Below are 71,277 nucleotides of genomic sequence, written 5' to 3'. Positions count from 1 at the left end.
TTACTATATATAAAAAATCATTTGCCTTTTGGTCTTACAATTACCTATTGTTTCAGTTCTAGTTGTTCAATTCCAACTAAAATAGTACATAATGATAGCATTTAACATACATTTTCTTGCTGGTTTGGTAATGAATCAAACATCTTTCTAAATTTCTTTTCATATTTTAAATACATTAACCAGGCATTTTACTTTATTTATTTAATTTTTTTTAACTTTTTCAGTGTACATTTAAAGGAATTATACACTTAGGTGAATATTTTGTGATTATGATTTTTAAATTATAATTCTTCTTGTGCTGTGTGTATATTCTATTTCAGTTTTTTTTTTTTGCTTCAAAATTTCCATAGGAAATACTGACTGTTCAGGGACGTGGTACCTCCGTGCCTCACAGTAACCATAGCAATAACTGTCCTAAAAATAAAGAGTACCTTTGTCAACACAGATGGAATCATCTTACAAAGGAAGAATCAGGTTCACAAGCAATGGTATCACCTGGACCTGAGAACCCCACTGATAGTAACATAATATGATAGCATGAGGCTTTAATACAGATATTGAGACCTAATATTAGAAATTATGTCCAGACAAGACTTTCTGGTGAAGCATAACTAGAAACCAAAATGATATCCGTATATACTAAATAATTTTCAATGGGGAAACATATTAGACTAAAACCCAGACTCCTAACAATATGGAGATTTCACTCAAGGTATTAATTCCTTAATTTGTTTCCTATAAATGAGATCACAAAGGACCTGTGGTGTTGACTTAAGAACAGATTCCAGATTGAAAAGCAATTATATCAAATCATACCAAGTACATTAGAACTGAGCTAGGTCTAAACATCATAATGCATGAATAAGTTTCCTCTATTCGCTAATGTGTTAGTGATGCAAATACTAACTTTCAAAGGTCAAGACCAATTTATGCAAAGGGCAGCCCATGACTTTATATCTCTTGCACACAATAAACATTTCTTCCATTACACTCATCATTTTTGTTGCTATGTTTGGTTAAAATTATAAGAAACAACCCCTGCCTGCAAATAATGTGCTATGCTTGCCCAGCCTTCCTGCACTGGAATTGCAACTGGAACAGAGGTAGTCCATTCAAAACTTTTCCTTGAGTTCTGTTCATCAATTTATCAAATATTTATTGGTACTTAGGACACACTGATGAACAAAACTAATTTCTCTCCCTTGATACTTACATTCCTGTACTAGATTGTTATTTTTTTTCCTGCTACCAACTAATAGAGGAGAATGTAACTATCTGGGAAGCATCAGAGACATCTCCACTCACAAAGTATTTTAATAACCAATTATTTTTTCCCACCACATAAGTATGAAATTGTAGTTTGAAGCAGGAATGTTTGATTATCATTATCCTTCTCCTCTTTTCTCCCTTCTGCCTCCCCCCACTCCTCTTTTCTCTCTCCTCTCTTCCTCTTCTTGTTCTTCCTTCTCTAGGCTCTTGCTATGTAGCCCTGGAACTTTCTCTTCCTACCTCAGCCTCCCAAGTATTAGGATTAAGGTATGCACCATCATGTACAGTTCTAAAGTTTGACTTGTCTTGGTGTTTGGTAGTACCCATGTTTGAACTCTGGTCCTTATACTTGCGTGGCAGGCAGTCTATCACTTGAGCCATGCCTTTAACCCTTCTTTGCTTATTTATATAACAGACATTCACAGTTATGCCTCACCCATCATGGATTTATCTCCCTGCCTATGCCTTGCACATATCTGAGATGACAAGCAGATACATCATACCTAGCTTTTATTTGTTGAGAGGCAGTGTAGTGAAATTTTTGCCCAGGCTAGCCTTGAACCACAATCCTCCTGATCTCTTTCTCCAACTAGCTACAACTACAAATGTTAACCATCACATCTAGCTTGTGTTTTTTTTTGTTTTTGTTTTTGTTTTTTCTTTTTTGGTCATCCCTAGGGCTTGAACTCTGGGCCTGGGAGCTGTCTGTGAGCTCTTCAGCTCAAGGCTAGTGCTCTACCACTTGAGCCACAGCGCCACTTCTGGTTTTCTGGTAGTTAGTAAGTGGTAAGAGTTTCATGGACTTTCCTGCCCCAGTTATCTTTGAACCATGATCCTCAGATCTCAGCTTCCTGAGTAGCTAGGATTACAGATGCGAGCCATCAGTGCCCGGTTTTTTCTTTTCTTTTCTTTTTGAAGGCAATCTTGCTGTATAGCCCAGGCTGGCCCCAAACTCCTGATCCTGCTGTGTTAGTCTCCCAAGCACTGGTGTATAAAACTATGCCCAACCCAAGTTTGATTCAGGATAATAATTTCTTCCTATAGATAACAGTTCACTCCTATAATAATTCCCTCCTATGAATCTTACAGAACTTTGTACCTTGCCCATTTTTATAGCTCAAATGTTTTTATATTTGTCTTCTTAGATTATAAATTATTATAATCCTTCAAGTGAGTAGAAATTTAAATTCTTGAATACATCTACACTATTGTTTTTCACAGTGATTTCTGAAGACAAAAATCCATAAATATTTCCTTATTGAGCTGGAAATACTTGGGTAATTTATCTTGTTCAATTTAAGTCAGCTTTAGCAGGAACTGCAATTTGTCTTGTGTCTTTTACTTGACCATCCAAAATCAACACTTTAAAAATGAAAAGAGTACCTGTTGGGGGTGGGGGGGAAACCAGCCATCATATTTTTGAAAGTATCATAATGAATGTCTCTTGTCCATCTCTTGCAAATCAACCTTCACGTGTGTGTGTGTGTGTGTGTGTGTGTGTGCGCGCGCGCACGTGTGCACGTACCAGTCCTGGGTCTTGAACTTAGGGCCTGGGCACTGTCCTGGAGCTGCTTATTTTTTCCCCCTTGCTCAAAGCTAGCACTCTACCAATTAAGCCTCAGCTCTCTACTTCCGGCTTCTAGGTGGTTAATTGGAGATAAAAATCTCACACACTTTTCTATCCAAGCTGGCTTCAAACCTCAATTCTCAGATCTCAGCCTCCTGAGTAACTAGGATTACAGGCATGAGCAACTGGCACCTGGAAAGCCTTCACTTTTAAATCAGAAATCTCCACGTGTTTTTCCTGAGACAGTGTTGAAGTTGTTTGATCTCCTTTGTAGCCCAAGCTGTCCTTGAGCTCTTGATCTTGCTGCTTTTACTTCCCACGCTCTGGGATTGCAGACGTGTGCCACCATGTCCTGCACAAACATCTCCACCTGGTTTAAACTAGATAATCTCATCCAATGTATGCATTCATCTCTTTGCCTTTTTACCCATCTAGAAATTGTTTACCATGCTTACTTCACATATTACATCATTCTTTTTCCCCATCCACTATCCTTTAAGGTCAATCAGTTATTCTGAGTAAAATCAGTAACAGACATATATGTAATGTATAATTTTGACAAGTGATGAAAATGACAAGATGGTTTGCACATAGAGCTTAGCTGGAAAGTGTAGTGGGTTTGTACTATAGACTGGGTCTTGTGAAAGGTGGTCTGAGTACACTAAGGATGGAGTTGAACTGCGTTCTCTTCTGTGCTCACGGTGCTGTCGTCTCAGGCCACAGGAGATACCAAGTCATCCGCTTGCTAACCCAGGAATCATGTGATCCTGAGTCTTCATTGGTTAAGTTGGAGGGTATTTCCAAGTATTACATTCCTTTTCAATCCCTGACTGACTTACTGGATCCTAATTCCTGCCACTGCTGTAAAAAGTCTCATCTCTTCAAGCCCTCACCATGATGCCTATAATTTATGATTTATCTCATTTTACTTTGCTTGACCTCCTCTTGCCTCTATCTAGATCATGAACTCCTTGAGATTAAGGCTGTACATTGTCATCTTTCTCATTCATTCCTTGCCACCCTACCATAGGTCCAGATGCTCACCAAAATAAAAATGGTAAAGAGCCAGTCCTTGAATGAAAAAACCAAGAGAGGGCTGGGAATATGGCCTAGTGGTAAAGTACTTGCCACGTGTGTGTGAAGCCCTGGGTTTGATTCCTCAGCACCACATAAACAGAAAAAGCCAGAAGTGGTGCTGTGGCTCAAGTGGTAGAATGCTAGCCTGGAGCAAAAAGAAGCCAGGGCCAGTGCTCAGGCCCTGAGTCCAAGCCCCAGGACTGGCAAAAAAAAAAAAAAAATGAGAAAGTGTGAGGCTCTGAGTTCAAAGTACCAGCCACTAAGACTAGTAGGATTATTTGCTGACAGCGGTAGAAGGGGACAACTCAAAAGATAAAACATTTTGTGGTAATACAAAAGATTTCCAAAAATACTTTATTCAACTTTATTTGTACACAGATGCCTTAATATTACTGTTAACAGTAGTATAAAATATTGATCAATATTTATTAAGGCAAGAATATCATAATTTCTTATTAAGTCATATTTCATGAGAGTAATATTCCAATTTAGGACCTAGAATTAGAAAACAAATTCAATTAAAATACTCAGCTTTCAACTTGATGAAATTGTCATTGCAATCAGGTAGATAGATCTCAGCATGGTTTAGTTTGGCCATGTGATTAAAATTTTTTAAGTTGTTTGTGGCCATTTTCACAGGAAAACTGATAGAAAAGAAAGTCTGGGGCAGAGGATACTTACCAAATAATGTTGAGCCAAAGCCAGAAAATCCTGTCCAAATGGATTGTACAAGTCAGATTGCACAAGAATGTGAAAATGGATTAGAACATGCAATCAGCAAGCCAGGCAAACATAGAAAGGAAATGGAACAATCCTGAACAGCCAATGGGAGGCCTCTGAGGAAAGCTGGTGATAGCTGCTATTTCCTGATGCTGTATTGTAGATGTTGTGACTTGTCTGATTTATGTAAGGTACTGACCTGTAATGGAGTAGACATTAAATATTATGTATTGGCAAAAATCTAAGTTCAGTCCGTTTCTGGCCAAAGAGAAAGTTATGGGATAAAATGATGGGAGAGGGCCATACCTGAAAGAAACATCACTAGATTTTTTTAAATGTACTGTGTGTGCGTGCGCGGGCGCGTGTGTGCGCGCCTCAGGGCCTCATGTTCTACACAGTCTGCTTGCTCATATCTGGTGCTCTACCACGTGATCCATGCTCTCAGTCTAGCAGTTTGCTTGCTATTGGAGATGGGATTTTCTAGATTTTCTGCCCTAGATACCTTTGAACCTCTCAGTCCTCCAGGTTTCAGCCTCCGAAGTACCTAGGATTACAGGTATAAGCCACCAGTGCCAGGCTTTTTCTTTTAATTTTTGTTGTTTAGTTATTATGTTTTATTTTGTTTTGTTTTCGAGACAGGGTCTCACTATGCAGCAAAGGCTGTCCTTGTACTTGAAATCCTCCTCCTACCCCAGCCGCCCAAGCGCTAGGATTACAGATGTGTACCATCAGACCCAGCATACATCATTGGTGTTAAGTAACTTGATTACTGAGGTTATTAGTGCAATTTAATTCATGTTTCCAGTACTGGGAGCTTGTAGAGCTTCTTTGATCTGTGGATTTACAGTCTTGTCTAATTCAGAATTTTTGTTTGTTTTTTATTAGTCATGGGGCTTGAACTCTGGGCCTGGGCACTGTCCCTGAGTTCTTCAGCTCAAGGCTAGTGCTCTACCACTTGAGCCACAGCACCACTTCCTGGAAATTTTTTTAAATTTATTTGTTTATTAATTGAACACAAATTTTTTGACAAGGTGTTGTGCAAAAAGGGTACAGTTACATAGTAGGGCAGTGTGTACATTTCTTGTGATATCTTACGTCCTGTTTTTCTATCTCTTCTCTAGGTCAGGTAGACATATATACAATATACAATGTATCAAGAACATATACAGGGGCTGGGGATATAGCCTAGTGGCAAGAGTGCCTGCCTCCGATACACGAGGCCCTAGGTTCGATTCCCCAGCACCACATATACAGAAAACGGCCAGAAGCGGCGCTGTGGCTCAAGTGGCAGAGTGCTAGCCTTGAGCGGGAAGAAGCCAGGGACAGTGCTCAGGCCCTGAGTCGAAGGCCCAGGACTGGCCAAAAAAAAAAAAAAAAAAGAACATATACAGTAGCCACATGGCCACCCCCAAGAAAGTTCGCCTAGGGCTTTAAGTGTAATCTCGATATTAGACCATATGTCGACAGTAGTCTTACATGAATGTACATACCTAGCTTTTGAGCTATTGTATTCCCCTGAGAGGTCAATTTTTGACCTTTATATGTTGAGTAATTGTTTGGTTTTAGTTACATACTGTTGGGTCGCTGCCCCAATCCTGTGGGGAATACTATTTGACAAGCAGTTTTTGGTTTCACAGACTTGGACTCTACTGTCTCTCTGTCTCCCTTTGTTAACAGTCATATATCAGGGAGATCATGCCCCTTTGTTTTCTGTGTTCTAGGCTTGTCTCGCTCAACATTATTTGTTCGAGTTCTGATCATTTCCCTGTGAATAACAATATTTCACCATTCCTAATCGCTATGTAGTATTCCATTGTGTATAAGTACCATATTTTTTCAATCAATTCGTCTGTGGAGGGGCATCTGCGTTGTTTCCATATTTTGGCTATTGTGAATTGTGCCGCGATAAACATGGAAGTACAAATGTCTTTTTGATATCTTGGGGTTTCCTGTTTAGGATAGATGCCTAGGAGTGGTATGGCTGGGTCATAGGGTAGGTCTATATTGAGCTTTTTGAGAAACCTCCATATTGTTCTTCAAAGTGGTTGTACTAATTTGCGCTCCCACCAACAATGGAGAAGGGTTCCTCTTTCCCCGCACCCCCTCCAGCATTTGTTGTTGCCTGAGTTCAGAGTATAGGCCATTCTAACTGGGGTGAGGTGGTATCTCAGGGTTGTTTTTATTTGCATTTCCTTTACTACCAGGGATGTTGGCATTTCCTCATGTGTTTCTTGGCCATTTTTATATCTTCTCTTGTGAAGTCTCTCTTTAGCTCCTTTGCCCATTTCCTAATAGGTTTATTGGGCTTGGAGGGGCTTAGTTTTTTGAGTTCTCTGTAGATGACAGATATCAGGCCTTTGTCTGTTGCTGTGCTGGTAAATATCCTTTCCCATATCGTTGGCTGTCTTTCTATTTTGGTGGCTATGTCCTTAGCTGTGCAAAAACTTTTTAATTTGTAGTAGTCCCATTTGTTGAGTCTTTCCCCTATTTGTTGTGCCCCTGGGACTCTATTCAGGAAGTTCCTTCCTGTGCCTATAAGTTCTAGCGTCTTTCCTATTCTGTCCTTCAGTAGTTTCAAGGATTCAGGTCTGATGTTGAGGTCCTTGATCCATTTTGAGTTGATCTTGGTGCATGGTGATAGGCTTGGGTCTACTTTGAGTTTTCTGAATATGGCTGCCCAGTTCTCCCAGCACCAGTAGTTGAAGAGGCTATGTTTATTCCATTGTATGTCTTTAGCTCCTTTGTCGAATATCAGTTGGATGTAAGAGTGCGGTTTTATTTCTGGGTCTTCAATTCTAATCCATTGGTCTTCCGATCTGTTTTTATACCAATACCATGCTGTTTTTGTTATGATGGCCTTGTAGTAGAGCTTGAAGTCTGGTATTGTGATACCTCCTGCACTGCTTTTTTTGCCTAGATTTGCTTTGGCTATTCTAGGTTTTTTGCTGTTCCATATGAATTTATGGATTGTTTTCTCTATTTCAGTGAAGAATGTGGCTGGGATTTTGATAGGGATTGCATTGAATTTGTATAACAATTTGGGCAATATGGCCATTTTCACTACATTGATTCTGCCTACCCATGAGCATGGGAGATATTTCCATCTCCTTGTGTCTTCTTTGATTTCCCTTATTACATTTTTATAATTTTCATTAAATAGGTCCGTCATGTCCGTGGTTAGGTTGATCCCTAGGTACTTTATTCTTTTTTTGGCTACTGTAAATGGAATTGTTTCCATAATTTCCTTTTCTGTTTGTATATTGCTGGTGCACAGAAAAGCTGCTGACTTTTGTGGATTGACTTTGTATCCTGCTACTCTGCCAAATTGGTTTATTAGGTGTAGGAGTTTGGGGACTGAGTTTTTTGGGTCCTTCAGATATAAGATCATGTCATCTGAGAATAGGGATAACTTGATTTCTTCCTTGCCGATGTGGATCCCTTTGATGTCCTCCTCTTGCCTTATTGCTATGGCTAGGGATTCCAGCACTATGTTGAAAAGAAGTGGGGAGAGTGGGCATCCTTGTCTTGTTCCTAAGTTTAGGGGGAATGATTTAAGTTTCTCTCCATTTAATATGATATTAGCAGTTGGTCTGTTGTATATGGCTTTTATTGTATTGAGGAATGTTCCATCTATTCCTGTTCTCTTCAAAGCTTTTAATAGGTATGGATGTTGTATTTTGTCAAAGGCTTTTTGGGCATCGACTGAGATAACAATGTAATTCTTAATTTTAGATCTGTTTATGTGGTGAATTACGTTGATTGATTTACGGATGTTGAACCATCCTTGTGACTGTGGGATGAAGCCTACTTGGTCATGATGTATGATTTTCTTGATCAGTTTCTGGATCCTGTTAGCTAATATTTTATTGAGGAGCTTTGCATCTGTGTTCATTAGTGATATTGGTCTGTAGTTCTCTTTTTTTGTTGGGTCTTTGCCTGGTTTGGGAATGAGTATGATATTGGCTTCATAGAATGAGTTTGGGATTTCTCCCTCTGTTTCTATTTCGCGGATGAGTTTGAGGAGTATTGGTATTAGCTCATCACTAAAGGTTTTATTTGTAGAATTCGTTGGTGAATCCATCTGGGCCTGGGCTTTTCTTTGTTGGGAGGTTCTTGATTACCTCCTGTATCTCACTGTAAGTTATTGGTTTATTTAGTTGATTTATTTCTTCTTGGTTCAGTTTGGGCAGTTTGTACTTCTCTAAGAATTGATCTATTTCTGTAAAATTATTGTTTTTTTACTGAGTAGACGTTTTGGATTGTTTGAATATGATTGTTTGAATATCATGTGTACTTGTAATTTTTCCGGTGGAGTCCTTGATTTTTTGTATATGAGTCTCTTCTTTTCTTTTTTTTTTCCAAGTCTTGCAAGGGGTCTGTCAATTTTTAGTCTTTTTTATTTGTTGAATGGTCTTTCTATTTTCAATCAGATTTATCTCTTCTTTAATCTTTGTGATCTCTCCCCTCCTAGTCGTTTTAGATTCTGTCATTTCTTGTTTCTCCAGTTGTTTTAGTTTCATCGTGAGGGTATTCACCTGTTCTGCTACCATTCTTTTAATGTAAGTGCTGAGGGCAATGATCTTGCCTCTCAATACTGCCTTAGCTGTGTCCCATAGGTTTCTTTGTGATGTGTTTTCATTGTCATTGTGGCTTATGAATTCTTTGATTTCATCTTTAATTTGGTCTGTGGCCCAAGTGTTGGATAGCAGTGTGGGGTTTAGCCTCCAAGAGTGTGTATAGCCTCTGTGGTATCCTTTGTTGTTGAGGGTTACCTTTAATCCACTGTGATCAGATATAATACATGGGATGACGTCAATACTTTTGTATTTGCTGAGGTTCTTTGTGTGGGCTATGACGTGGTCTATTTTGGAATATGATCCATGGGCTGCTGAAAAGAAGGTGTATTGGGTCTCTGTAGGGTGGAAGATTCTATATAGGTCTGTCAGATCCATTTGGGAAATGGTGTTACTTAGGTCCTCAGCTCCCTTGCTAATCCTCTGGGTGTTGGATCTGTCTCTTGGACAGAGTGGGGTATTAAGGTCACCCACTATGATTGTGTTTGTGTCTATCTTGTTCTGTAATTCTGTGAGAATTTGCTTGACATATGTAGGGCCTCTTTTGTTCGGTGAGTATACATTTATCACCGTGATGTCTTGATTCTGGATTTTTCCTTGTATTAATATGTAGTGTCCTTCTTTGTCTTTTTGAGTTGATTTTAATGAAAAGTCCAGCTTGTCTGAGATCAAGATGGCTATACCTGCCGTTTTGGTAAGTGCATTTGCTTGGTAGATCTTGCTCCAGCCTTTCACTCGAAGCCTGTTTTTGTCCCTTGTTGTAAGGTGGGTATCTTGTAGATAGCAGATGTCAACTTTTTGTTTGCGAATCCATTCTGCCAGTCTGCTCCTCTTTATCGGAGAGTTTAAACCATTTATATTTAAAGAGATCAAGGATAAGGGTGTTTTTTCTCCTTCCATTCTCTTGGTGGGCTGTTTTTTCCTCTTTTTTTTTTTTCTTGTCTTTAGTGAGCTGCTCTTTCTGTTGGACTTTGGCTATTGTAGTTTCTTTCTGATTCTGTCTGTGTGTCTTGTACGATCTCTGTTGGGTGGGGCTCCCCTCTTAGAATTTGCTGTAGGGCTGGTTTTTTATTCACATACTCCTTTAGCTCCTCTTTGGTGTGGAAAGATCTGGTTTTCCCTTCGAATGTGAACTCCAATTTCGCTGGATATTTGATCCGAGGTTGCATATTGTTAGCCTGAAGTACTTGGATGATGTTCTTCTACTCACTTCGTGCTTGGTAAGTTTGTGTGGATAAGTCAGCTGTTATTCGAATCCTCTTCCCATTGTAGAAAATTTCTTTCTTCGCTTTGGCTGAATTCAGAATTTTGCTCTTTAATCTTGAGGTCTAAAGTCTTGAATATTATGTGCCTTGGGGTGGCTTTTCTGGGGTCTGGCCTGCCAGGTGTCCTATAGGCTTCGGTTACCTGGATGGGGTCCCCTGTGAGATTGGGGAAGTTTTCTGCAATAACTTTATTGAGAACATGTTTAAGCCCTCTGCTCTGGTATTCGGCTCCTTCTTCTATTCCAATTATGCGCAGATTATATCTCTTGTCTTTGTCCATTAGTTCCTGGATTAGTCTGCCCTGAAGCTTCACCGTTTTTTGGAGTGTGGTCATTTTCTGGTTGTTGTCGGCTGCTTCATCGTCCAGGCGAGAGATTCTGGATTCCATATGGTCCACTCTTTGTGTTATGGTTTCAATTGCGGAGTTTATGTATGTCAGAGAGCTATTTATGATTGTCAGATCAGCTCTGATTGTGGAAATTTCTTCCTTCAAAGAGTTGTATTTTAAATCTATTTTTTCATGCATTTCAATTCTCAGGATGTTAAGATTTTCTTTAAAGAAGGCTTGCATTGTATCCATTTTTGCTTCCATTTCTTTTTTGGCTTCTTGGGTGTCCTTCAAGATTTCCGCTCTAAACTCCTGGAATTGTTTTCTGATTTCATTTCTGACACTTTCCATCATTCCTGTTAACATGGCCTCATTTGCTTTTTTAATCTCCATCTCCTCTTCAGTCATGCTGCTTTTTGGAGCTGGCGAGTTGGCTTGGTCTTTGATGAACTGTGTTATGTTTCTTTGTGATTTGCCCATCTGGAAATCTGTGGCTGGCTTCTCAGGTTTGGTTTGTAGCTCTACCCTCCCTCCTGTGTAGGCGCGTCTACCGGAGCAGGTGCTGCCGCTGTGGCTCCGCCCACCAGTGCGGGGTACGCCTACCAGAGCGGGCGCTGTCGCCAGGGCCCCGCCCTCCTGTGCACTGTGCACCCGCTACAACAGGCGTTGGAGCTGTGGCCCCGTCCACTTTCGCCGTGTACGCCTCCCAGAGCGAGCCCCGGGTTGTTGGGTTGTGTTTGTGCCCTCCCGCGAGTCCGTTGGTGGGGGGGGGCGGTATGTGTGGGGCCCAATGGGATTGACTGCCCGGGCGTGGGTTAGCACCCTCAGACCTCACTTCCGCTGCGAGGGGGGGAACGAGATCAGTCCCAGGTGTCCCTGCTGTGCTGGTATTGTCCACCAGCGCCTGTGATTTTAGTTGTAAGAGTCCGTGAGGTCCAGGCGCCTCAGGTGGGGCTTGCACTGCTGGCTGTCCCCCGGCCCCTGTTGGGAAGGGGGCAGGGCCGGTTCTGCCAGTTCAGGAACCTGTGTGGCCTTGGGGCTGCTCTGCCCTTCCCCTGCTAAACTGACTTCTCAGCGCCTGATGGGAGCTTCCTGCCTGATTTGGGGGTTCTTTGTTCCCTCGGGGTGGAGAGGGGGAGGGAGGGAGATCTAGCTTCTTTGTAGGGCTTGGGTCTCTGATAGCTGGTCTCCCGTTGGGTGAGGGGGTAATGGGGGACTCACTGATCCTGGATTGTGTGTGTGTCCCGTGCAGCCATTGGTCATTCAGGGGGTGGCGAAGTGTCGTGGTGGCTTCGGAAATTTTTAATTATTATTGCTTCAAGTATCTTCTTTCTGTATTACTTGAGTCCTCCAGGAGCCTCAATCCTATGTAGATTAGACTGCTTGAAGTTATATTACAGCTTCCCTAATATTATTTTATTCTTTCCACCTGTTTCTGAGTTTCATTATGAATGATTTCATTGTTCTGTCTTTAGGTTCACTAATATTTTCCTCAGTATCAAATCTGTTTTGAACTTTGTGCAATATATATTTTAAGATCTCACACACTATAATTTGCTTTTTAAATGTTTATGTCTTTTTATATCTTTGCTATCTTAATATGCTCAAAGTTTCCACTATTTTACTGTCTGTATATAATGTGGTTACAATATTGGTTTCAATAATCCTGTCTACTAATTCTACTCTCTCATTCTCTTCTACTGTCTCATTCTCTTGGTTGTTACCTATGAGTCATATTTTCCTGATTCTTTGTACATTTTTAAAAATAAATATTATACATGGTAACTATCCATTGTTACATGCAGGATATGTTTGTATGCTTATGAATATTTTTGAGCCTTGCTCCAAGATGTAACTAAATCAGTTATGAACAGTGTAATCTTTTTTCTATTCCTTTTCTCCCCAGATTTTATGACAGTGCTTCCCCATGTAGCTCAGGCTGGCCTGGAATTCATGTTCCTCCTGCCCCAGCCTCTCAAATATGGTGATTACAGGCATGCTTCACCACACAAAATTGTTTTGACACTTTTAAACTTTGCTAGACGGGGCTTAGCTTTTTGTCTAAGGCTAATTTTCCCCACTATCAAATGACCCCTGAATGTCAAGATTTTTCCACTCTGCCTAGTACTAATGAACTTGAACTTATTCTATCTCAGTGAGAGCCTTGAGAAATGGTTCCTCTTCTCCCAGCAGGTGGTTGCTCTTTTAGTCATAGGCACTGATTAGTGTACAGCAGAACATGTGAGCCTGATTCAGCATATTCCTACAGCTGGCACCCTAGGTAGCTCTCTGTCCTTGGTACTTTGCCCTGAAAACTAGCTATTTGGCCTCCCTGGACTCAGTGTCTGCAAAGGAAGGAGGCCGCCAGGCTCTGTCTAAACTCTTCCTCACTTTTCATGACCTGAAAACTTTCCCAATTGAAAAACCAGTAAGCTCAGATAATCAAGGAGCTCACCCCTCTCAGGGATCATTATCTTGCACTGTCTGATGTTCAGTGTCTGAAAAATGTTCACACATTTTGTGGATCGGGTGGTATAGTTTCTCAGGCAGGAGGCTAGTTCAGTCTCAGGTACCCCAGCTTGCCAGCATAGACAGTGAAAATAGTATCAACAGAGAAACAGCATGAGTTCAAGCTCCATACCCTGAGATTTGCATGGTATCACATTTGCAAAGAATGAGGACATCCCAGAAACTCTATTCACCACATTTATTCAACTAGTGTTTAAGGGATAGTGGGCTTAGCAAGTGGTTGAGCACTTGCCTCACTTGCCTTAGCAAGTGGTTGAGCTCATGCAAAGCTATGAGCTCAAGAAAGGAAGTGTGTGGAGAGGCACAGGACAACAAACAGTAAGAAGGCAGGCAGGCAGGCAAGCAAGGAGGGAGGGAGGGAGGGAGGGAAAGAGGGAGGGAGGGAGGGAAGGAGGAAGGGAGGGAGGAAGGGAGGAATTCACAAAGGAAAAAAGTATTTTAAAAATGAAACAACCAGGGGCTGGGGATATGGCCTAGTGGCAAGAGAGCTTGCCTCGTATACATGAGGCCGTGGGTTCGATTCCCCAGCACCACATATACAGAAAATGGCCAGAAGTGGCGCTGTGGCTCAAGTGGCAGAGTGCTAGCCTTGAGCAAAAAGGAAGCCAGGGACAGTGCTCAGGCCCTGAGTCCAAGGCCCAGGACTGGCAAAAAAAAAAAAAAAAAAAAAAAAAAATGAAACAACCACCTCAGCGGAGATGGCTAGCTGTCAATACAGATCTGGCCCCTTTCCATATTATGGAGCTGTTCTTAGGAAGTGGTTGCTAAACTAGACTGTTTACACACACACACACACACACACACACACACACACACACACACACCCCTGACCTCACAGCATGGCCCAATGGCTATGTTTTTACTGTCCTTTTTGTCCTTTTTTTTTTTTTTTTGCCAGTACCTGGGTACTGTCTTTGAGCTCCTTTTTACTCAAGGCTAGTGCTGTACCACTTGAGCCACAGCCGCTCTTCCAGCTTTTTCTGTAATTAATTGGAGATAAGAATTACATAGACTTTCCTGCCCAGGCTGTCTTTGAACTGCAATCCTCAGATCTCAGCCTCCTAAGTAGCTAGGGTTATAGGCACGAGCCACCAATGCACGGCTTTCAAAAGACATAGTTGTGGGGTTTTTTAATTTATTATTATTATTATTTTTTTTTTTTTTTTGCCAGTCCTGGGGCTTGGACTCAGGGCCTGAGCACTGTGCCTGGCTTCTTTTTGCTCAAGGCTAGCACTCTGCCACTTGAGCCACAGCACCACTTCTGGCCATTTTCTGTATATGTGGTGCTGGGGAATCGAACCCAGGGCCTCATGTATACGAGGCAAGCTCTCTTGCCACTAGGCCATATCCCCAGCCCGTATTATTATTATTATTTGCAGTCTTGGGGATTGGACTCAGGGCCTGAGCACTGTCCCTGGCTTCTTTTGCATAAGCCTAGCACTCTACCACTTGAGCCACAGCATCACTTCCGTGTTCGGTTTATATGCTACTAAGGAATCAAACCCAGAGCTTCCTGCATGCTAGGCAAGCACTCTACCACTCAGCCACATTCCCAGCCCCCAAAATGCATAGTTTTCATCAACGGAATGTGTGTGGAAGTAAGGTGTCATTTCTAAGACAAGGCTTTCTAAGAAAGGCAGGTATGCCTTTTTCATACTCTTTCCCCTTCTAATGACTGAATGCTGAATGGTGAAGCCAGAGCATGAAGTCTCCCATTGAGAAAACCACTGCCTGGGGGAAAGCTGCATGCTAGAGACACCTGCACTGAATAGCTACGTGAGGACACAATGAACTTACGGTTGTCAAGCTCCCACAATTTAAGGGGTTGCCTTGTTAAAGCAGTGCTTCCAAAGGAATATAGAGAACTTCTGCATGTCAAGCACTGTTCTAAGTCCTGAATGTACAAAGAGAAGCAAAGAGTCATGGTCACTGCCCTTGTGAATCCTAAAAATTGCTCAAAGAGAATACAAAAATAAGCAAGTGAAGATATATATACTCACACCTTACAGAACATCTCCTTGATCAATGTCTTCTCAGTAGATCACATCTTAGTTTTTAAAAACTTCAAGAGCTGGGTACAGGTACTCATGACAATAATTTTAGCTACTCAGGTGAAAACTGTGAGGATCACAGTTTGAGGTCAGTAAAAGTTAGTAGGACTCAAGCTCAAAAAGCAAGCCAGACAGGGGCTGGGGATATAGCCTAGCGGCAAGAGTGCCTGCCTCGGATACACGAGGCCCTAGGTTCAATTCCCCAGCACCACATATACAGAAAATGGCCAGAAGCGGCGCTGTGGCTCAAGTGGCAGAGTGCTAGCCTTGAGCGGGAAGAAGCCAGGGACAGTGCTCAGGCCCTGAGTCCAAGGCCCAGGACTGGCCAAAAAAAAAAAAAAAAAGCAAGCCAGACATGGTGGTAGATTCTATGATCTTAGTTATTAGGATTTTGCTCCAAGGCCAACCTTGGCAAAAACATGAGACCTTATTTGAAAAATAACTAAAGCAAAAAAGGACTGGGAGTATAGTTCAAGTGAATTCAAGCCTCCATACTGAAAAATAAAAATTAAACTTTGGAAAATATATTTCTCTTGATATAGTATTTTGTGCTAATTTTTGCCTGTTTATATTTCTCCAAAACCTTCTAAAACATCAACATAAAAAATTGAAATAGAAGGATATATTTGGAAAATCTTGCAATACATAATTTTTAGCCCACAAACTAGAATGACTTTTAGCCTACAAAAAGGAGCATTTAAATGTGCCTTAAAAGGTACTATAAAATTAATTCTGTTTACTTTTAAAATCCTTGAGGTCTATTATTTTTATCACAAATGCTAACAAGTTCCTTGGCTGACTTCTTAGATTATTAGGAGCTGAGAATTAGAAAAACAACTTCCAGAGCTGGATTAGAAACAAGATGTGGCAGCTGGTTGTAAATGGTGCAAAGGAATATGATAAAAATGACAGAAAGCATTTGGAGTCATCAAATGTCTGGGCATCTCTGCGTCATGGACAAGAGCAAGAACAGATGTTCCCAGTCACAGCCTGAGTCAGATATAGGCTAAAGGGTGTTCTATGCATGCTGTTTCAAGAGGAAGAAAAAGATTTCGTGTATTTTAGAAAGCTTTTTGTGCAAAATGATTCAAATGCTAAAAATGGTTTAATCTGGAGGAATCACTTAAATGACGTCATTGAATAACTGGAAAAATACTGCCTTCAATCATTGCTAACACATAGTAACACAAAATTCTGCAGTAAAATCAGCATGTGACTTTAAAATGTTATTTATAAGTGAAAGACAAGAACAAAAGGTAGACTTCAGGCTGGAATCATTGGGGAAGAACTGGAAACAAATGCTGAACCCCACTTGAACAAGAAACAGGGTTGTGAGAGTAAAAGGAATTGGTCTTAACAAGAGAATTCTTAATGTTGAGAGTCTTAAACATGCAGCAGAACAAATCACAATTTTTGAGACCATTTCAGACTTTGCTGGATTAGAGAATCTGTTTAGAAAATGTGCCTTGTGTATTTACCTTGAGTCTAGGTGCACTCAGTTTAGTTCTTATGTCTGTCCAATAGCCATTTATTGAGCACCTACAATGGTGTCAGGCACTATTCTAAAACATTGAAGAGCAAAACTGGCTGCTCTCAAAGAGGTTGTAGAGTGCAGACTACTAAAAAATAGTAGAAAAACACTAAAATGTATATACTTGTTAATCATATGTAAGTAAATAAATGTTTCTTATTTAAACTTAACAACAACCATATTATGCCATTATTCAAAGTAATAGAGATTTGATAACAGTAAACAGTTCACTGTTGCAGAAAAACAATAGATTTGATTGTTTATGTGTGTTTGTTTTGTGTGATGCTGGTGTTTGAACTCAGGGCCTTATGATTTCATTTGGCTTTATACACTCAAGATTAGCACTCAACCATTTGAGCCACAACTCTACTTCCAGATTTTTGCTGAGCAAGTAGAACTAAGAGTCTTATGGATTTTTCCTGTCCAGATTGTCTTCAAACCTGATAATCAGATTTCAGCCTCTTGAGTAGCTAGGATTACAGGTGAGAATCACCAGCACCTAACAAAACATGGGATTGGAAGCCAGAGATCTCAATCCACATTTTAACTCCGGGACTTTGTATGAAAAAAAATGCCCCAGTGATTTAATTTCTTGGAGCCTCATTTTTCTTATCTGAAAATAGAGAGAATGAATTCTGTTTGTGTGAAAAATAAATGGGATGTTATGAGAGAAGGTCAAGGCAATGGATAGTTGGGCATTCCTTGCTACCCTTGGAGGGTAATGATTGTATTTTGGGAAGGGTTCATACCCATTAAAGGTAGGAGGAAAAAGGTATTCAAAAAATAAAAGGACAGGTGCTGGGAATATGGCCTAGTGGTAAAGTGCTCGTCTTGTATACATGAAGCCCTGGGTTCGATTCTTCAGCATCACATATATAGAAAAATCCGGAAGAGGCACTGTGGCTCAAGTGGCAGAGTGCTAGCCTTGAGTAAAAAGAAGCCAGGGACAGTGCTCAGGCCCTGAGTTCAAGCCCCAGGAATGGCAAAAAAACAAAACAAAACAAAAATAAAGGGATAATAGGTAAATTACTAAAAGTCACAGATGAGTGGGGATTCTAGTACAGACTGTTTATCAGATAGTGCTGTATAGCTATGTTAAATTTAATGAAAGTAATCTGTGTTGTCATAATCCACCTGGGTTGATAGAGTACCATACACAGATCAGGTGGCTTCCAAAGAACAGAAGTATATTTATTGCAATTTTGCAACTGGGAAGTGTAAGATCAAGATACTAGCAAATCGAGTACCTGGTGAGGGCCTGCATTTTGACTCATCTTTGGCACTGCGGTCTCACATGGCAGAGAGGGAGAGAGTTCTCTGAGGTCTTTTCTGGGGGCACTAATACCTTCCATGAGAACAACATGCTCGTAGCCTACTCACCCCCTTTAAATATGATTACATTTATATTTCAACAGATGAATTCTAGAGGAGTACAGCACTCAGTCCATCACTGCAGGTGTGACAGTAGCATTGTGACCATGTAGGAGAATGTCACTGACTTTGGGTGACACACATTGAAGAATGTAGGGGTAAAGTGTGGTGGTTTTAGTGATTTAGCAAATGGTGTGTACATGTACGTACGTGGGAGTGTGGGTGCTGTGGGGGGATAGAGACAGAAATAAATATAGGTAAATAATAATACTTGGTGTCTTGAGGTGAAAGAAACATATAACATGTATATAATTCTGCTTTTCAGTTTGGGAATGTTTTAAAACAAAAAGCTATAAATATGAGGCCTAGGGGTGTGGCTAGAGTATTTGCATAGCAAGCATAAGGCCCTGAGTTCAAACCCCAGTACCATCAAAAAAAAAAGTTGGAAAAATACTACAGTACAGTGGTCATGTTTCTGTAATTGTGACAAATACCAGAGGAAATCAATGTATAGGGAAGGAAGGTTCAATTTGGTTCTTGTAACAGGATTTTTAAATTTTATTTGCTTTTTTGCATTTATCATTATTGTTTTTTGTTGGTTTTTTTTTTTGCCAGTCCTGGGCCTTGGACTCAGGGCCTGAGCACTGTCCCTGGCTTCTTCCCGCTCAAGGCTAGCACTCTGTCACCTGAGCCACAGTGCCCCTTCTGGCTGTTTTCCATATATGTGGTGCTAGGGAATCGAACCGAGAGCTTCATGTGTAGGAGGCAAGCACTCTTGCCACTAGGCCATATTCCCAGCCCACATTTATCATTATTGTTATTAATCTTGTTATATTTTTTGAGGCAAAGTCTCATTAGGTAGCCCAGGTTGATCTTGATTCTCAATCCTCCTTCCTCAGCTAAGATTATAGGCATGTACTACCATACCCAAATACTGGGGAAAAAGTTGGGTAAGGGTATCATAGAGACTTAGTGCAACTTCTAAGCTCTGAGTATGGGAACTTTGTCTTTCATCTCATTATATTTTATATAGATTATGATATGATATATACGTTACCAGGTATATAGTATTGAATTGATTTAGTGCCTACCACATGCCCATTTTAGTCTGCAGATTAACTGTGTTTGTGCAGTAATTTGTGAGGTGAAGACTATTACTCTTATTATCTGTCCACAGGTAACAAAACTGAAGGATAGAACTGGCCTCAGGTCACATAGCTAATGAAAGACAGGCCCAGCATTCAAATCCAAAACTGGTTCCAGTGTCCTAACCTTAGGCAATAGTGCCAAGCATAGATTTGGAAATGACTTAGCTAATTACTATATAGGAATGTGTGATGATATACATATAGAATTGATTTCTCCTATGGAAACCTAGAATATTAGCATTGTTTGTTTTATTCTTCTCAAGAGTCTAGTTCCAGTGTGTCAAAGCTTTGTGTGGCACGGTATGTGACTAGCCAAGAGGAGACTTGAGCTCTTCTCTGTGCTTAATCCTTCTCCACTTCTCAAATCACTGTGATACAAGGAAAAACTCTGGGCAAAGGTTTGGGGCCTGGGGTCTTGTCCTGGTTCTGCCATTAGGTAGAAATGAACCTTCCTATCCCATTAACTGCTCTTCATCTATGTTCTTCATCTATGTTCATCTTCATCTTCATCTATGTTCTTCATCTACAAAATTGAGTTGTCATTAGCTAGAGAGGCAGAATGAATACTTGGATTAGATCAACTCTGAATCTTTGCTGTAAACTGAAATCATATGAGGATCTTCAAAAATCTTCTAACCCCTGAGATTCCATGTCTGAGATTCTGATTGAATTAGTCTGGGATAGTATGGCCTTTAAGGTTTAAAAAACTTCCCAGGGAAGGACCTGAAGTTAAGGTTAATAGTGACTGGAGTGGATAACAATGTGAATAACTGCTGGTTCTTTGTTCAGTGTGTGGGGGGAAAGAGAGAGACCAGAGACAGAGACAGAGACAGAGACAGAGACAGACAGAGGAAGAAGGATGAGGAGGAGAAAGAGGAGGAGGAGGAGGAGAAGGAGGAGGAGGAGGAGGAGGAGGAGGAGGAGGAGGAGGAGGAGGAGGAGGAGGAGGAGGAAGAGGAGGAGGAGGAGGAAGAGGAGGAGGAGGAGGAGTAGGAGGAGGAGGAAGAGGAGGAGGAGGAGGAAGAGGAGGAGGAGGAGGAGTAGGAGGAGGGGGAGGGAGGGAAAGAAAGAAGGAGGGAGAGAGAGAGTGCCTTGAGTGGTTCTGCCCTGGGCTGAGGGAACAGAACTGCTTGCTTCAGCCCTGAGTTTTGAAGGGCTATGATCTAAATTTCAGGCTGTGCAACGCCCCCCCCCCCCCAAAGTGGGGTAAGTGAATGATTAGAGATGGGAGAGTCTGTGAGGCCAAGAGGACGAAGCCACACAGAGACTCTCTATCTAGAACTCTGTGCATTTAACACCTGAAGTTCTAGAATCCAGTAACCTACCAGGGGCTGCTCCTCATCCATCACTCAAGGGCAAACTCAAGGGCAAGTTTCCAGCACTAAGCCCAGTGTTAAGGAGTGGCAGTTTCTAGAGGGATGTGGACAGTGACTTGCACAATATCATGTACCAGATACAGTCATTGTCTCAGGGCCACTGGGGACAGGGATAGGAATGGTATGGGGAAAGGGCTTTAAATGCTGGCCTTACTTGTCTGGCAAGTAGGAAGGCAATGCAGGCTCACAGTGTGGGCCAGAGAAAGCCCTCAGACAAAGAAACACACCTGCTAGGCTAGAAATCATGCTGGTATGGAGGACGGGGGTAATGCACGATGAACCTGGGTTAAATCCACTGTGATGAGTTCACTAACAGCCATGAAGGACTTCTACTCTCGATATCTGGGTGAGAGATGGTGATGGAGGTGCGAGGCCTGGATTTCTAGAAGAGTGGTACTGATCTGTAAGAAATGTTTCCTAGGTATATGAAAAAAAGTTAATTATATGTATACAATAATGAGCCTTATATAAATGCAAGGTATTCCACTAAATTAATTCTCAATTTGGCTATTATTCTCATTTTTAATTTTTTCTCTATTATGAACTTATAGGAATCATAGATTATATGCATTCATATTGGTGATATGTTTTAATTTTTTTTTGCCAGTTCTAGGGCTTGAACTCAGGGTCTGGGCTTTGTCCCTGAGCCTCTCTGTGCTCAAGGCTAGTGCCCCACCACTTGAGCCACACTGGTGATATGTTTTGATGTTTTGTGTGTTTTTTTTTTTTTTTTGTTTTTTTTTGGCCAGTCCTGGGCCTTGGACTCAGGGCCTGAGCACTGTCCCTGGCTTCTTCCCGCTCAAGGCTAGCACTCTGCCACTTGAACCACAGCGCCGCTTCTGGCCGTTTTCTGTATATGTGGTGCTGGGGAATCGAACCTAGGGCCTCGTGTATCCGAGGCAGGCACTCTTGCCACTAGGCTATATCCCCAGCCCCTTGTGTGTTTTTTTGTTTTTTTACAATTCTCACTTTGCTCTAGCAAAGTTTGACAACTATAAACTTTTGTTCCAATTCCTGTTTCATAAAATCCAGTAGTTTAGAAACAGCTGCTTACAGATAACACAGGATTTCAGAAAGATCAACTGACATGATTATCCAGGAATAGCCAGTACTGTGTCGCTAGTAGAAAGTGGAAATGGAGGCATCTGGATTTCTAGCAAGGCCAATTCTTTGCTTAGCAACATGCACCAGGCTTTTCCAAGAGATTCCTCTTAAGAGTTAGGCATATACTAAAATTGGAACAATACAGAGATTAGCATGGCCCCTGCGCAAGGATGACACACAAATTCGTGAAGTGTTCATATTTTTTAAAAAAAGATGTAAACAAACAAACAAACAAAAAAAGAGCTAGACAATCTGGCTTTGAACCCTAACTCTGCCCGGTATTACTAGTGTGTGACTTGAAGCTCTGGTTACTTGATATTTTGTCCTTTTGAACTTCAGGTTTCCTATTACTAAAACAGGGATAATGTTCCTGGCAAGAAGGTTACATGAGATTATTGTGTATACAGCACATGTTAATATGCCTAAGACAATAGTAGCTGCCACTTACTGTGTGCCTACATTCAAATGGTAGCTCCATAATAAAGGTAGCTTTGCAGGCCTCGGGGGATATGTGCATGAGAGACTCTCCTGTGGCGCCTGTGGGAAACAGCACTATTTTTAACTTCTGTGTTAGGCACTGAATCACTACGTACTCTTTTGTGTTTAGTTGCCTTCATGTAGTACAGAATTTTCTTCCCAGTTTATTATTTAAAATGTTCAAAAATGATAGGAAACCCAGAGTGCTTAAGAATTTATTTTGTGTGGACAAAAGGTTCCCCTGCTGTGGAACTGGAGAATGGAAGTAGGTCATGGCCAGCACAGGGCAGAGTATGACACAAAGATGCCACATTTGGACCCAGGCTTTGCCTCCATCTGTGTCACTGCCAACCCTGTGACATTGCTGGTGGCCTTCAGGCTCTGATGGTTTTTGTCTCCACTGATCTTGACCCCCTTCTCTCTGCATATGCTGTGCTCAACATGTTCTCTTTGTGTTTATAAAGGCAGGCAACAGACGGAACTCTGATGAAACATTGAAACATGGCAGAGCATGGATGGATGCAGAAACTAGAGAAACACAGGCAGGGATTTATGGTGGTGGAAAGAGAGAAATAAAATCCAGTTGAGGAAAAGAGGACTGTCAGGGCAGAACCAATAGTTCAAAACAAACCAAGGAACTGAAGTCTATGGAGAGACAGAATGAATGATCAGAAGGTGGGAGGTAAATCTCAAGAGTTGATCACTAATGTGAGAGAAGGATGGGTTTCAATAAGAGGCTTGAGAGCATCTGACTGCCATCAGTTATGTCTACTGGGTTAGGAAGCCTCATCATTTTACACCACTGTACACCAAAGTCCTTGGCAGCCTGGACTTCCTCTGCAGGCAGGAAACAAGAAGAGTCATGTCTGCAAATGTGACTAATTTCAAAGGAAAGCTGAAAATACTAATACTGAAAGTACTTCAAGGTTCTGCTTAGCCAGATCATCCACTGAAATGCTGAGAATGGATAAGATCCACTTAGGAGCTCAGACCATCCAGTCTACTTTCACTTGCCTGGACTTAAACAATCCACTTCATCAATGCAGAAAAATAAATGCACTTTGGCTAATTTCTCAGTTTACTGTTAGTGAAGAGACAAAGATGTGTGTATGTGAGCACACGTGTGTGTGCAAGTGCATGCATGTGCTGGTCTCGGGGCTTGAATTCAAGGCCTGGGTGCTGTCCCTGAGCTCAAGGGTAGCTTGTTACTACTTGAGCAAAAGCTCCCCTTCCACCGTGTTAGTTAATTAGAGATGAGTCTCATGGACATTGGTGCCATAGATTGCATACATAATATTGTATTCGGCTGTTCTCAAGTGTTTAAGGACAAACCCTTAATTAGGCCTTACACGTATACTTTACATATTATTAAAATTATTGTGCATTAAAATGCATTGTAGTCATGGGAGCAAGGTACTTGGAAACATTATTATATTATTACCACTTGCCACTGAAAACTGTCCACAAGAAGGACACCTTCTGTGGGAGTGACCACCAGACTCTCCCCGCGATAACTATCTGCTTTAAATGGTCCTAGACATCATTTCTCTGGTCCATAGACCTGTCCTGCTTGGGCTCACTCCCACACTATGGAGTGTATTCCCACTTTACTCTCTTTACTTTCACGACAACAAATGTGTTTCACTCAATTCTCTGAGATGCCAAATATGTGGAATGATAACTAATGGAGGCCACTGTCGGGTAACCCTATTCCTCAAAGGCCTGGGGTCCAACTCCTGCACCCACACACCACACAAAATCTTACCAAAAAAGTAAATAGAAAAATAAACATGAAGAATAAATAGATGGGGCTGAGAATGTGGCTTAGTGGTAGGTAGAGTGCTTGCCTAGCATGCATGAAGCCCTGGGTTTGATTCCTCAGCACCACATAAACAGAAAAGAAAAAGCCGGAAGTGGCGCTGTGGCTCAAGTAGTAGAGCTCTAGCCTTGTGCACAGAGAGGCTCAGGGACAGAGTTTAAGCCCCAGGATGGGCAAAAAAAAAAAAGGAAAAAGGAGAAGGAGGGAGAGGGAGAAGGAAGAGGAGGAGGAGGAAGAGGAGGAGGGGGAGGAGGGGGAGGAAGAAGAGGGGGAGGAGGAGGAGGGGGGAGGAGGAGGAGGAAAGAAGAGGAAGGAAGGAAGGAAGGAAGGAAGGAAGGAAGGAAGGAAGGAAGGAAGGAAGGAAGGAAGGAAGGAAGGAAGGAGATGGATCATCAACTGGGCACAGCCTGTAATCCTAGCTACTCAGGAACTGAGATCTGAGAATCCCAGTTCAAAGCCAACCTGGACAGAAAAGTCTGTGAGACTCCAATATCCAATTAACCATCAAATAGCTGGAAGTGGCACTATGGCTCAAGTGCTAGCTTTGAGCACAAAAAGCTCAGGCCCAGATCAGGCCATGAGTTCATGGCCCAGAAATGGCACAAAAAAACATGACCCCTGTCACCCTAGCTTCTCAGGAAGCTGAGATCTAAGGATTAAGGTTGGAAGGCTGCCAGCCAACTCGCCAGATTCTTACCTTCAATTAACCCGCAAAAAGCCACATGTAGAGATGTGGCTCAGCAGGTAGAGCAAAAAAGTCCAAGAGAGGGAGGCCCTGAGTTCGAGCTCCAGGCACACGTGCATGCCCCCCCCCCCACACACACACTCAGGCAATGGTTTCACTGGTATTTCAACTCTAAGGGGCTCTGGGGACCCCAAGATGGGGGTCTAGGGCCTCATAAGTCACCATCGGGTGTCAGACTGGCGCCGGGTGGGAGTAGGCCCAGAGCCCCGCGCTCGCAGGGAGCGGCGGGCCGGGAGGCGCCTTCGCTGGCAACCGGTCGCGCCACGTCAGCTCCGTGTTGCTTTCGGTTTCCTTGCCTCCATCTTGCCCGCGCCCGCCGGCCTCCGGGAAGTGAAGGCCCTACCGTAGCTGAGAGAGGACAGCTCCGGGCTCGTGCAGGTTTGTAGTGCCCTGCGCTGGGTGTGCGCGCTACCTCAGGCCCCATGCCTGGCCGCCGAGGTGCCCCATGCCGGGCCGCCGAGTGCCCCATTGCCGGGCCGCCGGGAGCCCCATTGTCGGGTCGCAGTGTTGCCCCATGCCCGGCCACCAGGGTGCGCCATGCCTGGCCGCCGTGGCGCCCCACGCCGGGCCGCCCAGCGGCGCCGTTTGGGGCCGGAGCTGGGACCCCGGGAGCCAGGGGAAGGGTGACGGCGGGCTGGGGGCGGCCTCGGAGTGCTCTGACCTCCGTCCCCCTCCCCCCAGCCCTCCTGGTCCGGGGCTTTCGGCCCCATTGGCTTCCTCCCAGCCGTGCGCGGGGAGGACCGCGTGAGGCCACAGGATCGGATGTATCCCAGGCCACCCCTCCCGCGAGCGCATTCCAAAGTTGGGGACGGGTCTCCAGCGTCGTGCAAACATTGATGAAAACGGCCTGGAGAGGCGCTCGGTGCCTGGGAGGCGCGGGCAAAGGGATGGGGAGGTCGGCGAGGACGGGACCGCTGTGCGTTGTGCGGGGCGGCACGCTCCGGTCCTCCGCGGGAGACTCGGGTCCTCCCACCCCCACCCCCACCCCCGATTTTTGTTTACCTTTTCCCAACAAGCGTGGGGAAGTGGGCCCGGGGTTGTTACCGGACATGTGTATTTGGGCAAATGACAAGGAACATTCGAGGGCTAGACTGGAAGGAACCTGTCCAAGCCTTCCTATAAACCCGTTTCTGCCACTGCTCCCACCCGACCTGAAAGGACCCTCGGCTGGGTCTGGGTTTGGACTAAAGGACGTGTTCTTTTTCCCATCAAGGAAGGAAACACAAGAGGACCAAAGCCACCGGGGTCCAAGTTTGACTCGTTCAAGGAAGCAGGAAGTGACCCTTGGGTTGCTGACACTCCCGCGTCAGTAGATGAGTTGACTTTTGAAATTGGCTCTTGCCCTACCAGAGTGGAGAAACTCGTTCCTGGGTGATGCATGGCGTGTGTTTGTTCTGAACCTTGACTTGCTAAGGAGTCTCGAATCGAGCGAGTTCAGATGATGGCGACAGAGGGTTTTTTTTTTTTTTGATATTTTTCTCTCTTGTGTTTCCCCTAGATTATTTGACAAGTTTGGTTGACAATTCCCCCCCCCCCCACTTTCCCCACCCTAAATGGCTCAAACGAAGATTTAAAGAGGGGGGAAAGAAACAAGAACGAACGAGAGACGGAAGGGAGGGAGGGAGTTAGTTGGGGAGATCTGAATGTTTCTCAAGTGGGGAGTGTTTATTTGTGCTTAAGTTTGACCCTGGCTTTGGGGTTTGAATGTTACACGGCCTTTTCTCGGCTTGTCGGTGTCCCGTGGAGCCCTAGCCCCTGCCTCCCTTAGGTCGGTTGCCAGGGTGCGTGCGCCCGGCCCTCGGCTTCTGCCCAAGGGGTCGGGGCGCCGGGTGACTCCCGGGCCACGTCGGCCGAGTTGGCCCAGGGCGGTGGGGGGGGGGGGGGTGGAGGGGAAGGGCGGGGCCAGTGGAGAAGGAAGCAGGCGTGGCGTCCGGATGCGCCGCCGCCCTTCCTGGGAAGGCCTGGGGTCTCCAGCGTCCCCCGATGGTGTCAGTGGCCCGCAGGGCGTCCGCAGGCTGTCGTGGCGTCACGCACCCTCGCGTGTGCGGGGATTTCAGCCTGGGCGGGGGAATTGGGGGAATTGTGCTCAACTGCACGCCCAGCTGGGCGCGTCTTCGGGGCCGGCCTCAGGGAGGAGGCGTGCTGGGGCTCGGCCGTCAGTTTCCAGGACGCCTGGTGGGGAGGCCGCCTCTGGATGCCTCGGACCCTTTACCTCAGTTTCTCTTCCGCTCCCGAGCATTTCCAAATCCGGTTTTCCCGAGGACGGGCAGCGTTGGGGGTCAGTCCCCAGAGGGAAGAGCCGGCGGCCCCGGCGTGAGTACCCTGAGCGCCCTGCCACCCTCTCTTCCAGCTCTTCCCCAGGCTGGGGCACCTGAGATTCGGGGGAACAACTGGGGCACGCCCCCCTCCCACCTCTGCCGAAAAGGACGGGGCTCCCTGCTTCCGGCCTTTTATCCTTTCTGTGAACTTTCTGGGGTCTTTTAAATCCCAGGGAGGGGCTCCATTTGGGGACGACAGCTTCCTTTCCGAGTCTCTTGCTTGCAGAGTGTCATGGGCTGATTAAACTCGTATTTATGGACTCAAGTGCGTCCTTGCCTTTAATTCAGCGTAATCCTTGCAATAGTTAGAGCTCCCGTGGTCCAGGCTGAGTTCTGTGTGCCGCCACCATACCTCAGCAGAGTGGTTGGAAAGGCCAAGCAGGGTGAGCAGCGCAGGCCAGGCCCGCTGACAGCTGCTCCCCCACCCCCCCCCCACCCCCAGCCTGCTGGGCCAAGGGACAGCCCGCATGGCAATGCCCTATCTCTCCTCATTCCCTCCTGTGATCTCCTCCTTGGTCTGCACACCTCAACTCAGGGCTCTCCTGCCTGTGTCCCCTCACAAACTCCATAGTTACTGCACTTTCACTTCTCAAAAAGCTTTGCAATCGGGTTGTAATCTAACTACCTGAGTTAAACAGCTGCAAAGCTACATAAAGAAAGTCCCTTCCCCCTCCAGTGCATTCCCTAGAGATAAACAAAGGTTGAGTCTTGTGGGCATTTATACACATGACACTTTAGAAAATATCTATTTTACTCTCTCCTTTCCTGGTATGATACTGTGTCTATGAACTGTATTTCAGAACTATTCTGTTCCACTCAAATGTTTCCTACATGTATCATCCCTCCTCCTTGGTGTCAATGTTTTTAATGATCTTGCTCTAATGCCCATATTTTGTTGTTGTTGAGAATGTTGCATAACTTAGGTTTCATTCTTCTGCTTGTTTAGATGCCCTGAATGTTTGCTCTCCCTCAGTTCTTGGGTAAGAGAAGTAATTTATTTGATCAAACAAATATTTAAAATAAAGACACACACAGAGACTTGTAACTATTACAAGACTCTCTGTATGCGTCTAGTCTTGTAGCTATTTACATATACACATACGTAAATGCTCTTGTAAATATATATATATAGTGTCTTATGTAAATATTGTAAATGTGTGTATGTGTTCTTGAATCTTTTTCTGACAGGACCATTAACTACTTAAAAAATTAGTATGTATTAATTGTACAAATTGAGGGCCTTTATTTATTTTTTGTCAGTCACAGGACTTGAACTTTAGGCCTGGGTGCTGTCCCTGAGCTCTTCTGCTCAAGGCTGGTGCTCTACCACTTTGAGCCACAGCTCCACTTCCAGTTTTCTGGTGGAGACTAGAGCCTCATAGACTTTCCTGCCTGGACTGGCTTTGAACAAGGATTCTCAGCTCTCAGCCTCCTGAGTACCTAGGATTACAGGTGTGAGCCACCAGCCCCGGGCCTAAAGTAAGGGCTTTTATTGTGTTATTTCCATGCATGAATATACTTTGATCACATTCATTACTTTTATTTCTCTTTCTCCTCTTTCTCTTTTCTCCTCTCTCACTTCCCTGGAATCTTTTCAGATAACATTGTCTCCTCTGTTCTGTATTTATGGCTTTTCTTATCAATACTTTCTCTGTATATGGCCATGTAAGTTCTTACCTATAACTAACAGTTTCCTCATTGCCTTTTCTTTCTACCCTTAAAAAAATTAGTTTTTGAGACAGGGTCTTACTATATATCCTGGAACTTGTGATCCTTCTTACTCAGCTTCCTGAGTGCTGAGATTACAGAAGTATAACACCACACCCAGAGATCTTATTTCCTTATTTGTCTGTTTATTTAATTTTTTGACAACACCAGGTTTTCGAGCCCAGGGCTTCCTGCTCACTGGCCCAGGTGTTGTCCCTGAGCTCAGCTCAAGGCTAGCGCTCTACCACTTGAGCTACAGCTCCACTTCCAGTTTTCTGGTGGTTAACTGGAGATAAGAAAGAGTCTTAGGGACTTTTCTGCCTGGGCTGGCTTTCAACAGCGATACACAGATCTCAGCCTGCTAAGTGGCTAGGATTACAGGCATGCACCACCAGCACCCAGCTTTATTTTATTTTTATTTTTAAAAAGGATTTTTATTTTTATTTTTTGCCAGTCCTGGGGTTTGAACTCAGGGCCTGAGCACTGTCCCTGGCTTCTTTCTGCTCAAGGCTAGCACTCGAGCCACAGCGCCACTTCTGGCATTTCTCTCTCTCTCTCTCTCTCTCTCTCTCTCTCTCTCTCTCTCTCTCTCTCTCTATATATATATATATATATATATATATATATATATATATATATATATAGATGGTGCTGAGGAATCAAACCCAGGGCTTCATGTACATGAGGTGAGCACTTTATCACTAGGCCATATTCCCAGCCCCTCAAAAATAATTTTTAAAGTTAGATCTTTGTTTTAGAGGCACTTGTAGAATGATCTCCTGCCTGAGTGCTTCTGAATTTGAGTCAGTCAAATTCCCTACAACAATGGTCAAAACAATGTGGAGATGGGTTTAAAAAATTAACCAATTACTGTAGCATTTACTGAGCACCTACTGGCGCTAGGTAATAGAACTACACAGAAATACTCCCTCTTCTGGGTGGAGTTTCTTTTCTAGTAGGAGGAGAGAGATAGTTTAAAAAAAAAAAGCTGTGCAAAAAATCTTGGCCATGATACACTATTAAACCCCAGAATTCAAGCTTTATGCTTGACTTGAGTTTCACTCTTAACTCCAGAGTTATTTTATTTTATGTTGCCAGTCCTGACCTGAGTCCAAGAAAGCAACCCTGGCTTCTTTTTGTTTAAGGCCAGCAGTCTACTACTTGAGCCACAGTGCCACTTCTGGCTTTTTCCATATATATGGTGCTTAGGAATTGAACCCAGGGCTTCATGTATGCAAAGCAAGCACTCTACCACTAGGCCATATTCCCAGCCCCTAGAGTTATTTTAATCTATCTGAAAATAACAAGTCTGTGCTCGTAAGTGGGCTGGTGGGCCTAAAATGTGGTGGCACAGGAGAATTCTATATATAATACAATATCATACCCTGGAGATTCTATGTCAACTGTTGTCTGCCTAGGCCTTCTGGAAACAAGCTGGCTATCATTCAGCATGAATCTGAATGAGTCTGTCCCTTGAACTATCCTTGCATCACTAGGATGAAACCAACTTGACCACAGTGTATGAATTTTGCAAATATTTCATTAGTTTTACATCTATGTTCATCAAAAAGATTGGTTTGTAGTTCTCTTTTTATTAAGTCCCTGTCTGGTTTTGTGAAGAGTGTACTGACTTTTGATTGTAGAATTTAGTCCATTAGTATTGAGTGTTTGAAAATTGAGAAGTATGCAGTAGCTTCTATCATCTTCCTTTTCAACTTTGGTTCTGTATCTCCTATGTTTATTGATCTGGCAAGATCTGTTATCTCCATTTTTCTCATGTTCATGTTCTCTGTATATAAGATGTCTTTAAGTATGTTCTATAGTGCTGTTTTAATGTTGACAAGTTCTTTTCTTTTTTCCTGGGATGTTTTATTTACCTTGTGTTTATGAATAAAAGCTTGGCTGGATAGAGTATTTTGAGTTGACAGTTGTTTGTGTTCAGAACTTGAAATACATTATTCCAATCTCTCATTGCTTTTATGGTTTCTGTGGAGAAACCTGCAGTTATCTGAAAGGCTTTCCTTTGTAAGCAACCTATCTTTTCTTATGTACAACCTTTCATATCCTTTTTTATGTCTGTGCTTGATATTTTAACTATAATATATGGTGAATGGATTCTTTTCTTTTCTTTTTTCTTTCTTTCTTTCTTTCTTTCTTTTTTTTTTTTTTTTTTTTTTGGCCAGTCCTAGGCCGTGAACTCAGGGCCTGAGCACTGTCCCTGGCTTCTTTTTTGCTCAAGGCTAGCACTCTGCCACTTGAGCCACAGCGCCACTTCTGGCCATTTTCTGTATATGTGGTGCTGAGGAATCGAACCCAGGGCCTCATGTATACAAGGCAAGCACTCTTGCCACTAGGCCATATTCCCAGCCCGAATGGATTCTTTTCTGATCTTTCTGTTGGATGTTCTAAAAGCCTCTTGTACCTTTTTCAAGATATGCAAAGTTTTCTGTTACAATCCTATTAAAATATGTTGTCAGTCTTCCTTCTCAAGTACATGCAAACTCCTTTCATAATTACTGGATTTTTTTTAATATACTTACTTCCTTTCTTTCTATTATATCTACTTTGTCTTCAATCCTAAAAACTCTGTCTTTCTACTTAGTGCAGTAGATTTGTAGGTCTCACAGGAGATTTAAAAAAATGTGTGGCTCTAGATCCGAAGCTGCATCTGTAGAACTCTAGCCTTAGTGGCACCTCCCACCCAGCCCAGGAGCCATTAAATAAGGTTTTTTGTTTGTTCATTTGTTTGTTTTTTGATTCAATAATTGTTCATGTATGCTAGACTCTGTCTGCTTTGCCTGGTGTCCTCACTTAAGCTATATTTCTTTGCTAAAGCATTGTACCTCCAGTTGATCAGAAGAGACTGACTTTCCTCCATCTGCAGTAGCCATCTTTCTTTTTCCCTTGGTAATGAGTTTATGGATGCAGCAAATACCTTCCAGTATCCTATGTCTTTTTCCTAGTAAAGTGACTAGAGTGACAACTCATCCAGATTCATTGGGTATTAAACTTACATTATCTCATACAATATTTTTGAGGTTATTAGAGAGAAAAATACTAATCTACATACAGAGGACTAGGTTAAGCTTAGAAAGACACTTTGAAGATAGAATAGATTTCACAGTGTAGACTAAAGGGAGGTGAGGGGGCTTCCTAAGTGGAGGCAAATGTTGAAGCCAAGATGATGGGACAGACAAACATCTCCAAGAAATAATATGGTGTTTGTTTATCTAGAGTTAGATTGTGAGTTAGACAGAAGTAGGGATGATACTCAGTGATAAGGCTCTCCATGGGAAGTGAGGTGCTACTACATCAACTGGACCAAGTTATATTGCTCCTAGTGACTCTCTCTGTTCATGTTGTTGTATCCAATTAGAAAATCCACAATCTCCTTGGCCATTCTGTGATTACTGTCTGCAGACTATCCACCACTGGTATAAACCATACAGGTTATTGAAAGTATTATTAGATCGGAATTTGAGGGAGCTTCCTTTAGAGTTACAACAAAATGTCACAGTCTGGGTAATTAATAAAGAACAGAAAGTCACTTCTCAAAATTCTGGAGATGACATTAGGTGAGGGCTCTCTGCCTTTAAGGTGTCTAAAGCAGCACTCTAGGAGAGAGGAGGAACACTGTATCCCCACATTATAGAAGGCAGAAGGGCAACAAAGGAAATGATCTTTGTGAGGGCACCTAATCCCATTCACAAGGCAGGACTTTTCATGATCAATCACCTCTTAAAGTCCCCACTTCTTAATTCTCTCAATTTGGCAACATCATACCAGCCTCATCAAATAACTGTAAAATCTAAAATATAAAAATATCTTCTTATTTTATGTTACTTTATAGTTGGAATTATTCATTGTGGAGAAATTTGTTATGACTGAAATGCCCTACTTGAGCAACCAAATAATTTCTATTGCATGGTTTTAGACACTGGTTTATAATGATGGTTAGTACTATCACATCCTGGAAAGTATTTACTGTTTCAACCATGTTTGAATGCATATCTGTAGCAGTACAGAGGTCAGAAACCATGATGTTTTACATTGTCATTATCAGTAGTTCAAGGAAGGGTACACAATGGCTTTTCAGGTACAATCTTGGGCATAAAATATCTATAAGTAAGAGATTTTTTTTTCATTAGCTGCTCAAATGGTTGTACAGAGCCAATACCTGTGGGTCCTGCACAACAGCTTCACTCCCCAGTTAGGTTTGTGGAGTTGCTATGGCGTTTGTCCACTCAACAGGCATGACCTTGTAGCATGTCTAGTACACATCAAGATTATTCAATCAAAAAACAAACAAATGAACAAACAAACATGACCTTGCTTCATGCTAAACCCTGACCCACTTGAAAGCTGGACAGAGAATGGAATGTTAAGTATGTCTTTGTACAGGCTGGTTGCTATGCTGCGGTGTACAGGCAACCTTATGTACTTTGGCTACCAGATGACTGGGAGGTAATTAACAGTCTATGAGGCAGGTTGAAGAGTCAGACCAAAGTTACTTCTTCATTTTTGGTAGTATTGGAGTTTGAACTCAGAGCCTCATACTCTCACATAGCTTCTTCCGCTTAAAGCTGGCACTCCCATTACTTGAGCCACACCTCCATCTCTGCTTTTTGTTAATTGGAGATATGAGTCTCTCAGATTTGTCTTCCAGGGCTTTGAATTTCAGTCCTCAGAATTAAGCTTTCTGAGTAGCCAGGATTACAGGTATGAGCTGCCAGGACCCAGTAAAAGTTACCACTTTTTACTGCCACTATAGTGGTGCTGAGTGCCAGAAAGGTGTGGCAAGTGTCTTCCTAGAGTTTTGTATGGGGTGGTACCAAGAAGTTACTGGCCAAGCCTGTGGAGCTTGTCTCAAGAAGACTTCATCCAACAGGGGGTGCTTTGCCTGAAAGATGAGGGGGTTTTGCTAGACAGGTAAGTGGAGCGAGTAATCTAGGCAAAGGCATATGGCAAAGAGATGTGTTGACGTGTCATTGAAATTGATCGTGCTAGGAGTGTATTGAGAGATGGTAACAGTACTGACCATAAGATGCCTTGAGTACAAACAAAACTGGAAACTACAGTGGAAGGTGAGGAATCATTGGGGGATTTGATCTAAAGTGATTTGGTTCAAGCGTGAAATTCAGTAGGCTCATTCCAATCATAGATATGGAGAGGGTGCTCAGAGGCTAGGTGAGAGATGGATATTAAGGAATACTAGCACTTAAGGAGAAGGTGTGGCAAGGGGTTGGAGAAGGTGAGAGAATGGGGGGGGGAAACAGTGGTGTGAGGTCAACTCAGGGAGACAAGTTTCAGGGAATGATAAACATCATCAGGTAAGGTAAAGCAACTGAATGAAAGAAGACTTCTTATTTTATCCATTTATTTAAAAATAAAATTCACTGTATTTAAACTAAATATGATGTTGAAAGTTACAAAGAGTAAAATGATTGCTGTAGTGGAACAAATTAACATACCCATCATCTCATAGTTACCCACTGTTCCCCCTATAACAAGAGCAGCTATACTCTACTTATTTTGTAAAAAATTCCTAAATAAAATTCACTTGGTAACTAAGTCCTCACATTGTACATTGGATCTTTCCTTTGTTCTTGCCACATACTTCCCACTTGGTATCCTTTGACCTACATCTCCCCATTTCCTTCCTGCCATAAGTCCTGGTAGCCTGGGTAGCCACTATTTATTCGCTATTTCTATATTGATTTTGTTTTATATTCCACATATAAAGGAAGCCACACAATATTTTTCTTTCTGTGTTTACACTTAACATAATATTCTCTAAGTTTATTTGTGTGGCAAACTGCAGGAACTCTTCCCTTTTTTAGGGTGAATAACCTTTCATGGTATCTAAACCAGGTTCACGTTGTGGCAAATGCCAGGACCTCTTTGCTTTTGGAGGGTGAATAATATTCCATGGTATCTATTCACCAGTTTCTCTTCCCCATTCTTTCCTTCACTCTCCCCCTAGGCCTTGAACTTGATAGACAAGCATTCTACCACTTGAGTCCTGTTCCCAGGCCAACATACCAGTTCCTTTATCCATTCATCCACCAATGAGCAGTTAGCAGTTTCCATATCTTGGCTTTTGTGAATAATGTTTCAATGAAATGTGTGTGCAGCTATCCTCATGAGATGATTTTATTTCTTTTGGGCATATACCTAAAAGAAGGGTTGCTTGTTCTGAAAGAGGACTTCTAAGTGTCCTTCAATGTGCCAATGAGAGGCCTTGACAAAAACAGCATGTCAGGGCTCAGGTTCAGGATAGCTAAGTGAGGTACTTGCTTTCATCACCATTTAAGTTTTCAAAAACATAGTAACCATGATGTATAATGTTCCAATATGACATTTAAAAGACTAACATATATGTCCCAAATCTGATAAGTAAATTACTGAAATTTTAAATAGCATCAGCATTACTGATGGTCTGGTACTGTGTAGCATTGTGAAAAGATGTGGTATTGGGACAGCTAAGGTGGAGGGATGAGGAGGAGCGAGTTGAAGTTGAGGAAATTGAAGCAATGACTATTCCTTCATGAAGTTCTAGCTTCATGTGAAGAGAAATAAAATATAAAAATGGTTGGTCTAAAGGACCAGCTTATATTGTTGTTGTTGTTGTTTTTAAACTGTTTAAGCTGGAAGAATCTTGAACATGTTTATGATATGAGGAAAGTAGTATTGGAGTGAATAAGAGACTGATGAAAGCTTTGGTATAGTGAATTCAAGAAGGGACAAAGTAAGGTCGCCCTAAGTAAACTGAGGGACAGGAAATGCCAGGTGGGGAAGGCTGTGGGAATTCACACCTTGTAAATGGCAAGGGCACCTGAAGAGAAATAGCGCCAGTGGGTGTTGATAGATGAAGAAAGCAGTGAAGGTTGGAATTCTCCCTTAAGGTTGTAGGAAAGGTTGCTAACCAGGGTTATGAACAAAAAAACTGCCCTGTAGCAAGTACAGGCCTGAAAGAGGTTAGAAACCACTGACATCAGCTTCTATGTTGTGTGATCTTTCCCTCTTTCCATCTGGACTACTTGCTACTTTAGGTGTATAAGTGGAGCTCACACTGTGAGGCTGAGGTAAAAGGTATCAATCATCCACTTAGCAGAAGGATTTTCTGGGATACAGACTTTAGTGCTCAAAGTGGAATGGTCTGGGCATACCATTTCTGTTTGCTCACCTGAGGTATTATAAGGTTGGCCACCAGAAGCAAAAGATCTTTTTAACTTTGCCCTTGGATTGAGGAGAACTGAAGTGGGCACAGAAGTTTGAAGCACATGTTTCAAGTTGCAGTCTGGATAAAAAAGAAGTGAGATGGTTACCCAGTAACTCATTCATTTTCTCACAAGTGCTCACTATGAGTCACACACTGGGGTCTGCCACAAAGGAGAAATAAATGCCCTCATGAAAATATACTTCTGCACTAGCCAGGGTTCATTCTCACCTCTCTAGAGAACAGAAAGCCATACACTGCATTTGCCAGGTTCCTTTGCAGCTAGGATATGAGTAAGCTCTGCCAGTTGGGTGAATTCAGACAAGAGTTGCAAAGGCAGTAGGTGAATGCTAATACTTTGCTGCTTTTCTTAGTTTCTTTGCTGGCAAGGAGGGTGGTGGTTGTGTAGAGTTTGGAGCAGCTGTAAATACAGCACTTCGTCACCAGCTTTTCAGATTAACAGGCAAATATGGTGACAGGGTCATGTCTGGTCTCAGGGTTCTTCTCTGACCAGGTATCTTTAAACTTAGCATTCCCAGCTGGTGGTCTCCTGGCTGTCCACTGCCCTACCCCTGGGCAAGGTGGTTTTAAGGACCCCAGGAGTCTTTGCTAAAAGCTCAGCCTAGAGTCCCTTCTTCCATCCCTTTCAGCAGTTTTTATTTTCTTCTGAAAATGCCTAGAGTGTTTTCTATTTTCAGACCTTAATGTTCCTTTGATGAGTTGAGCCAATGTTGTGAAAATAAACTCTGAGGATTTTTCTATTTTTGATTTTGAAGCAGCCATTGGTGGTAATCTCATGACTTCTGCCGGAGAAATGAAACTGGAACTGGTGGATCTTAGGTTTTAGCTGCTCTAGGTCAGGACAGTGTATACCAAAGTGGAAAAGGAGGAGAAACTGAATTAAAGTATCTGAAGGGGCTGGGAATATGGCCTAGTGGCAAGAGTGCTTGCCTCATATACATGAAGCCCTGGGTTTGAATCCTCAGCACCACATATATAGAAAAGGCCAGAAGTGGCACTGTGGCTCAAGTGGCAGAGTGCTAGCCTTGAGCAAAAAGAAGCCAGGGACAGTGCTCAAGCCCTGAGTTCAATCTCCAGGACTGGCAAAAAACAAGTGTCTGAAGAAAAAAGGATTTCCCTTAAAATGCTTCAGTGCTATGGTATTTAGGCTGAGTAAGATAGGGAGGCTGTGGATTTTTAATATCCTCCCTGGCTTCTACCCATTAGATTCCAGTAGCACTGTGTGAAAACAAAAAAATGTCTTCAGATGTTATCAAATATCCCCAAAAGGGATACTCAGAATAAGGACAAATGATACAGCCTATACTCTTAGAGACGTTATCCTTTATCTTCTTAAAGAAATTTTAGGCTTATTTACAATTATCTCAGATGTATATTCCTAGGATGTGAATTCTCTCTCTCTCTCTCTCTCTCTCTCTCTCTCTCTGTGTGTGTGTGTGTGTGTGTGTGTGTGTGTGTGTGTGTGTGTGTGAATCCTGGGGCTTGAACTCAGAGCCTGGGCAATGTCTCTTGAGTTTTTTTGCTCAAGGCATTTGTGCTCTACCACCAAAGCCACAGCGCCATTTCAAGCTTGAAATTCCAGTGGTATTTTTGGTAATTCACTGGAGATAAGTGTCTCATGGACTTTCATGCCTGGGCTGACTTTGAATTGAAATCCTCAGATGTAATCCTCCTGAGTAGCTAGGATTAGAGGTGTGAGCCACTGGCACCTGGCAATCATAGCAATTTCTTTTTCTTTCTTTTTTTTTTCTTTTTTTTGGCATGAGCTTGCTTCCAGCAAAAGTTCTTTTGTAGCTGGGCATGGTGGTGCAGGCCTGAAATCCCAGCATGAGAAGGCTGAGGCAGAAAGATTGTGAGACTGAGGCAAGCCTGGGCTCCACAGTGACACACTGTCATAAAAGAAGGAAGAGGAAGAAAAGGAAGACATGAGGAAGAGAACATTCACTGTATGCTTCATATGCCCTAGGCTGAATTGGGGATTTTCTGTGGAGATTTTCAGTTTGCTACTGAAGACCTTATGGATTTTCATAGTATTGGATGAATGCTGATGTTAATTTCTTGGTTTGAGATTAAAAGACCGCTCCTCACACTTAGCATTATTTGGATCCTAGCTTGACCTTTTTCTTCTATGCTCTTCTTTCTTAGCTGGTCAACAATTACTAGAAGATAGTCACAACTATCTCCTCCCAATACAATCCCAGCATACAGGCACTGACATTTTGCTGCGTTTATGTGACCTGGCTCTGTGTGGGAATCTGTATTTTCTTTTTGCTCTCCTCTCTCAGTGTGCCAGATGCTACCTCTGAGTAATTTGGATTTTGCTGCCAAACTATCCCCCAATTAGTACAAAGGAAAGATAGCATGCCAGGGCTCTTGCTGAGTTTGCGTGACTGGCAGTCGTGAATATCATGGTGGAAGAAAATGGACTGAGCAGATAATTGATTTCATTAACTCTTTATGGTGTTTTATATATAGTTTTATATATAGTTATGAATTATAAAATTTAGATGACTTTTTGAAAACAGAACAACTTATTTCTCATAATTCTGTTTGGTTTTCAAATATGGTGAATTTGAATAATGTTTTTCACTCTGTTGATGACCTCTTATTTGCTTTATTTTTACCCTTTTATTTATTTGGGTTTGTCTAGTAGTGCATACAATTGTATACAGAGCCACCATTATCAACTTAGAGTTAGGGTATTTTTTTCCAATTATTGTTTTGGCTTCAGGTGTATCATTTCATGGTAACAAATAAGGTATTTACCAGAGCACAAGAAACAGTTTAATGTAAATTAGTTATACAACCTAAAAAATATTGTAGATGTAAGCATTATTGATAGCTTAAATTTAGAAAAAAATGTTGAGTTCCAATATGAGTTAAGAATGAACACATCAGCTGGGCACTTGTGGCTCACACATGTAATCCTAGCTACTCAGGAGTCTGAGATCTGAGGATTGCAGTGAAGTTCAAGAGACTCTTATCTTCAGTTAACCAGTAAAATTCCAGAAGTGGAGTTGTCACTAAAGTGGTAGAGTGCTAGCCTTTGGGGAAGGGGGGGCGGGGAAACTCAGGGACAGCACCCAGGTCCTGAGTTCAAGCCCCAGGACTGACATCAAAACCAAAACCCACCCATGCCACTCACATCCATTCTACTCAGACCCCATATCTTCTACTCCACTTCCACTCTCCCACCGACACCATGAGGAATTCTAAGGACCACTGCTACCATGTAGCAAGGTGGTGAGAGTATGAGCCTTCTCTCACTTCCAGAGACCTGATCACAACCTGACAGGGTTACAGCTTAGCCCTATAAGGCATTCATAATGAAGCAGTGAAAAGGGCCTGAGCTCAGGGCAATGGCATCAGGCTTACAGTTGGGAGTGAGGGGTGTTAAAGTGGGAGAGCAATGGGAAAGAGCAAGGGGTAAGGACAGACCTATTTTCTTTGTGATACCATAAAAAGTATACTGTTAGCCAAGACCCACCAACTCTCAAAGGGACAGTTGGCCCTTGTGACAGTACTTTCCCTAATCATTTGCTTAGTCATTGGGCTTTTTCCTCTTCCTCCCCTGAAGTCACTGATTGTAATTTTGTCATTGTTGTAATTTTCCCCATAGCCTGCTTTACATTCTGAAAAGTTCAGATGAGCCATGTGGGAGTTTTTGGAGTATTTTGCCTTTAGTTTCATTTCCTTGAACATGTAGGTTTTCTTTAGTGTCTCTTGGTTTTTTGATCAGTTTTGGATTTTGGCTTTGTCTGCTGAGGATCTTTTTTCTGTAGATTTTAAAATACACATTTAATCTACACAGGGAGACTAGCAAAAAAAAAAAGTATTTACACTTTGAGTTGTAGGCCTAAGTTACTTTGATAAAAAGGTTTAAAGAAAATACCTCTCTGACTACAGAACTCTTCCACTGGAAAGAACTCTGAAAGAAATGAAGAAAGCTCTCAGACATGAAGTTGACTCTTGGAGACTCATGGCTCTATTTTGAGTGGACTGGAACTTTGTTGATACAGTTCCTTACCATGGCACTGTGCCAGGTGTCTGCCGCTGTCATCCATCAGGTGGAAGAGGCACTGGACGAAGATGAGAGGGAGAGATTGCTGTTTTTGTGCCGGGATGTTTTTACAGATGGCTTTCTACCTACTGTCAGAGACCTCTTGGACACTTTAAGTGAAAGAGGGAAACTGTCTATCCTGGGCTTGGCTGAGCTGCTCTACAGAATGGGGCGGTTTGACCTACTTAAGCGGATCTTGAAGATGGACAGAAGAACAGTGGAGGCTTACCTGCATGGGAACCCCCATCACCTTATTTCAGATTACAGGTAATTCATCAGCTCTTCCCCAGACTGGACTGGTGGGAAGGAGGGAGATGGTGTAGACTCTACTGAATGGTAGAAAAGAGGACCATGAGAAGTCACAGTACTTTATCTTACCTCTGATCTAACTATTGTCTGATACCACTTCATTCCTTTGAACTCTCTGAATATTTTTTTAAAGTTTATTGTTGTTGGTGGTGGTGGTTGCCACAGTGCCACTTCCAGTTTTCTGGGGGTTAATTGGAGCTAAGAATTTCATGGACTTTCCTGTCCAGGCTGGCTTTGAGCCATGACCCTCAGATATCATTCTCCTGAGTAGCTACGATTATAAGTGTGAGCCACCAGCATCTGGCTACTTTTCTTGTTTAAAATATTGTTACTATAAAGATGATATGCAGAGGACTTAGAGTTAAGTAAGTCAGGTAATGAGTACATTTCTTTTTGGACAATGTCCCTCCTCCCCTCCTTCTCTCCCAGTTAACTGTGAATTCTTAAAACATGATTGCTTCAAGGAATTGGGTAGAAGATCACAATGGAAGAGTAGAGGACAGATGGTATGTACTTGGCTGAAGAATAGAATGACAAGAAAGGAAGCAAGATAGGAACAAACTAAGAGCAAGTAATTCTTGCCAGTCTGATAGTGTGAGGGCTGCAGTGGTATTTCTTATCTGATTTTTCTGTGATGTCACTGGCAATTTCCAGTACTGAGAAAGGAAATAACACAAGTTTCTGTTCTCTGTGCCTTCCTCACACTGCTGTAGAACTCAGATCTCTGAAATCCTAGTTAGCCATTCCTCTGCTGAGGAAGTTTTAACAGTGGACCCCCTTCCTGTGCTCCTGCCCTTGGGAGGCTCCTGAGAGCCCAAATCAAACATCTCTCCAATTAACCAACCTGTAATCTCTCTTCAGGTTAAGGAAAGAATGGCTACCGAAGTCTCCTACATTTAGACAGCCTTTGAGTCCTTTCTCATGTTCACTTTAAGGCTCAAGAAGCCATCAGAAGGACTGAGTTTTCTGGGGGAGAAGAGAACATGTTTCTTTCAAATTGCTGTTTGTTTCTCCAGGTCACTAGCCTTTTGTTCTATCAATAGTATATATTTAGGGATGATGTATATTATTAAGAACCACACTCAGGAGAGCGGAAAGTAGTTGTGAGCTTTGGAAAATGCTGAGTTGAGGTTGCAAGACCTGTTTTAAGACTCGACCAACTATTTACATAGGTCATGTAGGCTAAGTCAGTCACTAAACTTGATCTGACCTTTATTTTCCAATTTGTAGTGAAGAATAATAAGACCCAGCTTCACAAACATGAGCATCAGTCACATTAATTTACTATATTAATTTACTTCCAACCATCATATAGTATCAGTAACCTTGCAAATTCAGGAGACACCAACAGAGTTCCTGAGAATAGGTAAGCACCATCTTGTTCCCATTGCCTGGCTATGGTGAGTGGGAATGGAGGGTCAGACCCTCTGGAAGAGGGGCTTGCAAGTGAAGTAGAAAGCTAGATTCATTTTTTTTCTGTCTGTTTAATGAGTTTCATTGTGTTTAAGTGTAAGCTGGATATTTTGTTAAGCTCTAGGGAAAAATCAGTGAAGAATGTCCCATGCCTAAGAATCTGTGAGGCTTCCTGGGGAAACAGCCTTCTGAGAAGTAGTGGTGTCCCTGGTAGCAATACTAACCATGAGATGTCCCTGGACCCCTATTAAAGTCAGATGGCATCTCCAACGGGAGTAGGAAATTTTGTAGAATAAGACAGCTCAGGTTAGACTCCTTAGGAGGGCAAGGGTTATCCCAGGTATTTCACTGCTATAGAATCATAAGGCTAAAAGAATGGCTCCTGGATCAACATCAACTGACAGCCTGTTAAAAAGAAAAGCAGTGGTACTGACTAGACACTGTTGAAAATGAACTGTATAACTTGTGAGTGGGGATGGGAAGGAAAAACTGGGAGAGAGCAAGGGAAGGGGTGACATTGTCCAAAAAGAAATGTACTCATTACTTAACTATAACTCATCTGTACATCATATTTATAATAACAATAAAAGAGAAAATTAAAAAAGAGAACAAAGGCTACTCTAAAGTCTATTTCTGTCTTTTTTGTTAGTTATGAAGGCCAGTCATTTAGATGGTTAATTCATTTCACTGCCAGGGGATTTCTTAAGGGAAGTTTCTGTTCTCTGAGGTGTTTTGTTTTTTTTCAGTTGGAAAGGAAGGTACTATGTCCTATTAGAAACCAGACAAGAGCCTGGTGCTATTGGCTCATGCCTGTACTCCTAGCTACTCAGGAGGCTGAGATCTGAGAACTGTGGTTCAAAGCCAGCCTACGCAAGAAAGTCTGAGACTCTTACATCCAACAAACTACTCAGAAAAAGCTGGAAGTGATGCTATGGCTCGAGTGGTAGAGTGCTAGCCTTGAGCCAGAGAGGATCAGGGACCAAGCACTGGCCCTGAATTCTAGCCCCAAGACCAGGGGAGAAAAAAGAAAAAAGACAAGATAACTTTTCTTTAGTTTCCTTAAGCTCTCTTCCTAAGAGGTGATTTAACCTTCCTGTTTTATGGGAGGGGCTGGGGATATGGCCTAGTGGCAAGAGAGCTTGCCTCGTATACATGAGGCCCTGGGTTCAATTCCCCAGCACCACATATACAGAAAATGGCCAGAAGTGGCGCTGTGGCTCAAGTGGCAGAGTGCTAGCCTTGAGCAAAAGGAAGCCAGGGACAGTGCTCAGGCCCTGAGTCCAAGGCCCAGGACTGGCCGAAAAACAAAACAAAACAAAACAAAAAAAAACTCCACTTCTGTTTTATGGGAGGAGGAACACATTCACATGCAGGCAAGAGCTAGTTTTTAAAGCAGTTGTTGGCCTGGATAGGATGGCTTCTTCCCCCCCCTCCCCCCTCCCTACTCATAAATCAATTTTATTTGGTACACAAAATGTAGAAAATCCCTTAGCTCAAGTTATTAAAGTACAATCTTAACAGCACAGCTACATTATTTTGTTCAGGAATAGGTTAAGAGTTCTCATTAAGCACTTCTTTACTTGTCATGTTTACAGGGTGCTCATAACGGAGATCGATGAGAATCTGGATAAATCTGATGTGTCCTCATTAATTTTCCTCATGAGGGATTACACAGGCCGAGCCAAGACAGCAAAGAATAAGGTGAGTTTTCTGGTTTCTGTTCCCAAGAACCTATCAGAAGTTAGGACTACTTCTTATTGTTTGGAGAGGAAATTCATGTGAACATGACATATTAGTGAAAGTTGCCAGACATCTGAAGGGTGTGTTTTGTTTTCTCCGTAACATTGATTCCAAAAGAATTGATTTCTGAAGCAAGAATAAGTAGGGTGCTGCTGGTGTAGCCTTGGGTCTGTCTGTCTTTCTTTTTCCTTGTGTCAGTCATGGGGCTTCAACACATGGCCTGGGCACTGTCCCTGAGCTTTTTTGCTCAAGGCTATCACTCTGCCACTTTGAGCTATAGCTCCATTTCTGGTTTTTAGGTGGTTAGTTGGAGATAAGAGTCTCACGGCCTTTCCTGCTGGCTTTGAACGGCAAGCCTCAGACCTCAGTCTCCTGAGTAGTGAGGATTACAGGCATGATCCACCGGCACGATCCACCAGCACCTGGCTCTTGGGTGTTTCTTTTATCCTTAGGTTCGATCATATTTCTGTAAAATAAATAGACCTCTTTATATATCAGTTCTTCCCCTGGTTTAACATTACCTGAAAGGTTAGGAAGTCCCATCTACTGATGCCAAATAGAGAAACTAGGAAGAGCTAGTCAGACTGGCAGACGGTCATCTCTTCAACTAGCTCAAGTCCATGTGAGGTCATGAGACTGTATGCAGAGCCTGTGTGGCAAAAGGAAGGCCCTTGTGACCAATACCTCTGGGAAGTGGGTGGTGTACAGATTTATGTGAAGACCAGATAGCTGTAAAGGTTTTAGGGAATATTATGATTAGGAGTATTTAAATTCTAGCCCTGTCTGGTACTATAGACCAAGAAAAGTCTGCATCTCTAATATAGGTCCTCAAAATGATTAGCCAGCCTCTGAAGACTGATTGGCCATTGACTAAGATATTGTTCATGTTCCTCAATGGTTAGAGTTCCATTTCTGAAATCTGGGAATATAGGGTAACAGGTACTCTCTCATCGGATGTCAAATGAGAAGGATAATTAAAAACTACAAAGTCTGTTTCTGTTTCTCCTAATCAATTTCTGTCATAGGTTTAATTATGTTTGTTACTATTTTAAAGATGAAAATAAAGCAGTTCAGCAACTAAATGTTAAGCACAAAGGAAGTTAAAGAAACAAAGAGTCCTGCTTTCACAATTTCTGTGGCTCACAATAAATGACTAGCAAAGTGCCTAAACCTTCTTGTGTAATCCTGAGTTGGACTGAGCTGGACTGTCTGGTGTTTACTAATACAGTTTCAGAACTTCAAAATTGTATCACTGGAGTTTTTCGTATACTACCTCCCTCTCAGCTACCTTCTATTTTCCTTTTTGTTAAGGGAAGCACTTAGAGCTTCTAGTAAAGCACCAGCCTGATCTTTGTTGGAAGAGAAGGAACTAAGGAGTTTGTTTTCTGGCCTACTCTGACATGGTACATTTATCTATTTATCTATCTATTTATTTATTTACAGCAAAGATTTATTTTAGTGTAATAGGGTTAAAGTAGGGAAAATTAGAAAAGAGAAATAAACATTTTCTGTGGGAATTAAAGTCTCCTATTTTTTTTTAGTTAAGAAAGTTTTTTAGTCAGTTACTGGAGTTTGAAGTCAAGCCCTTTTGCTTAGGAAGCAGGCATTCTACTTCCGCCTGAACCATGCCCCCAGCCCTCTTGGCACTCCTTGACACAAAATAGCCCATCATCTATCCCCAACCTAGGAACAACTGGATAACCAGAGGAATTGCAACTGCCATCCTCTCGGAGTCAAACTCAGGAGGGCTATTTACCCAGGACAGATATTTGGATTAGGGTCACTGAAGATCACACTGGAATGGCATGTCTTGTCACATTTTCTTATTGTTGTAACTCTCATGAGTTTATCAACTCTACTCACATTTGTTTCTTTTTGTGGCTCTTGTAGAGTTTTTTGGATCTGGTTAATGAATTGGAGAAGCTGGATTTAATTGCTCCAGATCAGCTGAATTTATTAGAAAAATGCCTGAAGAACATCCACAGAGTAGACCTGAAGATAAAAATCCAGAAGTATAAGCAGTCTGGTAAGAATAATCTTGGCCTCTTTGTTTTCTAAAGTGTTTTTATTTTGTAAACAGTAGGAATGATTACTAGATTCATCCCCTGGGTGGGTGGATGGACTATTCCAGTGGATGTATGTCCACATCCCATTCCTGGCCTTGATTAGAGAGCACATTTCTTCATACTTTCCTATCCCAGATCTGCCAACTCCATTACCAAATCGTCCTGCTCCCTGTATTACCAAACCACAACACTTCAGCCTTCTGCAAAATACTACCAACCAGTCTGTCCTTTAAGTGAGATTCTGTACCTCAAATTGCACAGGCTGGTAAAGCTATGTACATTTGGACTTTTGAATGTATGGTGAATCTTGCTGCCTAGCTCCAGTATTTAGCCTGATCACCACGCAACTATGACTGCTGTCTCTGGGGTACCATAGCTACCATGCTTCTTTAACCCCCAAGTTTCACCAATCTCCTTATATCAGCATTCTCCTTCATACTACTCACCCTATGGACTTTTAGCTTAAGCTTCAGCTTGGGTCTGTTAGCTGGTCACTACTACCATTGAGTTCTAGCTTTATGGTCATAGTTAAGACCCTCTAATCTACAGAACTCAATAATGTATAGATCTTAACTCAGTATCTTTTTCTTGTTACTATAGTTCAAGAAGCAGGAACAAACTCTCTGAGTCCTTCTCCAGTCCCTATCTCCAGCTGGAGTCTCAAGGAACCTTTAAGGGTGAGTCTGGAGTCCCAGGGAATGTGTGGAATCTCAGCATGAAACAGTTTCAGAACTTAACAAAAACACCTATTCTTCAAACATGAACTTGAATGTTAGAACACATTGTGATAGAAGTGTGTGGTTTTAAAAATATATGTAATTTGTTATGCTAAAATGGTTAAATGTCGATTGAGATATTTGGAAGAAACAGAGAAATACATACAATGACAAGCAAATCTCTATCAGACTACTCAGACAACCACTGCTTTAACAGTTTAGGATATTTCTTTCTACCTCTTTTCTATGTGTGTTAATAAGTGTATTTATATGTAGAGTTACATACATTTTTCATTATTTGTTTCCTTGAAGACTTTTTAAAATAAAAGATGTGCCTATAGAAAAAAAATTTAAATTCTTCTTTAAAAAGTTTTCAAAGGGGGCTGGGGATATGGCCTAGTGGCAAGAGTGCCTGCCTCGTATACATGAGGCCCTGGGTTCGATTCCCCAGCACCACATATACAGAAAATGGCCAGAAGTGGCGCTGTGGCTCAAGTGGCAGAGTGCTAGCCTTGAGCAAAAGGAAGCCAGGGACAGTGCTCAGGCCCTGAGTCCAAAGCCCAGGACTGGCAAAAAAAAAAAAACCAAAAAACTGGGCTGGGATGTAGTTCAGTGGCACAGTGCTTGTCTAGCAAGTGCAACATCCTGGGTTTGATCCCCAGTACCAAAAAAAAAAAAAAAAAGAAAAGAAAAGACAAAAAAAATAAATAAAAGAATAGGTTGAATGTCATTATGTTCTAACCGCTTATTCACACTTGAAGTTATCATAGCACTTATGCTATAACATCTGTTTTTATTTTTTGCCAGTCCAGGGGCTTGAACTCTGGGCCTTGGCACTGTTCCTGAGCTTCTTTTACTCCAGGTGAGCACTTTACCACTGAAGCCATAGTGCCACTTCTGGCTTTTTTGAGTAGTTTATTGGAGATAAGAGTCTCATGGAGCTTCCTTCCCAGGCTGGCTTTGAACTGCAATACTAAGATCTCAGCCTCCTGCATAGCCAGGTTTATAGGCATGAGCCACCAGTGCCTGGCAACATCTGGTTTTATTAAGCTGTTTTGAAACATTCTAATATGCTTATCATATTTATGCTTTTTAAGTTTTCATTTTAACAAAAGAGTTGTCTTGTTTTGTTGGCAGTATAATATAGGGTTTACAGAGCTAACAGTTCTTGCTATTCTTTTTAGATAACTGTGAATGTGATATTTTTTTATAATTTCCTGGCTAAGAATCCCATTGAGATATTTAAAGAAGTGTAAAATAACATGCTTCTGAAAAAAAAAAAAAAACAACAAACCAAGAGTGTGACCTTATTCTTTATATATTCTTCCAGAATGGGAGAAATAAAGAACAAAGACTTGCAGAATACCCTGTCATCCAAAGTAAGACCAACTTTTTAAATATTCATTCTTTATACATTCTTGACAAATTACATATAAAATGTTGAAGAGGATGGGGTGGAGCTCAGTGGCCAGTGCTTACCTAGTATGCATGAGACCTGGGTTTGAGCCTCAGCCCTGGCAGGGAAAGTTCTACATAGCTGGAGGTGGTGTTTCACACTTACAAAAGCCCATCTCCTAGGGAAGCTGGGGTGGGAAGGTGGGAGGACCTTTTCACCTTAGCAGTTTTATTTTGTTTATTTATTTAGTGTCGGTATGGGGACTTAAACTCTGGCCCTCACATTCTTGCTTAGCTTTTTGCTCAAGGCTGGCGCAATACCACCTCCAGCTTTGTGCTGGTTAATTGGAAATTAGAGAGGCTTGGATTTGTCTGCTTGGGTTAGCTTAGAACTGTGATCCTCAGATCTTAGCCTTCTGAGTAGCTAGGATGACAAGTATGGGCCACTGGTCGCCCAGCTAACACACCAAGCTAGTCAACAACAGGATTCTATCTTCTGGGGTGTGGGGGGAAGCAAAAATTGCATTTTAGGGTTGGCTATTTCTGGGCTGCAGGCATGGCTCAAGTGTTAGGGCATCAGCTGAGGAAGCAAGACCGACAATTGTGAGGTCCTGGGTTCAAGTCTTTGTACCACCAAAAAAAAAAAGATAGAGTTGGCTATTTTATCTACATATTCTAAGCTTTCATAAAGGAATTTAACTCTTAAATGCATGTATTGACATGTCTAGTTACCCATTGAATTAGTTCCTTTAAATCAGAATACCATCTTATCCTATCAGATACATCATGTTTGTCATATTATTAAGGAAACTATGATCAGGCCATGTTAAACATTGATCCACTCATAATAGACCAGGTTAAATCAAATAGCTAGCAGAAGGAAGAAGAGCAATTAATAGGTTCTTGCTTTATAGCCCATTTCATGGACACTCCTCCACCTCCTAAGAAGACATTCAGTTAAAAAAAAAGAGTCATGGGGGTTGGGGAAGAAGATGGTGGCAAAACAATAGGGAATCACCTTAGCTCCCTCTAACCAAACAGAGATATGGGGTCCTAACATGCACCTCTCTCCAAGAGATCGACAACAAAAAATATATGAACAAGCAGAGAATCACAAGAACTTAAGGAAAAAAAAAACAACCCTCATAACCTGTACACATAATGATGAAAAAAAAAAAAGAGCCCTCCCCATCCCCCCACCCGGCACTGGCAGTGAGGCCAAGCCTAGAAAGCGGCCTATGGCTGCCAGGGACGCCAGGACCCACCAGTGGACTGCAGCATTCAGACGCAGAAAACTCCCACAGCACCGGACCCGGTCAACGCAGAGAGGGAGAGAGAGAGAGAGACCAGCGGCGAGCCACCACGACACCCAGACCCGGGGAGTCTCCACATGGCAGCCAGCAGCTAACACGGTGGAGATTTGAGAGCGGCTCCACGTGGCTGCACCGCGGGAGCTCGCTGGGCAGTGCGAGGGTACCGGTGCCGGCTAGACTGCAGCAGACACGGAGACTTTGCCACACTGCTGCTGCTCAGCCCACAACCAATCCCAGGATCAGTAAGTACCCTGGCGGGGACCCCCCCACACACACCCCATAGGAGCCCAGCAATGGTGGTGACCCCCCGGAGCTTGTTCGGGACCCTTCCCACTGGCCCAGGAAGGACCAGGAAGCCAGAGCCCTTCCTCACCCCCTCCCCACCTGTTGGCTTCCAGCGGGACTCATACTGGGGGGCGCTGGGGCACTGGGTGCACCACTAGCCCTGGCTATCAGCAGAGAAACCGGGCCTATTTGAAAACAACACAGACAAAATCCCGCACACCCGCGAGAGCCTGCCCCTTCCAAAGACCATAGGCCAGTAGTGCTGACCACCTGAGGGGAGAGAACCAACCCGGGGTCAAAGTGCAAACTCCGTGACACCTGTGGGAGTCCCACCCCTTCGGAAGCACACCCAAATCGAACCTTCCCCAGCCCCTGCTGCGGACCAGGCTGACATCGTTTCAACTAGCCGCCCCCCTCCCCGCAACACAGCTACACCAGGTGCCTGCTGGCCTAGGGATCCAGTGTGGGCTTGTCAAGCCAGTGTAAGCTAGATTGGGCCAAAAGAGGACTGCCATCTGCTGGGCGCAGAGGCCAAGTTCAGAAGCATACAGAACACAGGATCCAAGAAACACTTCTAGACAAACCATAGTAAAAAACATTAGGCTTGAATAGCAAGGAATCGATTTTAAATGCTGCAAAATCAAAGAAGGAGCTGTATTACAATGGAAGGAAAATCAGAATCACTGCAACTCTCTCCATACAAACTCTCAATGCAAGAAGAGGCTGGAATGCTATAATTCAAGTCCTGAAGATCAACAACTACCAACCCAAACTGATATACCCAACGAAGCTATCATTTACATTCAGTGGTGGAACTAAAACCTTCCACAACAAACAAAAATTAAAGGAATTCATGAACACTAAACCAGAATTAGAAAGAATACTAAAGGGAGGCATACAATCTGAAGAAAACAATCAAAATCAAGGAAGCACATCAGACAAAAATCACTAGAAGACCAATTTAGTAAGCATAGGAACAGGAAAGAAACAAAATAAAGGAAATAAAGAAAATGGCAGGAAACAGGACACATCTCTGTAACAACCCTAAACATTAACAGAATCAGCCCCAATCAAAAGAAAAAGGATAGCACATAGTATCAAAAAACAAGATCTATCCATTTGTTGTTTCCAATAGATCCATCTCACAGTGAAAGATAATAACAAACTCCAAGTGAAGGGATGGAAAAAGATCTTCCATACAAATGCACCCTGCAATAAGGCAGGCGTAGCCATATAGATATGTGATAAAATAGACTTTTCAGTAAAATCAATATGAAGAGACAAGGAAGGTCATTACATATTAATAAAGGGAATGATCCATGAAGAGGAAATCACATTGGTCAATATCTATGCACCAAACAATGGAGAACCTAAACATATTAAACAAATACTTTAGGACTTACAGAACAAGATAGATTTTTTTTTTCCCAGTTGTGGGCTTGAACTCAGGGCTTAGGTGTTGTCCTTGAGCCTCTTTGTGCTCTCTACCACTTGAGCCACAGTGCTACTTGCGGCTTTCTTTTGAGTTGTTTATTGGAGATTAGACTCTCACAGAGTTTCCTGCCTAGGCTGGCTTCAAACTGCGATCCTCAGATCTCAGCTTCCTGAGTAGCTAGAATTACAGGCCTGAGCCACCAGTGCCTGGTGTTAGTGGAATATTTTACTACCCTGCTCTTACCAAAGGGCAGGTCAAAGATAAGCAAAGAAGCCATTGTACTAAATGTCACCATAACCCAAAAGGACTTAAGGTCTACAGAGTGTTCCACCCAACAATGACCCAATTCATGTTCTCAGCAGCCCATGGAACATTCTCCAAAATAGAGTACATCATAGATCACACAGAGAATCTAAGCAAATACAAGAGTAAAGTTTAGCATAATCTCTTGCATCCTATCTGACCACAGTGAAATCAAACTAGTTCTCAACAACTACTAAACATATTGCAGTACTAGCATTTCTCCCAAATGTACTGATAGTTGGATTTTCTTTGCCTGTTTCTAGACATTATTTCTTATTCTGCAACAAGTCTTGTAAAGAAGATACAAGTATTTTTATCTTAGAGATTAATAAAACCATGATTTATGAATGAAGTAACTTGGCCTAAGATAATAGATAATCCTTAGGAATTGATACTACTAAGGTTTGAGCATGACTCCTTGATGGCTTCAAAACCGGTGGTTTATCTGCTTCTGCAGGCTAGTAAAGTCATTTTTATGAAGCAATATTTGCTGTAGGCTTATCAGCATTTGTCCCTTCTCTTGCCATTGTCATTTTACTCCAAGCATCATAGGGACATGAAAACACTGGTCATCTGTTCTTGACATACCAAACACATAAGCTTTTCTTTTCTGCCTTTTAAGGCTGTTTCCTTCAGGTGTCATCCTAGGCCTCAGCACAAGTAGGAAAGCTATCAATATCTTGAGGTCAGATTATTGAATTCTCCCTATCAGATTAAAAACTCACCAGCCACCTGGTTGTCACCTGGACAAAGTCAGAGAACCTTCTTTCACTGGCAGTGTAGGAGTGCAATTGTGAATTTCCTTATCAGTCAAGTTTTTCTGTACAAGGTTGGAACTTCCAGGCTGGATATGGTGAGAGGAAGGAGAGATATACTTGAGGAAAATAAGCAAAGAGTACTCAGCCAGCATGGGGGTGGGTTTAATTATCCTTGTACTTTGTAACATTTCTCTTCCATCTTCTAGAAAAACCTGTGAAGATGCCCATTCAAGAATCAGGAGCTTTTTTGCTTCAGGTACATAACATATTACCTGATTTGATTAGAATTGTATTTTAGGCACAGTATCTGCAAAAACAATGATTTCTAAAAATACCTGGACATTAAGGATTCTTTGTGACTATGGGTTTCTCCAAGTGTTGTTCTCCTGAGAACTGGATGACTAGAGGAACGTGAATGCAGCAAAGAAAGTACGTTAAAGTAGATTGCATTAGTGGACTTTGGAATGCAGAAAATTCCAAAGTGGTTCCTCTTCTCAGTGAATCACTCTCTCAGTGATTTCTGAACAGAGAGTGATTTCTGAACAAGATGGGAGTGACACTGAATCTTGATTTGCCTGTTTTCCCCCCACCCCCATTCAGCTGGTACCGCCCTCTCTTTAAAAAGAGGCAACAGAAGACTTGCATTTGTACTAGTTTGGAAAGGTGTCTTTGTTTCTATTTTAGGTTACCATAGAAACAATATTACCTACCTTTTCTCTGCTTCAAATTATCTTTCTTCTGCAAAGCTAAGGTACATGTAGAGACTATAATTTTCATTAAAATTGACACCTGAAATAGCTTGTATAAAGCACAGTACCCTAATAGAAGAAAAAATTGATATTCACAGGAAATGTCATCTGTGATTATTTAAGGCAGTATCTATTGAATGACTCACCTGATAAAGTGATGTTTAAGGAAATCAAAATGAAGAGATGTTGGGGGGGGGGGGTGTTATGGGAGAGGGCAGTAGTCAGAGTGATTCTAATAGTGTTTTTCTTTCCAGCCCAAGACTCAAAGATACAGAATGCAGAGCAAGCCCCTGGGAATTTGCTTGATAATCGATTGCACTGGCAATGACACAGGTAGGTATGGAAGCTACAGATTAACTGATGCCCTACAGTGAGATCATGTTGGATTCATTAGTATGATCAACACTTGCTGCTATAACAAAGCACACTAGACTGACATATTTTTCTCACTCATGTCATAGTCTAAACTGGATTGGGCTGGAGGAGCTGTGGTCCATTCAGTGGCTCCATCATCATCTGAGGCCCTCTTCTTCAGGGTCCTCTGTACCTGGGTGGTAGATGAGGGAAGAGAGGATATACAGAGGCTCTCTTGCAAGATTTTAGATACCAGACCCGAAAGTGATATGTTTTTCTACCTACATTCTGTTGCTTAAAACTCAATCATGTGGTCCCAGCTAACTGTAGTGGACATGGTAAATTAGTTTAGCTATGTATCAGGAGAAAAATGGAATGACCTTGGAAACACGTAGCATTCTCTGACTCACAGATAAACTGTGAAAAAGTTGGTATGCTTTAACTTTGTCTTTCCAAGCTGGATGCTGTAACAGGGAGCAATTCTGGGATCCAGGAAACATTTATAATGGAAAATAATCTGATTTCCAAAATTATCAGATTCCATTATTTCACCAAGTATGAAAAGCTTTTCTTAGAGATATTAAAAATATTATCGGGCTGGGGATATAGCCTAGTGGCAAGAGTGCCTGCCTCGGATACACGAGGCCCTAGGTTCGATTCCCCAGCACCACATATACAGAAAACGGCCAGAAGCGGCGCTGTGTCTCAAGTGGCGGAGTGCTAGCCTTGAGCGGGAAGAAGCCAGGGACAGTGCTCAGGCCCTGAGTCCAAGGCCCAGGACTGGCAAAAAAAAAAAAAAAAAAAAATTATCTAAGTCATGTATTACTTAGGTCTGTCCTCTTTTACTTAGTGGTTGGTCCACCAGCATGTCACCGTCATTTGGATTTGAATTGTTCAGTTATTATGAGATGTCTGGCTCAAACTGAATCACTGGTGATACATCTAAAGAGAATGAGCAGATCCTGGATAAGTAGAATCACATTCCTCTCACTGTTTCTTTCCCTTGAGAGGATGTTCTAGCTTTCCAGCTTCTCAACATTCTCCTAGCATGAGTTAGGACAATTTTTGAAGCTCACTTAAAATGAAAGTCCAAGATGAGGTCAAATTAGCAATTATGAAGCCAAATTTCCTAGGATGTCAGATAGAATCTTGTTTTATGTCCTATTTTTTGTTTAGATGTGAAAAGTGCTGTTTCTCCAGGTATAGAAAGTTGTATTTTCCTTTTTAGCTATTAAAGCAGGCACTGATGATTCATGCCTGTAATCTTAGCTGTTTGGGAGGCTGAGATCTGGGGATCATTGTTTAAAGCCATCCCTGACAGAAAAGTCTGTAAGATTCTTACCTCCAACTAACTGGCAAAAGGTCAGGTAGAGGTGTGGCTCAATTGGTAGAGCACCAACCTTGAGCAAAGAATTCAAGAGAGGGCAAGAGACCCTGAGTTCAAGCCCTGTCTTGAAATAAAACCAAACAACTTTTTAGGTATTAGTGCCCAAGTAAGAACAAGGAGGTATATTTTATGTGTCACTTCCTGTTTTAAAAGACACTGAGTAATCATCCTCTGCTTCGGTTTGTTATCAGCCTTGTTTTATTTATCAACAGAAAAATTCTCAACTACAGTGGATACTGTTACACACATATCTACTGTAGAAAGAGAAAAGATCAAATAAATTCTTGTTAAAATTTAAAAGTCACTGTAGCTAAATCCAGCCCCTGAGCTTGCTTCCCTTGCTGGATATGGGCCCCTTATAGGCAGGGACTACATGCCTATTTGTATTTCTCTGAATTATAGTAGCATGATTGGAATTGGGCCCTGTGATATAATTGTATAGGTTTGAATCATGGCTCTGCTGTATCCTAGCTTGTGACCTTGGACAACTTTTCATGTCTCTTTAAGATTATTTCTCTGCTGTAAAGTGGATTAGTAACAGGACTCTGTCACGTGTGTGTGTGTGTGTGTGTGTGTGTGTGTGTGTGTGTGTGTGTGTGTGTGTGTGTGTGTGTGTGTGTAATGAGCTTAATATTCATAAAGGGCTTAGAGCAGTTCCTAGCACATTGTAACCATGAGCTAATTACCAGAGAAAATTATTGTCTCGTTTTTTATGAGTTATTAATATCAAGTGATATCAAAAGTTGTAGAAAGGCTTCACTCAGACAGCAGCCACATGCTTCTGACCAGCTTGAGGGCCAAGGGAGTTGAGTGCCCACTCTTGTTTTCATGGGAATAATGTACTGTTGAGGGTTTTCTCCTGGGAGCAAAGGAGGAGGAATGTATAATGACACTCTTTGTTTTCTGAGCATTCTTTTTCACTGGACCTAAGCAGTTGTTTCACTTGAAAGTCTAGTAGTATTAATAGGATTTCCACTTAAATCAGAGTTACTCAGAGGTGCAAGCCCATACTTTTTAAAGCCCAGGGTATATGCAGAATGTCCTTTGTTGAAGACTCTTGTACTTCAGACTTTAGACGGTTTTAGAATTTAGAAAGATCACACACATATATATTTTCATGCATTCTGCTCATGTACTTACATTAATTAGAACCTCTTTTATTAATGTGTAACGGTAAGTACACTGGTGTGACAATTAGTTTTTATCCTGTATATTTATTCTAATGGCCCGTTTACATAGAACATGTCAAAATAAGTATGCCCTCATTTAATCTAAGTGAGAATTCTAGATTAATGTGGTCATGACATTTTACTTTATTTAGTCCCCAAATCTGTGAGTAGTGCTGACCATGGCCTTTCCACTAGCAGCCTTATATTGACTATAAGCTAGAGGAAAGCCCATCATTTCAAGAAGTCTTTTTTAAGGAGCAGTTGTCATTTACAGAGTTAAGCCTTGTAGGAAGTGATGTTTTAAGGGTGTGTAGAAGAAATAGGACTTCTGCATTTCCATCATGTTTTATATTTTGAAGACAGACCCCACTATTCTTTCCCCTATTTGTGGGCAGAGGCACAATAGTTTAAGTGGGGCATGGGACATGGATCTAAGCCCATTGTTTTAGTTTAGAAAATGGATACTTCACTTTGGGTCTTAACAGGCAGCTTCCACGAAGAGATGCACTACATGGTCCCTCATTCAAAGTTGAAATGGCTGCCTTTTTCATCTTTAGGATTAATCTTACTTTTTGAATAAACAGCCTCAATTTGTAAGCATCTTACTTGACACAAATATCATTGAACTGTTACAGCTGCCTTTTGAAGAACAGTTTAGGTACTAGTATGAATTCTATTTAACAGGTCAATAATCAGAGGCTATAATTTACTTAAAGTCAGTCACCATACCTTGCCACTGTGAAGCAGGCTGGGCTCAACACATGCTTTTGCTCACCCAGTTAGCAAATGCAAGCTAGTGTCCCTGCCCATCTCTACCCATCATCTGAGGAAAACGAGTTATTAGTGTGAAGTACCAGCTATAAGGACTTAAGGATATATGTGTTCATTGACTTTGTCTTGCCAGAGATGCTAAATTGCTTCTCAGTGATTTCGTCTGGCCAGTGATACTAAATTGCTGTTCTGTTTTCTCCCACAGCACCTCTGATATGGTGTTCTTGTCCTTAGTTGAGGCATTTGGGACCTGCATGTTTTGTACTTCATGTCTGTCTTTCATTTTTCTTCTTCCTGTTCTATAATTAAGACTTTTCTATATTAGACCTCAGATTCTCATCCCCTTAGGTCAGACTGCTGTTAAGATCCCACAAAGTTGAGACCTTAGAAAGAGGTGGATGAACAAGACATAAACTCAGATCTTGTGGGGCTGATTCCTCTTTTACTCCTTACTGTGCAGCTGCCTACTGACTGCACAGAAGAATAAGCCCAGACAAAGAAAGGAGTCGAAGGCACCAAGCTGAGTTTGTCCAATCCCTGCTGATAAGGGAATTTATCAGTGAAAAGTTGCAGCAGTCTTAGAAAAGAGCTTTGGATCTGATGGTTCATTGTTTGCTTCTACCCCCTAGAGGAAGGAAGACTCCATGACAAGGGGCCTATGAATTTTGGAACAAAGTGGTGTGAAATAACAGTTGTCTGGGATCTGTCACTGTCTTCCTATCTAATGTACAACCAGTTCTGGACACTGAAGTCTGGGGAGATTTCTTAGGCCAGTATGGCTGGGCCTTTCCACCATATGGAGTTTAGTAGGTTATTAGCAACCTATGAATAATGTCCCCATCTCTTTAGTAATGGTGCTTATTGATTATAGGCTAAATAATATTGGTTAGGTAGGTTGTGTCTTTTCATTCTTAAAGGATGTAACCATTGTCTACTGTGCTAGATGAAGAAAAGTAATTAACATAAGTACAACCTTAAGTTAGGCATATGCTAATTTCTTTTTACTGATAGGGAAGGTCAAAGGATTTAAAATGAATTCTCATGATGTGTAACAATCACTACAAAGTTAAATTGCTTAAAACAACAATATTAATTGTATTATATCTCTCACAGTTGCGGTGGGTCAGAAATTTAGAAGCACCTTAGCTGGACTGTACAGATTTTCTTTCTTTCTTTGTCACCTTTGCTTCTTTTTTTTTTTTATTGTAAAGGTGATATAAGAGGGGTTACAGTTTCACAAATAAGGTAACCAGTACATTTCTTTCCCTCCAGCTTTCCTTCCCAAGTTGTAAAGTTCATTTCCAACACAGTGTCTATCTAGTGAATATTGGTGTTGCATTATTTCACCCTTTGTCTCTCTGTTTCTATGACCCCCCTTCCTTTCCCCATGTCAGATAAACTTATAGAACAAGACAAAGGGTACCAAAAAAAAACAACCCACCCCAAACATCAGTGACCACAAGGAATAAACCAGAGGAAAAGGACAAAAGAACAAGGAAATAGCTGCAAACAATACACACACGTGTGCAGCCCCCTTTGTTTCCATATCTTGGAGACCATTTTGATTGGATTCATTTTATATCATCATATGTACATAGCTATTGAGCTACTGTGATCCTTTGATAGGACTATCCTAGGCATATAATAATTATTACAGCATTTCAGATTTTCTGATGAGACTGTGGTCAGATAAGGGGACCAACCAAATGTTTGATTGGGATTGGTAGATCACTTGTTGGTGATTCATTCACCAATGTGAAAGTCACATATGTTATATTTCAGGATGCTTATGTTCTTCCTTCCCTGTTCTTAGTACTCTCAAAATATTATTCCACAGAAACAAAGAGATAAGTAACAAGAAACTAAACTATGCACAAGACTTTTGCCCAGTTCCTCTTGGGTTTTTCTCATTCCTGTGTTGTTTTCTCTATTTGTTTTCTCCAGATGATCTTCAAGGTACCTTCACATCCTTGGGCTATAAAACTGAATGTTTATCCTATCTTCAAGCAGAAGATATATCCCAGGCACTTCAAAGAGTTGCCTGTATGCCCCAACACCAGGACTATGACAGCTTTGTCTGTATTGTGGTGAGTCGAGGAAGCTTCGAGAGTGTGTTTGGTGTGGACCAGACTCATTCAGGGCTTTCCTTGGATCAGATCAGGAGTACATTCACAGGAGACACATGCCCTTACCTCATAGGGAAACCGAAGCTCTTCTTTATTCAGAACTATGTGGTGTTGGAGGGCCAGCCAGAAGACAGCAGCCTCCTGGAGGTAGATGGCCCAGCAGTGAACGTGGAATCCAAGGTCCTGAATCCTGAGCCCTACGTGGTTCACCAAGAAGCTGACATCTTCTGGAGTCTGTGCAGGGCAGATGTGTCTCATCTGGAACAGACCTCTAACTCACACTCCATATACCTGCAGAATCTCTCCCGGCAGCTAGAGCAAGGAAGGTGAGCCTGCGAGGTTGATGATCCTGGACCACTTGTTTATTGTCTTGCTCTCAAAATGGGGATTATAGCTATGCTGTAATCTGTTGCTCTTCAGAGAAGAAAAATTTTTGCTTCCTTATTGAGGTTTCCTAAGGATGTGATCTAGACCTAGCACAATTTATGAACACTTTGGATATTTTTCTTCAAAACTAAGAAATTAAACATATTTTTCTTATAAAAGCAATATATACATCCGTAGCCATAAAAGAAATGCAAATCAACAACTTTGAGAGTCCATCTCACCCCATTTAGATTGGCCAACAACAAATGCTGGCAGTGATGTGGGGGAAAAGGAACCCTACTGCACAGTTGGTGGGAATGTAAACTAGTACAACCACTCTGGACAGCAGTCTGGAGATCCCTCAAAAAACCTAAACACAGACTTTACCTATGACCTAGACATACCACCCCAGGGCTTCTTCCCTGAACATCAGGAGCCAAGATATGATAAAGACACCTGTACACCCATGTTAATTGCTATTCTAGTTACAGTAGCCAAGATATGGAAACAGCCTAGATACCCCACAATAGATGAGTGTATCCAAAAAATTGTGATTCCTATACACAATGGAATTTTACACAGCCATTAGAAAGAATAAAATAATGCCATTTACAGGGAAATGGGTGAAAGTAGAACAAGTTATATTAAGTGAGGTAAGCCAAGCTCAGAGGGACAACCTGCACAAGTTCTCTCTAATAGGCAGATATTAGACCTAAAATACACTGAGATATGATAAATTATACAGGATCCTAGATTCTCATACACAATAAGACCATAAGAGGATACTCAGGAGAGACACACAAAGGTACAATGCCTATATGCCTCTTCATAGTTATATAAAATAACATACATACTGAAACCAACTCCAAGGTATGGAAACAAGAGACCTCTTCTTTTTTATTTTTATTTTTTTGCCAGTCCTGGGCCTTGGACTCAGGGCTTGAGCACTGTCCCTGGCTTCTTTCTGCTCAAGGTTAGTACTCCGCCACTGGAGCCACAGCGCCACTTCTGGCCGTTTTCTATATATGTGGTGCTTGGGAATCTAACCCAGGGCTTCATGTATAGGAGGCAAGCACTCTTGCCACTAGGCTATATATCCCCAGCCCTCTTCTTTTTCTTTTTAGTTTTTGATGAGTGTCTTCTTTATCTTCTATAGTGTATTCAAGTGTACATCTTCGGGGGAGGGTACAGAATTCAAGGGAAAAAGGTGAAAAAGTACAGCAGTGGAGCTCACTGGACACTGATACAACTGGTGGTTGGAGATGGGAAGAAGGGATTGGGAGAGAATGAAGGAACAGAAGACACCATATAAAGGAAATATACTAATTACCTGACTCATGTAATTTTAATCCCTCTATACATCACCTCTATAATAATAATAATAAATTAAACATCTATTTGGGCACCAGTGGCTCACGCTTGTAATCTTAGCTATTCAGGAGGCTAAGGTCTGAGGCCAGCCCAGGCAGAAAAGTCCGTGAGACTATTATCTCCAATTAACTACCAGAAAACCGGAAGTGGCACTATGGCTCAAAGGGCTATCCTTGAGCAAAAGAGCACAGGGACAGCACTCAGGGCTCAAGTTCAAGCCCCATGACTGACAACAACAACAAAATTCAAACTGGGGAGAAATGCAGAGGTGATATTTAAAAAAAAAAAGGAGAAATGTACTCATTACCTGGCTTATGAAATTGTAACCCCTCTGTATAACACTTTAGTAACAATTGTATCTTAAAAATTACACACACACACACACACACACACCAAAGCAATATACATTCTTCATTTGGGGAGACAGTACCAGTGTTTGAACTCAGGGTCTCATACTGCTTTCACAATGATCACTCTACAGTCTCTCTATCTTAGCTTTTTTCTGGCCTGTACTTCCCTCAGAGGTGAAGAATGAACCTAGAGCCTCATGGTTGATAGGCAACAACTTATAACTAATTTATAAATTAAGTTTTATCATAGATATGATTTTTTAAAAACATAGGAGAAAACAGCATAGTTGTGCGGTATAGGATTCAGTGCTATCTGTGGTTTCAAGCATCCAGTAAGGGTCTTAGAATGTTTCCTCTTTGTAAACATTTTTGATGGGTATTGGGGGGAATACTTTTCTAAGAGATACATTAGGGTCCCAATTTACAGTTAAATTGAATGAAGCCATCCATGATTTACCTAAAGTACAAAATTAACTTTTTCAGTTGCCCCTTAATTATAATTTAAAATATATGAGCCACTTGTCAAATACATTCTGGATATATTATAGTTCTTCCTACCATAGGCCCAAATCGCATAGCCTTCTCTTCTCAGACCATTCAGTGGTGACTCAGCAGGAAGGGGAGGGACTTAGCCTTCCAAGGTAGATATTCTGTGGTATTACTTACTGGCTTTTTACACCCATCTAGTATTTCCATAGGTCACCCTGGTGGTTATTATCTGTTATCTTGTGTTCTTAGAGTACAGTTTGGCTGCTCTGGGGAGAAGAGACTGTGGCCCTCTAGCTGGAATGCTGCTACCTGTTTTCAATCATTCCCAAATCAGCTCATGGAAGCATTTAGAAAGGAAGTTTCAAAGAGCTGTCACATCTGCTGGCTGATTTCAGTCTAATGACAATCTGTCTTCATTTTGGTATTTTCATGACATTAAACTCTGCCTTTCTCATTTCCTCCAGAAAACGCCCACTTGTGGATCTCCATGTGGAACTCACCAAGAAAATGTATGATTGGAATAGCAGAGTTTCTGATAAGGAGAAGTACTATCTCAGTCTGCAGCACACTCTGAGAAAGGAACTCATCCTGTCTTGCATATGAAAACCTAAAGCCAGACAGGTGCTGGTAGCTTAAAATTGTAATCCTAGTTATTCATGAGGCTGAAAACTATCACTGTTTAAAGCCATCCCATGCAGAAAAACCAAGAGACCGTAATTTCCAATTAATCAGCAAAAAGGTGGAAGTGGAAATATGGCTTAGGTGGTACAGCAATCAGTCTTGAGCAGAAAGGAAAAACAAGTGAAAGCACCAGGCCCTGAGTTCAAGCATGAGTGCCAGCACACACACTTAAAACGGATTTTTTTGTTCAAGCAGAAAAATTCATTGGGGAGAGAGCAAACTGCCAGCCTCACAAGATGGAGGCCTGCAGGGACAGAGGGGAAGGAAGAGGAGAAAAAGAGAAAGAAGACACAATGGATATTTCTATTTATTTATTTATTTTTATTTTGGGATTTTTAAACCAAACTTTGTACATTGTCTTGCCTCATTTTTTTTCTGGAGTAATTCATTGGATATAAGATAAGAACTTTTAGTCCAGGGCTGGGAATGTGACTTAGAGGTAGAGTGCTTGCCTAGCATGCATGAAACCCTGGTTCAATTCCTTAGTACCTCATAAACAGAAAAGGCTGGAATTGTGCTAGCCTTGAGCAAAAGCAGCTCAGGGATAGTGCCCAGGCCCTGAGTTCAAGCCCCAAGACTGGCAAAAAGAAAAAGAAAACAAAAAAAGAACTTAGTCCAATTAAACAATACTAAATTGCCATAGAGTTGGTAACTTATTCAAACACTTATTAGTCACAGTTCTGAAGTCTGAAAAATCCAAAATTAAAGTGTCAGCAGATATGTCTGGTGAGGGCTCTTTCCTAAAAATGACAGAATGCTATGTGGTGTCTTCACAAGATAAGAAAACAGGAGAGGAGAGGAAAGGAAAGAGCAGGAGATGAGAAGAGAGGGGAGAACAAGACAGGAGGGAAGAAGAAAGCAAAGAAGGAAAGAGGAAGGTAGGTGAGGGAGGGAGAGAAAAGAAATGGAGAGGGGAAGAGAGGGAAGGTGAGAAGAGGGGAAAGGAGGAGAGAGAAAGGGTGAGGGAGAAGAGTCTAAAAACAAACATTTTGTTAGTAAAAACAGAAACCACTTTGGAGGTGCTATGGCTAAAGTGGTACAGTGCCTGCCTAGTAAATGGAAGGCCCTGGCTTCCCATCCCAGTACTGCCAAAACACAAAAACAAAAATCTCAGCAGGGTACTGGTGGCTCACACCTGTAATCATAGCTACTCAGGAGGCTGAGATCTGAGGTTCGAAGCCAGTTAAGGCATAAAAGTCCATGAGACCTTTATATCCAATAAACTACTCAGAAAAAGCTCAAGTGGCACTGTCTCAAGTGGTAGAGCACTAGCCTTAAGCACAAAGAGGCTCAGAGACAGTGCCCAAACTCTGAGCATTTTTAAGTTTGAACTGATAAATGTTTGGGTACATTTTGTTGTGGGACTGAAAGGATACCATAAGAATTATTCCTGCTTTTGAGCCAGGTGCTGGTGGCTAACACCTGGAATCCTAGGTACTCAGGAAGCTGAGATGTGAGGATTGCAGATTAAAGCTAGCCCAGGCAGAAAAGTCTGAGCGATTTTTAACTCCAATTAACCAGCAAAAATTCAGAAGTGGAACTGTGGTTGAAATGGTAGAGCACCATCCTGAAGTGAAAAGGCCAAGCAAAAGCATGAGGCCTGAGTTCAAACCTCAGCCCTGGCACAAAACAAGAAAAAAAAGTCCTCCTTAAAATGTAATTTTGCTCCTGTTTGAACTTTTGAGTTTATCTTTACTTTTATTCTTAGCCGCCTCATGAGCCTAACACTGTTAGCAGAAGAATTCCTCCAAATGACCAAACAGCTCTGGCAGCCTTCTCCAGTTCCATTCCAACCACTTTTTACGTGGTCCCCACCCTCTACATATGAGTTATTCCTTCCCTCCCCCCTCGAGCCTTTGGCATAATTATCTCTACAGTTTTGCAATTGTGATTCATATTTAGCCTTTTTTTTTTTTTTTTGGTCAGTCCTGGGGCTTGGACTCGGGGCTTGAGCACTGTCCCTGGCTTCTTCTTGCTCAAGGCTAGCACTCTGCCACTTGAGCCACAGCACTGCTTCTGGCCATTTTCAGTATATGTGGTACTGGGGAATTGAACCCAGGGCCTCATGTATACGAGGCAAGCACTCTTGCCACTAGGCCATATCCCCAGCCCCCATATATAGCCTTTTTGAGCTGGCTTCTTGAAGTCCTACACATTTGAAATTCTTCTTCTTCTTTTTTTTTTTTTGTAGCTTGATAACTGAATTTACTTCATTGCGCAGGTATACGCACCACAGTTTATTCATTCAACTATTGAAGGTCATCTTGATTGATGGCTACAGACACCTATAAATATTTGCGTGCAAGTATTTCTTTTTGTGTGCATTTGTTGAGCTGTGTACATAATTTGAGTGCCTAAGAATCACTGATGAGTTGTATGGAAGCCTATATTTAGCTTTGTAGGAAACTGCAAGATTATTACCAGTAGCCCAGATATGGAATCATCCTTCATAACCATCAACTGGTAAATGGACAAAAAAATGTGATTTTACACACACACTATGGAATATTATTCAACTATAAAGATGAAATTATGTCATTTTTAAGAAAATAGATGGAACAAGAGATCATCATGTTAAGCAAAAGAAGCCAGATCAGAAAGATAAATACCACATGTTTTCTTGAGCCCAGGTGACTGAGATCAGCCTGGGCAGGATAGTGAGACTGCCTCAAACAACAAAAACAACATGAAAGACTATTTCTAAGTGTCTAGTATTTTACAGGTCCATATCCTTCCCAACATATGGTGTTATCATTAGTTTGGACTTGGTGTAATGTGGTGCTTGCTATTGTTGAGTTCTAAGAATTGTTTATATATTTTGAATGAAAGTCTCTTACCAGGTTATATTTTACAAATACTTTCTCCCAAGCTTTGGTTTGTCTTTTCATTTTCTTAGTAATGAGCTTTATAGAGAAAATGTGTAAAAGACATTTCTTCAAAAATGTTTGAAAAAGGGCTGGGGATATAGCCTAGTGGCAAGAGTGCCTGCCTCGGATACACGAGGCCCTAGGTTCGATTCCCCAGCACCACATATACAGAAAACGGCCAGAAGCGGCGCTGTGGCTTAAGTGGCAGAGTGCTAGCCTTGAGCGGGAAGAAGCCAGGGACAGTGCTCAGGCCCTGAGTCCAAGCCCCAGGACTGGCCAAAAAAAAAAAAAAAAAAAAAAAAATGTTTGAAAAAAACCACAACTCTGCAGAAACTTTTAGTGGAGTAATATTTCCTTCATAAATTATGGTTTTGGTATTTAGGAAATCTTTGTTAAACCCAAGATTGTCTGTATTATTTTCTAGAAGGTGTAGTGTTTCTCATTTTACACTTAAGTTTAAGTTAATTTGAGTTTTAGTTAATTCTTTTTGTGTGTATGCCAGTCCTGGGGCTTGAGCTCAGGGTCTGAGCACTGGGCCTGAGTTTCTTTTGCTCAAGGCTAGCATTTACCACTTGATCCACAGCACCATTTCAATTGAACCTAGGGCTTAATGCATGCTAGGCAAGCAGTCTACCACTAAGCCACTCAGGCTGGGAAGCCTGAGTTAATTTTTGTGCAAGCTATAAGGTCTGTGTTCAGATGCATTTTTACCTGTCCAGTTGTTCTAGCACTTTTTCTCAGAATGATGCCTCTCCATTGAATTGCCACTTTTCCTTTGCAAAAGTGATTGCATTTGTAGTTCTATTTCTGATGTTATCATTTTATTTTATATTAACTTTTTATTTCACCAACATCACAGCTTAAAAATTTATTTATATATTTGTTTATTAAGTAGTTGTACAAACAAGTTTAGTTCCATGTCAAGTTATGAGTACAATGTATTGTGATCAATGTTACCACTTCCATTGTTCTTCCTCATTTTTCCTCTCCCATCCCTACCCTCAAGTTATGTAGTTCATTTTTTAATATAACGTATGACTGCATTTGCTTACTCTTCCTCCATAAAGTTTATGTCTAGATTCATTTTTAAGACATCTAATTGTTCTAGCAACATTGGTTAAAATAATTAATCTTCATTGAAATTCCACTGTTTTTCCCCAAAGTTGATTGTATTTATTTATTCTATTTCTGGATGTTATTTTATATTGATTAATCTGTTATTCCACCAATATCACACTGTTTTGATCACTGAAGTTTAACAGTAATTTGATGTACAAAATGTTGAAAGAATGGAGGCAGGTACTCTACCCCCTTGAACCACACCTCCAACCCTCCCTGTCTTATTTTCTCTCTTTGCCTTCCTCCTTCCTTCCACCTTTCTCTCCCTTCATTCATTCTTTTCCCCCAGAGTGTTACCTAACTCCAGATTTCTAGTTTTGAGATAACAAGAGCATTTTAAATAATACATATTTGCTTTAAAGCTTATATATAGTATACTTAGGTGTGTGTGTGTGCCAGTCCTGGACTTGGGCACTGTCTCTGAGGTTTTATGTTCAAGGCTAACTCTCTACCACAAGAACCCTTGATTATTTTTAAAGAATAAAATAAAAACTACTGGAGCACTGTGTGTGTATTTTTGTTTAGTTTGGAAGAAAGCCTTAAAGACAGGTGCAAACAGTACATCTTCTTTTGCAACCTAGAACTCACTGTTGAATATGAGACTTTGGTATATGTAAGTAGGAATATGATTCGTACAACAGTTGGCAATGTAGGGGTTCAGTAACTCACAGGATGGCTCTATAAATAAAGCTGATGTAAAAGCTAAAAAAAAACCCCTATTTGTAAAAAAAAAGTAATGTCTGTAATGTATCTAAACTTAATGACTATGTTAATTTTGAAATAGTCCTTTTATTTATTTAGTTTGTTTTGTTTTTTGCCAGTCCTGGGGCTTGAACTCAAGACCTGTGCACTGTCCCTGACCTTTTGCTCAAGGCTAGCACTCTACCACTTGAGCCACAGCCCCACTTCTGGCTTTTTCTGTTTATGTGGTACTGCGGAATTGAACCAGGGCTTCATGCATGAAAGGCAAGCACTCTACTGCTAAGCCATATTCCCAGCCCTATTTATTTAGTTTGGGTGCCTGTCTTGGGGTTTGAATTCCGGGCCTGGGTGAACTCTCCTTAGCTTTTGTGCTTAAGGCTAGCACTATACCACTCTAGTTACAGCTCCCTCCCCCTTTTGTTTGGTGGTTAATTGGCGCTATACATCACCTTTATAATTTTTTAAAGAGAGGAAAAAAAGACTCACAGATTTTCCTGCCCCTGATGGCTTTGAACTCCAACTCTCAAATACCAGCCTCCTGAGTAGCTAGGATTACTGGTGTGAGCTACCTGCACCTGTCTTCTCTTTTTTAGTGGCTCATGCCTTTAATCCTAGCTACTCAGGAGATCTGCAGGCCAAAGATTCAAGCCAGCCCAGCAGGAAAGCCTGTAAGGTTCTCATCTCCAATTCCACCAGAAAGCCACAAGTGGTGCTGTGTCTCAATGGGGTAGAGCACTTGCCTTGAATGCAAAAGCTCAGGGACAAGTCCAAGCCTGGAGGTCAAGCCCCACACCAGACAACTCAAAAAAGTCTCACAGACATTCCTGCGTAGGCTGACTTTGAACTGAGATCCTCAGATCTCAGGCTTCTGAGTTGCTAGGATTACAGGTGTAAGCCACTGTCACCCTTTTTTATTCTTAAAGAATAAAAGCTACAGTAAAAACAACAACAAAAGCCTTGTGTATTTAATGTATCTAAACTCAACTACTATGTTAATTTACTTAATGGCATATTATAATACTGTCTTTATTTAATATGACCATGCCTGTATACTTTTTGCTTGTTTTTTTTCTTGAGAATATCTCACTATATATCCTAGGATGGCCTCAAACTAGCAATTTTCAGCCTCCCAAGTGTTGAGATTACAGGTGTGCACCACCATGCCTACCTCTATATGTCTTTATACAATACTGAAGTCATTTATATTTTTAAGTGATATAAAAACCATCTTGTCCTCTTGGTTTGGTAAAGGCTTTCTGCCACATATTTAGGGTTCTTGATCTTTTTGCTGTTGTTGATTATGGGGCTTGAACTCAGGCCCTGGGCACTGTCCCTGAACTTTTGTGTTCAAGGCCACCGCTCTCTACTACTTTGAGCCACAGCTCCACATCCAGCTTTCTGGAGGTTAACATTCGAGACCTAAGTGTCAGTCTCACAGACTTTTCTGCCCAGACTGGCTTCCAAGTGCGATCCTCGGAGCTGAGCTTTCAGAGAGGGGCCGATGAGGTACCTGCGCAGGGCCTTCCATCCACTTCTGGTAAATCTATATTCTTTATCATCAGTCATGTTGATTGGTCAGAAAAATCAATCAAAATTGGGCATTCTTTCATCTGAATTATTTTCCTAATCTTTCCAACTATTAAGTCCACTTTGGATTAAGTGGACTATTAAATCCAACTATTAGGCCAACGAAGCTTTTTGCCCTTTTGCTCAACTAGGCCAATACCAGGCTAGCTTTCTTTTTGTTTTGTTTGTAAGCGATCTAAAATCGGTCTGTTCTTTTACATGGAATCAATCATCTGGATCAGTACAGTGAAGATTAGTCTCATTTTTAATAAAAGTCTTAACACGCCCACTTTTTCCAAAACAACGGAAAGTAAGTCTGGCCTTTTAAAAACTTACATTAACACCTGTACACGGTCTTCAGCACAAAATTCGATGAAGACCTGGAAGTCCCAGGTGCCCAGTCACACACTTGGCAGGAGCCAGGTCCGTATTCACCACCGCTCGCTGTTAGGACGCCGCTGAGTTTCTGCCAACTTCTCTTCCCGAGTCGGGGTTAGGGGCGGGGCTAGCAAGGGGGCGGGGCGGCAGCGGAGGGCGGGCTGCGCCGGGCGCGGGAAGCGGAAGGCGGGCTCCAGGAGGGAGACTGCCGCTCACGGCTAGGCAGCGCGGGACGAGCACGACGGACTGCGGATGGTGGAGGGCGCTGGGCGGAAAGGAGGACCCTGGGAGGGGGGGAGAGCGGTGGTCGGGAGTGAGGCAGCTGCTACTGGGGAGTGGAGCCGTTTCCGGAAGCGACTCGGGCGTTCCCTCCTTGGTAACCCGCCCTCGCGCCTCTCGGGTCTGAAAGGCCGCTGCCTCTTTCCCAGAATGCACCGCGCGGAGCGAGTTTCCCGCTTCCGAGCTGCGCCCTAAGGGCCGGCTTGCCGGCCTTGGAGAAGGGGGCGCGGTGTGAACGTGTGCGACGTGTGCGACGTTCTTGCGTGTGTGTGTGTGTGTGTGTGTGTGTGAGCGCTTGCTTGCGTGTATGCTAAGTGAGCTGGAGGGCGGGGTGTGATGGCCTGACTTCTCTTGGGCAGCTCTGCCCCTTGTTATTCATTTTATTATTTTTATTATGCAACAGTAGACTTCTAAATAGAAATATTTTCTGTTTATATATATTTCTGTGTATAGATAGATATACCTATATATATGTGCATATACATACACACACATATTGCAGTCGTTGAAAGCACCATCCCAGAAACCGTGCTGCCACAGTCACATGCAGAGAAAGAGATTTACTGTCAGCAGAGGGGCTTCCAAAGGTAGTTTGCCCACCTGAGGAAGTGAAAGAGTTCTTGTCTGTGTCTAAGGAGGGTTTTATAATCTAGAGGGGACTTGTGAGAACAGAGGATTCCATTATGGTAAGATGAGCAAGTAGTATGTATGTAAGGGGGCCTGCTGGAAAACTGAGTCACTGCCATCCCAAGCATCTGGGCAGGTGGCTTCTAGCCAGGAGATTGGGGCTGTCCACCCAGCTTCTAGGCCTGGAGTTGAGAGGCGCCATCCTTTGAACGGCTCAACAGGAGAGCCTGGAGGGTCCTGCTTGGAGAAATGCAATGTTATGTATGGCCTTAGGAAAGCTCTACATAGAGAATGTCCTGATTCTGCCTTAATTAATTTCCTAAATTGCTTGAATCCCAATACCTGAGTATGGCCATCTAAGGTCTGGCATCATGTCTTTAAGCTGGGAAAGGTGAAGCGTGCCTCCCCCCCCCACTTCCCCCCCACTGGGGAGTTATCTTGTGACCCTGCCCCTCTGCCTGGACCCAGAAAGGACCGTGTGGAGACAATCATGGACGGGAGAAGAAGGTTTATAAGGAGGTTTATTAGTGGGGCCATATCCCCCACGGGAGAGGGAGCAACATGGCATCTGCACCTTATCCAGGTGACAGCTTCTCTCTGGGGCTAAAGGGGAAGTAGGTAGGTCTTAATAGTGATTAGGAGTGGCTTATTAGGTATGGGTGGATCTGGAGGCTAATGGGAGGAGCTGAGGACCTATTTAGGGTCAGAGGAACACAGGTGCCATTATGCCATGCCACAGGTCTCTGTGTCCTGGCTCATCTCTGGTCTCTGTTGCACTTCAGCTTTCCATTGGAGTTGAATTGGTTTTTTGGTATTGTTTTTGTTTTTTCTTTCCTCTCTAGCCTGTTTCCTAACATTGTTAAAGAGTATTTGCGGGGTCGGGGCCACCGGGCTGCGCCTGAGGTAAAGGCCGAGGCCTGGGGGCGGGCATGAGACGCACTCCCGGTGGAGGCAGAACAGCCGCGCTGAGCCATGGCCAGTACAGTGGTAGCAGTTGGGCTGACGATTGCTGCTGCAGGATTTGCAGGCCGTTATGTTTTACAAGCCATGAAACATATGGAGCCTCAAGTAAAACAAGTTTTTCAAAGCCTACCAAAATCTGCCTTCAGCAGTGGCTATTACAGAGGTGGATTTGAACCCAAAATGACAAAACGGGAAGCAGCATTAATACTAGGTGTAAGCCCTACTGCCAATAAAGGAAAGATAAGAGATGCTCATCGACGAATTATGCTCTTAAACCACCCAGACAAAGGAGGATCTCCTTACATAGCAGCCAAAATCAATGAAGCTAAAGATTTACTAGAAGGTCAAGCTAAAAAATGAAGTAAATTTATGATGTTTTAAGTTCATATTAATTTTTGAGTACCAACTTTTAATAATAAATGCCTCAAATGTAAAGTTTTAAAAAATGATTTAGCACAATCAAGCTAAATCAAACCTTTGGTATATTTTATTTAACTTGAGAACATTAAAAATATTAGCATTTGGGGCTAGTTTTCAATAATGACAGATGTATACCACTTGAATAGAAACACACTTACTTAGCAAAAAAAAAGAGTATTTGCGGGGTGCAGGCCTTTGTAACAACTGGCTGCCTGCAGACTGCTAGCATTCTAATAAAGACTCCAAGATTGGATCCTTCAAAATGGGGCTTCTCTGATTTATCACCTTATTCCACTGTGGCTGACTCACTGAATGGGATGTTACTTTAGGACCTGGTCATCAGATGCCTGTTCTAAAAGGGACCTTTGTTGGACAGTCTTGGGAAAGGATAGTGTTAGGCTGACAAGCAGCATTACACATTTTTACTGAAACACATTCACATTCTTTTGGTTAGTGAAGCTATTGCTAATGTGATAGGATTCCTGGTTCATCATGGTTCTCCTTCCCCTTCTCCCCCCTCATCATCTCACCCTC

The 71,277-nt window shown here is 42.1% G+C and overlaps 2 protein-coding genes, 1 long non-coding RNA gene, 1 other non-coding gene and 1 pseudogene across 9 annotated transcripts; 4 read left to right on the top strand and 1 right to left on the bottom strand.

Moving 5' to 3' along the window:
• The first annotated feature begins 22,015 nt into the window (after positions 1–22,015).
• On the top strand, positions 22,016–22,115 carry LOC125351000 (annotated as a pseudogene).
• Positions 22,116–25,059: 2,944 nt separating this feature from the next.
• Positions 25,060–61,976, top strand: Cflar (CASP8 and FADD like apoptosis regulator). 6 transcript variants are annotated; one of them, XM_048344965.1, is made up of 10 exons: positions 25,060–25,329; positions 40,123–40,543; positions 43,594–43,699; positions 45,629–45,764; positions 46,405–46,481; positions 47,851–47,899; positions 52,216–52,265; positions 53,013–53,091; positions 58,384–58,891; positions 61,606–61,976. In XM_048344965.1, exons 2-10 carry the CDS (start codon positions 40,173–40,175, stop codon positions 61,742–61,744), a joined length of 1,515 nt encoding a protein of 504 aa, XP_048200922.1. In that variant the 5' UTR covers positions 25,060–25,329; positions 40,123–40,172; the 3' UTR covers positions 61,745–61,976. The 6 variants fall into 6 exon arrangements, with proteins under 6 accessions (XP_048200922.1, XP_048200927.1, XP_048200926.1 ...); XM_048344966.1 differs by lacking the exon at positions 25,060–25,329 and adding an exon at positions 27,129–27,264; XM_048344968.1 differs by lacking the exon at positions 25,060–25,329 and adding an exon at positions 39,240–39,989 and having other exon boundaries at positions 40,107–40,543.
• LOC125350406 lies at positions 33,059–33,420 on the bottom strand. Its single transcript, XR_007210737.1, has 2 exons — positions 33,305–33,420; positions 33,059–33,234 (listed from the first exon to the last, which is right to left on the bottom strand). It is a non-coding gene; the product is annotated as an uncharacterized LOC125350406 (long non-coding RNA).
• Positions 61,977–66,307: 4,331 nt separating the features above from the next.
• LOC125350956 lies at positions 66,308–66,436 on the top strand. The gene has a single exon (XR_007210862.1). It is a non-coding gene; the product is annotated as a small nucleolar RNA SNORA40 (small nucleolar RNA).
• Positions 66,437–70,238: 3,802 nt separating this feature from the next.
• On the top strand, positions 70,239–70,931 carry LOC125350404 (mitochondrial import inner membrane translocase subunit TIM14). The gene has a single exon (XM_048344976.1). The coding sequence runs from the start codon at positions 70,333–70,335 to the stop codon at positions 70,681–70,683; it is 351 nt and encodes a 116-aa protein (XP_048200933.1). The 5' UTR covers positions 70,239–70,332; the 3' UTR covers positions 70,684–70,931.
• The last annotated feature ends 346 nt before the right edge of the window (positions 70,932–71,277 follow it).

This window comes from Perognathus longimembris, chromosome 4, assembly GCF_023159225.1.
Source record: "Perognathus longimembris pacificus isolate PPM17 chromosome 4, ASM2315922v1, whole genome shotgun sequence".
Lineage (NCBI taxonomy): Eukaryota > Metazoa > Chordata > Mammalia > Rodentia > Heteromyidae > Perognathus > Perognathus longimembris.
The sequence above is the reverse complement of the archived record's forward strand: the minus strand, read 5'-3'. Positions and strand labels throughout refer to the sequence as shown.

Bases quoted from the DNA above. Each gene is read 5' to 3' on its own strand.
- Cflar (XM_048344965.1), top strand. From the start codon at position 40,173: ATGAAGTTGACTCTTGGAGACTCATGGCTCTATTTTGAGTGGACTGGA. The intron at 40,544-43,593 runs GTAATTCATCAG...TCATGTTTACAG, and splicing joins CACCTTATTTCAGATTACAG to GGTGCTCATAACGGAGATCG. The intron at 43,700-45,628 runs GTGAGTTTTCTG...TGGCTCTTGTAG, and splicing joins CCAAGACAGCAAAGAATAAG to AGTTTTTTGGATCTGGTTAA.
- LOC125350404 (XM_048344976.1), top strand. From the start codon at position 70,333: ATGGCCAGTACAGTGGTAGCAGTTGGGCTGACGATTGCTGCTGCAGGA.